The sequence below is a fragment of the Dermacentor albipictus genome, chromosome 5 (assembly GCF_038994185.2).
Source record: "Dermacentor albipictus isolate Rhodes 1998 colony chromosome 5, USDA_Dalb.pri_finalv2, whole genome shotgun sequence".
Taxonomy (NCBI): Eukaryota; Metazoa; Arthropoda; class Arachnida; order Ixodida; family Ixodidae; genus Dermacentor; species Dermacentor albipictus.
The window spans coordinates 36,580,815-36,652,903 of NC_091825.1; the positions used below are offsets into that span (position 1 = coordinate 36,580,815).

Here is a 72,089-nt window from a genome sequence, read left to right on the forward strand (position 1 = left end):
GGTACCTTCCATGAGTCAAGTATGAATAGCCGACGCATCTTACCCGTCGATCAAATTTTTGGCGATCGACGAGTGGGCTCACCGCTGTACTAGTGCTGAGTGTTCCTTGCTTTGCGAGGGACAGTCTCGCCCAATAAATATTTAGTTTAGTGACTTGCGCTGTGCTGCTGTAGAGTCTCACTGTCACTCATCATCATCATCATTAGCCTGGCTACACCCAGTGCAGGGCAAAGGCCTCTCCCATACTTCTCAAACTACCCCGGTCATGTACCAATGGTGGCCATGTTGTCCGTGCAAACTTCTTAATCTCATTCGCCCTGCTTTCTGCCGCCACCTGCTACGCTTCCTTTCCCTTGGAATCCAGTAACCCTTAGTGACCATAGGTTATCTTCCCTCCTTATTACATGTCCTGCGTATGCTCATTACTTTTTCTTGATTTCAGCTAAGATGTGCATAACTCACGTTTGTTCTCTCACCCAATCTGCTCTTTTCATATATATTAACGTGACACCCATCATTATTCTTTCCGAAGCTCATTGCGTCGTCCTCAATTTAAGTAGAACTCTTTTCGTAAGTCTCCAGGTTTCGGCCCCGTACGTGAGTACTGGTAAGACATAGCAGTTATACACTTTTCTCTTGAGGGATAATGGCACCCTGCTCTTCATGATCTGAGAATACCTGCCAAACGCACCCCAGCCCATTGTTATTCGTCGATTATTTGAATCTCATGATCCGGATCCGCGGTCACTACCTGTCCGAAGTAGATGTACAGTAGAATCTCGATAAACGAAAATCGGTTAAACGGAATCAACGCTTAAACGAACAAACGCCTCGCAGTTGGTTAGTTTTGTATTAGGGCAATGTAAAAAAAAAATGCCGTTAATCGGAACTGTCCACCGTATAAACGAAGCCGAAAATAGACTCGAAACCGCAACTTGACGTTCATGCAGAACCCCATCGCGGTACGCATCACTGTCTCCCCACTACTTCTTGGTTTCTGTCTATGAACGTTTCCGGTTTTCTCGCACACTGTAACCGCATCGCTTGCTTTCTGTCACGGTGCGCTTGCTGTTGTTAAGCTTAAGCCTTACATCCGTTGTTTAGCGTCGTCTGCGACATTTCGTGGCGAGTCAGCACCTGATGGCAGCGCAGAAGCGATCTCACAATGCTCTTACGTTGGAAAGAAGATGGAGAAAATCAACGACTTCGAGAGTGGTCGCTTTACAAAAACAGCGCTTGCGACGAAGCACGCCGTCCCCAAGAGCAGCCTCACGAGGATACTTCAGGACAAGGATAAGCTGCGGCATGCTTTGGAGACGTCACGCTTTGGCCCTCAAAGAAAACGACTGCGCGTGGCCAACCACGAAGATCTGGAGAAGTGCCTGGTGGTTTGCCTGCGGAGAGCCCGTAGTGAAAACATACCGATCAGTGGTCCACTCGTTCGCGCGAAAGCAGAAGAATTTGTTTTGCAGCTCGGCATTGAAGGTTCGTCGTGCAGCGAATGATGGTTGACGAGATTTAAAGATCGGAATGGCATAGTGTGTCGTTCCCTTTCACGGGAGGCTGCCGCTGCAGACACGACGGCATGCGCCGACTGGCGAGCAACACGGCTCCCGAAAATTCTGGAGGAGTACGACGCAAAGAATATCTACAGTGTAGATGAGACAGCACTGCTCTTCAAATTACTACCCCCAAAATCCTTGTCATTCAAATGTCATTCATTCATTAGTGCCCATAGCGTACCGTCCTCTTTAATACCTAGATTTTCCATTTGAGATCCGCTTCAGCGGAGACTGCCAATTGCGCGCCCGCCTGCCTCATCGGGACCAAGCAGTCTGGAACGCATTGCGATATCCTGAACCTTCTCTCTCCAAACGAAACTCCCGATAAACGGAACATATTTTCCTGGTCCCTTGAGGTTCCGTTTAACGAGAGTCCGCTGTATTCCCTTACCACTTCCAGTGCCTCGCTACCTATTGTAAACTGCTGTTCTCTTCCGGGACTGTTAAACATTGCTTTAGTTTTCTACATATTAACTTTTAGACCCACCCACCCTTCTGCTTTGCCTCTCTAGGTCAGTGAGCCTGCATTGCAATTGGTAGCCTCAGTTGCTAAGCAAGGCAATATCATCAGCGAAGCGCAAGTTACTAAAGTGTTCTCCATTACCTCTTATCCCCAATTCTTCCCAATCTAGGTCTCCGAATACCTCCTGTAAACACGCTGTGAATAGCATTGGAGAGATCATATCTCCCTGCCTGACGACTTTCTTTATTGCGATTTTGTTGCTTTCTTTATGGAGGACTACAGTGGCTGTGGATCCGCTGTACATATCTTTCAGTATTTTTGCATACGGCTCATCTACACCCTGATTTTATTATGCCTCCATGACTGCTGAGGGTTGGGCAGAATCAAACGCTTTCTCATAATCAATGAAAGCTATAAATAATTGTTGGTTACATTCCGCACATTTCTCTATCACCTGATTGATAGTGTGAATATCGTCTATTGTGGAGTAGCCTTTACGGAATCCTGCCTGCTCATTTGGTTGACAGAAGTCTAAGGTGTTCATGTTTCTATTTGCGATTACCTTAGTGAATACTTTGTAGGCAACGGATAGTAAGCTGATCAGTGTATAATTTTTCATATCTTCGGCGTCCCCTTTCTTATGGATCAGTATTATGTTAGCGTTCTTCCAAGATTTCGGTAGGTTCGAGGTCATGAGGCATTGAGTATACTAGGTGGCCAGGTTTTCTAGAGCAATCTGCCCACCATCGTTCAGAAAATATGCAGTTACTTGATGCTCCCCAGCTGCATTTCCGCTTTGCATGGCTCGCAAGGCTTTCTTTACTTCTTCCAGCTTTCACCGTCACTACAACATCACAATATTTTATTGCATGCCTATCTGCTGCTATTGGATGAAGTGGGGTGTCTAGCAGTTATATTGGTGGAACCAATGGCTAGACTCACTGCTGCGTCACGTACGTGAAGACAGGTCCCGCCCACCAACTCTGTAGCCCCCGTCACAGTAACGCTAGTTTCAGTGCTGTGCAACGACATTTTGCTAATATATTTTGATACAGATGGAAGATACTGAAACGACAAGTGTAACCGATACAGGTACAGTACACTAGCCGAATAAATTCCTACCCAACACTATACTTTCTACACGTATCTTAAGCTACTTCGATACATATGTTGGTTCCTCATTTTTGCTGCTCTGCAGAGGCCGCTGATCAGTTAACACGTGCTTCGTAGAGAATTTTGTATCTCCCGGAAGGAGATTTTTCCTTTCTAATTTTCTTTGCAGGCGCCTAGAAAGCTTTCTTTTCAAAGTTCTAACAAGCATCTATAACGCAAAGAATTCCGCAACATTCTACGTGACTGGCTAGACACGCAGCAGTTCAGTAAAAATGCGTTGCGCAATCAGCGACTCTCGCTCAGCCGTTACTAACTTCAGCAAAGGGCGTATTTCTCCCCAAGCTCTACGCATCCTCTGCCAGGCACCACACTCTAAAGACAGCATAATCTCCCTAACATGGATCCCGGCCCATGCGGGCCCTGTCCACCCACACCTCCCCAATCTCAACGAGGTCACCCACTCCATTGCGCGAGGCCTAGTCAACCGCGCCGGAGTCACTGGAGATGAGTTGGACACCAGGGACAGTCTGACAACTTATAACGATCTCGTTAAGGCCTTTTACCTGAGTCGCCGAATCTTCACCCCGCCTCACCCAAAGTTCAGCCGGGCGCAGGCTACCACCCTGCGTCTACTACAAACAAATACGTACCCTTCACCCGCCCGCCTCCACCTTATATTTCCGGACGTCTACACTACCCCCAACTGCCGGTGCTGTGGATTTCACCCGGCTACGCTTCCGCATAGGCTATGGGAGTGCCCAGCACAGTACGCACAGACTAACACCACGACTCTCTCGTCGAGGTTGCATGAGGCTCTACGGAGCTCCGCCCTCGACGACCAAACCTGGGCGACCCAGCACGCCCGCGAGGCAGCGGCGAGGCAAGCCCTCTACGTCCCTTCGTGGGAGGCGTAGGCCCGGCCATCATAAAGTGCTGGTTCTACAATAAAAGTTTATTCCTCCTCCCTCCTCCTCAGCGATATTTGTCATACCGCCTTTACTATTGGCACGATGCACTGCTTTGTGGTGCATTCGTAAGGTAGGTGGGTGTTTTACATTATAACGTGTTCGCCTGTACAGTTTCTTTCTATTGCTTGTATAGGTTATATCGTTTGTATTGCATAGCTCTTGGACGGCGGTATAAGAGCCGTGCCAATGACGCGAACCGAGAAGTTACATTGCAGTGACAGGCCCTGAGGACCACCGTAAGATACTCTCAGAAGGGTCGAATTCCCAGCGCCGAGACGCGGTGACCCAAGAACTCGAGCAAGGAAGACCCGAAGGCGCTTATCTGGGTATATACAACCAGGCCAAATTGTTGAAGGCATTGAAAGAGTTCCCGGAGGTGACGCTCATGATGTTGTGGATTCGCACACGGGACGAGGATGTCATGGATATCGAGCCAGGTGTCCGCACGTTAAACTCGGCAATGAATCTTTGGTACCTTTGAGCTGCATTGTGTAGCCGAAATCGCAAAACAGGTCAAACACGCCGAAGGGTGTAGTAATGGCAGTCTTCGGGATTTCAGTACGCTCAACGGGGATTTAGTGACAGGCCTTGACAAGGTCAACTTTAATAAAGGTTTTGCATCCTTGCAATTGGCCTGTGGAATCTTGAATGTGTGGAAGGGGATATGTATCGTGGACAATGTTAGCCTTGAGCGCCCGGTAGTCGCCGCACGGACACCAGTCACCCAGTTCTTTGTTGGGCCCCAGATGGAGTGTGGGGGAGGGGCTCAACTACTGGACGAAGGGCAAATTTGAACACGTGCTGGAGTACGTGTTAAAATTGCCGTTGAGCAACGGCCAGGCGCTCACAGAAGAGACAGTGCGGTCATGCTACGATGAGTGGACCACGCATGATATGGTGGCCTATGCTGTACTTGGGTGGCTGATTTAAATGGCAGGGCCTCGTCACCACAGAATACTCTCCAAAGATGCGAGCGTAAATACATGGTGGAATCAGCATGCGGATGCCAGTGCGAGCAAAAGCCGACCGGACTTCGAGGACGGAGAGTAGCGTCTTGCTGTCAGTTAGGCGACGGCAGTGCATACATACTGACGTCGAGGTCGAAATGAACCAGAAAATCAGAGCCGAGTAGAGGCTGATTGACTTCGGCTCCAATGAAGCACCCACCGACACGTGCGGCGCAGGCCAAGTTCAAGAGTAAGGTACCGTCCACCATACGTGGCGATTGAGGTAGAGTTCGCCGCGCCGAGTGGAAGGCCATGTGATTTAGAAGCGCGGTCAAGCTTGGAAGACGGCAGTACGTTGACCTCGGCACCAGTGTCTACGAGGAAGCGCTGGCCGGAAATCCGATCCAGGAGGATGAGAAGGCCGTTGTTCTTGAATTGCTGCGGCACTTCATACCACCCACTTCCAAAGTCTGATCACACTGTGCGCAACTTCTCTTAGCAAACATCATTGCGACTAGTACCTAGCATGGCTCTGCCTGCGGCCGTATTCGACCGTCATCAGGCCACTTCACCGCCATTATCACACAACGATGACACGTGGCAGTGGAGACATCGCCGACCCAACGCCGGCTCCACTGCCGCACGACATCGGGTCTGTCTCTAGCGAAATCGCTCCTGCAGCTCGGTCCACGACCAACCTTCCAACAGAACCGTCTACACAGGCCGCTAAGCTAGCCTCCAAGCAACGCGTGACATCTGCAACTTGCCGACTCCACTGCCTGCGACCTTGCCAGCTACCACCACCGCGTACATAGACCACGATCGTCTGCGACCAGCGAGATCGAATAGGGTATATTTTCGGCGCTCATTGCAGTCCTCGGCGCTGTTGGTGCAGGTCACTCCAACTACCCAGCCCATCCAGGTCATCGCCTGTGTTGCCTCCGCGGACGTTCATGTCTCGTCACTGTGCGCATCACTGTGCGCATCACTCCCGTGTTTTGCGACGTCGCAGCGCCAGCTGCTCTGCGTCCTGCATAGGGCGTCCTCAGTGAAGTACCGGACACTCTTGCGGGCTTTGACCCCACCTTGCCCAGCCAGCCCGTGGCTTACTCGCGATCACCCCAACGCCAATTGGGCCGGATGGTGTTTGCCTCCCGACAGGGCCCGCTGCGACCATTTGCAATGAACGTGTCAGGGCCCGTCCAGCGCTTCGACTAAATTGCTCGTGCGCGCACCCTCTATGCAATGGTATTGTTTGTGGTACGCCGCGGGCAATGTTCTCAGGTGCATCGTCGACGCACCATTCGTCTCCCTGGCTTCGCCGTGTCGCCGTTCACTGGTGGCCTCCCTGGCTTCGCCGTGTCGCCGTTCACTGGTGGCCTCCCTGGCTTCGCCGTGTCACCGTTCACTCGGCGAATGTGCCAGCCGTCATTGCATCAAGTTGCCGCGTTCATCCTTCCAGCGTCCGTCCACCGCGTCCCTCGCCCATTATGCAACACTCAATGCCACCCGTTCGAGGTTGGTAGCCGTGAGTCGATGCCCTTCACGTTGAGAACTTGGACTGGCCACGGACACATTTGAAACGCGAATCCACTGGCTTGCCAGTTCGACATTAAGTCTGAGCGGGGGGCCCAGTAACAACCACCGATGCCGCAATGCGGCGACGCTCACAGCCGCTGCCTTGGCGCCGGCTGTAATATCAAAGAAAAAGATGAGCAGCTCGTGCTCGAGGCACAAGCTCGGCACGCGCAGTGCTGCTGTGGAAGCCTGCCACACCGGTCGCCGCAACTGCCTCTCGTCTCACTGCCTTCGCCTTTCTACCGAAATAAATGCAGAAACGACGGTACGGCCCTTGGGCCGCCGTGAGGCCTTCCTACGCGCTTTCCAAGGGAAACTTGTATTGGCTCACAAATGGCGTTGTCATAGTCACGAAAAAAAACCAGTTGCTCCCATAACAGAGCAGCTGCGCAAAAGGGCGCTTTGATCGTTAGTCAATAACAAGGATTCCAGCTGCATGGGCGCGCGCTGTCACCACCCGCGTAACCAATCAGAGCTTCTGCCGGGGAGGGAAATGGCATGAAAGGGTGTCGCGCAGGCTGCGCCGGCTTCGTTGCCGTTCACTTCAATCTCGGAAAATGGATGGGACGGTCAGGCATTGTGCGTTTCTTAGAGGAAAAGCAACCTTCGACGAGTGGCCACGAGAACTCGGCCATAAAGGCTCACCATCGGCGCGTCCACCCAGCTGTTAGAGCCGCAGTACAGGCAATCCGACAACAATGGGAAGACCCCAAGCTGAGGGAGCGGAAGGCCGAAGCAATTCGGCATCGTTACCTGTGGGTTACCTAACTGTGTTGAAGGTCAGGTGCACGCAGGATAAGCTTCGGTTACCCTAATTTTTAGGTATCGAAAGAGTTGGTAATATTTTAGATCGTATCTCTTAGGCGCCCGTTCCCACATTAAACATCAGCGTGCCTCGGAGTTCCTCGGCATCGTACCTCGGCGTAACCAAGCGAACGAGCACAGCGAAGGATGAAAGTGTGATGTTGTTCCGAGCGATGGATGAAAGACGGCGAGAACGAATAGAGCGCGAGGAGGAAAGCGGAGGATGGGGTGCAGCGGTAGCTTGAGGAGGAAAGCAGAGGAAGCCACCTTGAAGCACAACCAGTTGGCGTTAACTTCTTTTCATCCACGGCCGCAGCGGCAGCGGCCATGTGGAGGAAGACAAAAAGAGCCGGAAAGCTAGCCTTTGCACATAGCGGTGGTCGCAACAGTTTTCCGGCGCACATTACAGTTGCACAGGTTGCAGTTAGCGGAAAGTTACTGACCTGTCTATGTATAGCGCCACGCGTCGCGGCTCTGCCAGTCGGTGCGGTGATCGGTACGATGCCTGCAGATGTTACGATATGAAAACACGTATACTGCTGCGCTCAAGTTTCGCTTTAGGGAGTATAGTAATCGTCGGGTAATTTTTTAGAGGGCAGATCTCAGGCACTTTAAGTTTTCTAGCGCGATATCCCGGGTGATAGGTTAAAAAGGCTACCTGTAGGCGCTGACACATGAGCATATTCAAGCTCGTAAAAAGTCTCGCCGCAGTTGACGCCACAGCAAACGATAGGGCGAAGCCAGTTGTCTACGCGCACTGACGTGCTCTCCTTAAGTTTCATCGCCGCTGTATTGCAGAAATTCTTTCGGAGCAAAAATAGCAATTCTCTGACGCCCAGCAGCTTTAAACCATTCAAAGTTAGTTTCCCTCTTTGGCCATACTGGGCCCTTGCGCAATAAAACTCAATATATTGTGATAGTTTTCCCCTCGTGTGTATATTCCAGAAAAAAGCAGCCAATGTTAATAAAACGCTCGTTTACCTAGTGCTGCACAGCGTGAATGAAAAACTTTCATCGGTCTAGAAAACTAGCTCCAAAAAGCTGGTGCAGTATTCTCGGCCAACTATTAAGAAACCAGCGTTGCTCAACATGTTTCATAACTATATAGCAGCACTAAATCTTGGAACATTGCTTATCAAATTTTGGAGGCATATTTCTAGTCGAAAAGCAGCAACCAAATATAAACAAAACTGCCCTGCATGAATTGAGATTCTCAGATTTTTTCAAGGAATTAACTGTGCAATATGAAAGCTTATGTGTTATTTATTTCTTCCGTATTTACCAGAAAGCAGCCCCAGCGCAGCCACCTTCGTTTCCCCTGAATCGATGTCACGTATGTGTCACGTTAAGTGTTTGTGAGCAATTTGAGATGTACGCCATAACATACAACCTTTTTACTTATTCGTATGTGAACGACAAGCATTGCTTGCTGCATGTATGGAGTGCCCTATATTTTTGGGTGCAGCGGAATAACCTGAAAGGAGACCAGTCGAGAGATTTCGGCTAGTTATTTATTCAGTTCCTCATTGACGAAGAGAACGTAGCCAATATAGAGGGCTCAGTGCAGGAAGAAGTTGAAACCTGCGTTTGTTTCAAGAAAATAGGGACATTTTAAATAATTTATCATAATACATAACAAATGGATCTGCATTTAACTCACGTAACCTGCACACTTACTGCAAAAAACATATACACCGGTTGTTTGTATGCATGTTGGTGCTGTTGCACCGAACTATTGCATGTCATGTTAGCAAATATGAATACCTGGCGCTCTGTATTCTGCGTTTTTATAGACTCCAGGTCAGTTCATCGAGCTTCCATCGAGGTGCGTTTCGCATTTATAGAAGCATTCGCGCTGGGAAGACCTCGTAAGAGCAGCAGCTTTGCTGACGGTGTTTCATGAAGTTGCTACTTCTGTTAGCTATTTTTGCTCGTAGCGTAAAACCGAGGCTCGCCTTTTTTTTTTATGAACAATGTTAAATTATTATTTGCCCGACAGTGTCATCTAGCGAAGTCACATATTCTATGTGGAACAATAACTTGTATACATATGGTGATGTAACGCGTAAGCAATGAGTGAAAATATTCGATATGCCAACAGTGAACGTTTCATGCAGTAGCATGAGACATTTACTGGTGGCATTTTGAATATTTTCACTCATGCTCTGTGATAAAACGGGCCATAGAACGAAGTGCTGTCTATATCATATTTGAGTTTGGGGATGAGCACAGATAACTGCATCTAAGTGTAAAGTTCACACAGCAGATTAAGAGCGTGTTTTCTCCCTTGCACTAGACACTTGATAATGAGCGGGTTTGGAATGTCATGTTTCCATAAATATGAAGCGATGTCATGTGACATGCATTTGTTGTCAGTGAACTTCGCTTTACAATGGAACATGACACTCAAGAATAGACAGGACGCTGCGCTTGTCCTGTGCCTGTGTATACTCTTTGCTTAGACAGCGCGGAACTTTGGCGAATGCTTGCCAACTAGCCCAAAAAAATGTGGAAATTGTGTATTTATCTTCACAGGTTATACATCGCCGCAGCGAGGACAAGAGCGGAAAATATACACAGACTGGACGCTTTGTCAAATGACTGAGGAATGATACACAAAGGTATCGCAAGTCAGCAAAGTTTAACAGCTGCCGAAAGATTACCACGGGGAAGCACTAAAGAAGTAGATGAATCATGTGAGCCCAGAATTCTACCAACTGTTGGCGGAGCCAGGTGGCACTGCATCATGGCAAGAGGAAGGGAAGTACACGGAGAAAAGCTTTCTGGAGGCCGTTGGCGTGGCCGCACGCATTTGCGGTGTGACCACTGTACTGAAATATGCGTTAAACGGCAGTCTAGTAGAAGAAATACTTTGCTCTTAAAACTGCCACATAGATCTGATGCAGAAGTTCGGCAACACATGGCGTATGCTGCACATAAATGACACCAATGTGGCTCTAAAAAAACAGCGCGTGAGAAAGTCCACTGCAATAAGAAAGCTCGAGAAATTTCAAGATGAGGAATGATTGCTTGTATTTTATTCTTTTTTGAAATTTCGGTAGTTCTTAAGGCGGTCTCCTGATTAGCCTATATTTACAAAGTGTTTCGGCACACTTATGTATTTGCATAAACATGGTGCAGCGTATTGTCTTTGTGCGGACAGACATTGCTCCCACATTTGCACACTCTGCTTGCAAAATTGTTACATAGCTAACATATATGAATCTCGGGATGCTAGAAACTTCTTCAGCTTACTTCGATACAGTTATGCAAGTACTAATATTGCTCGACACTTTTGACTTCTGTGGTTTCCTTATTATGGGAAAAGGCGGGGTGGGGACCCCTTTTGTAAAAGGCTCGAATAATATTAGTAAGCAAAGAAAGCATGCATGCTCTGCCAGAAACGAGTGTTCTAGAAAATTTTGAAACGCTTTCGACTCCTTACTGTGTCGACATCTAAATTCTCATGACGAGTGACCTCGAGCCAATGATTAAACTCGTAACATGGCTTTAATACCGGTCCTATGCTTCAAACAGGTCCCACGAAACTGAGCCTATGGGTTCTGGCACAAAAAGTGCAACATGCACGTTTAGCGTATTAGAGGAAGGCTTTGAAAATATTACACAGCGTAATTCTCAGCAGGTGCCCCTGATGCACTGAATGCAGCCGATGTGTGTTACTTTAAAACAATATATATATTTTTCAGGTCCCGAAGATACGCGTTCAATAATATCTTTGTGCATCATGCTGCCCTTCCTGTACCTCAACTGACGATCAACCGTCGACTGACACATGCTTCTTCTGCATTTACCCTTTGTCGACAAAACCCCGTGCTTTTGGATATGCCAGTTATGCCCATATGACGATAGAGGAAACAGAATGTGTTAGAAATTAAAAAAAAAACAATGTCTAGAATTTGCTCGCGAAGTATTTCGTAATGATACGTTGATAGCAGTGTTACAGCTCTGAATTAAGCTCTACTGGCCCTAGATGTGTCGCGAGGCAAAGACGAAATATGAAAAATCTATACACATTTTCAATCTATTTGCTAAATATTTAAAAGGAGAGCTATGGAGAAAATTTACTAGGTTTAGGACGTTTTTTGGACTAGCAACTGTACCCGTTGTATGGGAAGAAAGGGAGTTATTGTTGCCGTTGTGCGAAAGATGTGGATCTAATGCTTTCGAAAATCTTTTAGTTACCTACAAATAACTGTTGCGACGAAAATTGCTTTGGTAACATTGCGTTGTGCACAGAATACAAACATGGCATCTTCAGCTATTTTCTGTCTATGAAGTTCGTAGGAAGCTGTATTATGTATGTAGGTATTATCGTACTACAAAGTGCGCCCATTCAGGTAGAGTAATGTCTCAGCTCTACATTATTTTGCTGTTTATCGAATGCCTTGCTGTGTGATAGGTCGCTAATAAAAGCAATGAATAAACCGCATTTTCCGGCCTACTAATGTTTTGCCAAAACAAAATGGCCGCGCGCCATGGCGTGCATGCTTGCGTATACTGAAACGAAAAAGATAAGCTTTCATACAGATGCGTTGCACACATGTGAGTACGACAAGAAAATTAGAAGCCGAGGGGGTTGAAGACAAGATCTGAAAGAGGAAGACAAACTAAAAAAAATAATGCAAGCGGTGTTGGTTTGCGTTGGCGATTGCCGAGCAAGTCATGTGCTCGTCGAGCGCATAGTAGGCGATACGCGGGATGGCGTTTCCTCCTCGCGCACCAACAAAACCACTGCCATGATAGCACGCTTGATTTTTTTCCGTTTCCTTTTCCCTGAAGCTAGGCCTACCAGGCACCAGGCGACCAAATGGCGCTCGTTACGCAATTCCCGCTTACCAGTGGGGTAAACTAGCTGACGCAGTCGTGGTTAAGGTTCTTGAAACATGCTGGTTCGGCACTTAGCTGCTTTAGAACACGATTCAGTATGACTTTAACGATAAATACTTAGCTGCGCCAGAGCATGCGCCGTCAAAATTCATGACGTCACGCTCAGGTGATGCAGGGAGTTGAGGGTAACGTCGGCACCCGTGTTTCGGTTTTGCCTTCTCCGTTTTTTTGTTCTTGCTTACCAAGCCTCTAACCAAGCGCCTAGTATCTTCTGCCTGAGAGCCTATGTTCTGGCCACCTTTGTGTATGTGTCCTGCTATCGCGTCGGCTGAGGCCAAGTTGTTTTGAAAACGCGGAGTCGATGGGGTTTGTGGTCATAAGGTGAAGGAAATAATAGCCGGAAATGAGGGAATGTTTGGAAACCAGATGTTTTCTTCATAATTTATAGTACGGCTTGGAATGAGTCGGGTACATTCGACGCCATGTATGTAAAGCGAATTCCGTTTGTTTGCAATGTCTTTCGTTCACCACTTTCACATGTTTCCCATCTACACGCAGTATTCCTATAAGGTCTAAATAGCAAGAGGACACATTCTGGTAATTAACTTTTTTCTGCTGATGCCGCCCGGTAGAGATTCGTACGGGTACTGCTGCGGCACACCTAGAGCCACGACGTTGGATCAACACACAAAAAGCCGGGCCCGATCATTTACATAGAGCGAAATAAACATTTCCTCATTTACAAGGTGTTTTGCGTCTACTGTATGAAATTGCACGTGGCACAGATTACATGGAGGCTTGTAAAGATCGTTCGAAGTCATTACAATTAAATAAACGATTCCACACTATGACCGCGCGCGATTAAGCAGCAGCAGAAAAAAAAAGAAGTTAATCCCATCCTCTTGGTGCGCTACAGTCCATTAAGCCGCTGGGCTCTATGGGAGTATCCGCTCTTGTTGAATGTCTTTCTCTATGCCCACCCCGTAACTCTAATTGTCCACCATGTTTTTAACCCTACGCATTACATGGCCTGTCCAGCACCATTTTTTCTCCTAATGCAAGCTTGAATACCTGCTATCCCCGTTTGTGTTCTGAACCACACCGCTTTCTTCCTGTCTCTTAACGGAACGCCTAGCATCCTTCGTTCCATCGCTCTTTGCGCGTTCCTTAACTTGTTCTCGAGCTTCTTTTTCAGTGTCAAAGTTTGTGCCCCTTATGTCAGCACCGGTATAATGCACTGGTTGTACACCTTTTCTTTTACTGATAATGGTAAGCTTCCAGCCAGGATCTGCCTATGTCGGTCGTATGCACTTCAACCTATTTTTATTCTTCTGTAAATTTTCTTCTCGTGATCAGGGTCCCCTGTGATTGACTGACTGAGATAAACGTACTCCTGCAGAGACGCTAAATATAGAGACTGACTGGTGATTTTGACTTCTTGTTCTCTTGCCAAGCTATTCAATGCAGCCTAATAACTAGTAAAAAAGCCTTAGTTAGTACAACCATATTCATTAGTATTACCAGAACTGCACAGCATGTCACTTTCTCAGTCGTATTTGGTTATTAGAAAATGATTTATTATATAAAAGCGTCGTCTCCTATAATAAGCTTAAACTGCTATCAGTGACTCACAGTGCCATTACGGATTTTTCCATCACCACAACCTGCAACCAAAAATACACGATACTTTGCGCGATGTGTAAGGGTCCTATCTGCCTTCATACAAACTGTTCAACGAAAAATAAACATTCAAAAAACAGGATGCAAGGTACAATTTTAAGACCTGCCATGTTCGGTAGCCAGACCTGAAACGACTGAACAGCGGATGTCTTACAATTTTACAGCGAATCTGCTAAAGGCTACTTACCCCTGGATAGTCTGTGTGTATTAACACAAGACTATAATTATCAGGATCGGCTCAATCGTCGTCGCCTTCTTCCGCAGGTAGCTCGTTGGCGCCCCTCGGCGCTACACCACGAACGCACTCCTGCAAGTGCTCGCGCGTTCATTTTCATCCTTATTAATTAAAAGAACACGATGTAACCAATTTTTACAGTGAATATGTTGAGGGATCGCTATCCCAGGATTGTGTCCGTGCATGTGTAGACACAAAACTCGCCACAAGTGGGCCGATCCCGAAGATAGTGTAATGCCGGGCAGATGCGCGACGGAGGTGAAGCAGATGTTAAGCACTCCCCATACGTGGGCCGATCAGGAGGATAGTGCATGTTTTTGAGCCCCTCAATGCGCAAACCAACATATATAAAAGTGAGGGAAATATGCAGCACCAAGGCGTTGTAGCTTTATGTGAATTAAAAGAAATGAATAGGGGTAGAAAATCCAAAGTGCAACTTACTAAAAACCAATTACAAAAAAAAACAAGGTATAGCTGATATGGAGAAGTAGATGCACCGAGTGCAGCACCTTTTAGTTTTTAACTCATGACTGAAGATAGTGCGATGCCGGGCCGACCATCGGTGGAGTTGGAGTTCGCCATTAAGGGGCCCACATACACAGCTTCGCTGGTCATCTTTCTTCACAGAGCGGAAGGGCACAGAGTTATGTCTTAGACGGCGTTCTTTAAATCTTTTTGTTTTCGTTGGACAGCTTGGCTAACGTTAGCTGGGAAGCACTGTAGATATTGTTACACGTTTTGTCTAATGCACCATGGTAGAGATAGAAGATGGCTTTAGAGTATCTTAAGACAGTTACACGAGCACGCGTTTATCTTTCTCCGGTGACCGCTTTTCTTCGGCTTACCCATGTTAAACGTTTCCGCTCGAGATCAAAGACACACCTTTCTGTAACTGAAGTTTATTATTTCTATATTATCGCTGGTTCTATCTGCTGTCTGTGTTGTCGCCGAACCTTGTGTAATCAGATTATGTGCGTCTCGCAAATAGTGGTATACATTCTTGGACTTATTCGAGCACTACTGATTAGGCTTGCAGGTTTATTGAGACATACATGTATAAGTCACCGACGCGTCTGATCCGCATATCAGATTTCGACGATCACCGACTGTACTCGACGCTATCGCGGTGCTTTTAGGGTTAGTTGTTTTGCCGGCACTAGTTGGCTCTATAAAGTGTTAGTTTCGTCACTGGCAGTTGTGCCACCGTCTTCTTCTACAACATCGCTACCACGTGACAATAGTGTCTGAAATGCATATATGTTCGATAAAGCCCAGCTCCGACCAGCGTAACGCAGTGTTTTGACTCGGGATATTCCATGACTCAAGCACTCGCGGATGATACGAGCCTTGGATTAAGGTGTTTCTGATTCCTACCTGGCGGTGTTTTTAACCAGCTCACGTGTGTTTCAAGAGACACGTTATTCAAGCAATGGCGTAGCCGTACAGCTGCCGGCTGGCTAAGATAGGTAAGTCCACGTAAGCCTCCTTTAGGTGCACACACTGTAAAATAATTTACACCCCTAAGGGTTTTTTACGGTGTCTATAACTAACCCCCTAGCACCCTTGAAAAAGCTGGGTTTTATAGGGAATTACACCCTTGTGATGGTTATTCTATATTCCAATAACACCCTATCCCTTGAGGGTGTTTTGAACAACATATTACCCTTCGACCCATGGGGTGTAAGGGTGTGATCAGGAATATATTACCCCTTCACCTATCGGGTGTAATGAGCAATATAATAGCCCTTGAAGTACGGCATGTGGAAGCGGGTACATATGCACTTCATTGTTTGTTTCCAAGTCTACAGTTAGGCTAGCACACAGAAATGTTATGTATGGTGTGCATACAATAGGTAATGTGTTTACAAACGCACTGCATAGCAACTTTGAGAGAAAACACATTATCACTTGTGAGTGTTCTGTGTGAAATGGTCCCATTTATCACAGATACAGAGTGACTGCATGGAGGGTCATTTATTCTAGCCTCCTGTACAATATTTTGAGCTTGTACTATGCCTTGTGGTGACATGTCTTGCGGCCGTTCTACATTGAAGAACAGTCTCATTCAAACCAAAGTTCCAGGGCACAGGCGAGGATGATGATGCCTTTTTGTAGCTCCATTCCAATGTCCTAAGGCGAGCCATCATAGATGAAGCCATTTCTTCATTGATCACTGTAGCCATCTGCTTCTTTTCTACCTGCAAAATGATTTGTTGCAATTTAATGTCAGGAAAAGTACACGAAACATGACTAGCAGCGCTTCCCTGCATCATTCACTTTAATATTTCAAGATCACATGAAGAGCAGGTTAAAGAAAACAAGCACAGATAGTGCTTACTTCCAGGAAATCGTTATTTCGAAAGAATAAGGCATTTAATCTGCCACATCATGAATGTAGGAGAGACAGGCTACACAACTATATGAGGGCAATTCAGAAATTATTGCCTCCAAGCCCACTACTTTGCCAATATTACAGCAAACATTTTGAACTTTTTATCATTGATGCACTTATGCTTAAGCTATCGAATGTCACTTGCTTCGCCTTCCTATCTCTTCTCGTTCCAGAGTAATCGAGCAATTCATGGCATCCAGTGGTGACGTCCAGTTGAAACAACAGGCTGTAATTGAATTTCTGACTGTGGAAGGTTGTGCGCATATCAACATTCACGGCCATTTGACTGCAGTTTACAGGAATGCCTGTGTTGACGTCAGCACTGTGCAGAGGTGGGCAAGGACTGTGAAAGACCAAAATCCTACCACATCAAATCTCCCGGATCAGCACCGAAATGGATGGCCCACAATGGCTTCTGATGAGGGTCATGAACATCAGCAGATGAGTTGACTCGGTGCAATCACAGGATCAAGCAACACCAGATTGCAACACTCGCCATTTCCATTGCCTCAGTGAACCACATCATTAAAGACCTGCGTTACAAGAAGACTTGCGCTTGTTGGGTGTCACGGTAACTGACGACTGACATGAAAAAGTCGAAGCATAGCTAACAAGTTCAATTCTTGTAACCCAGGAGGTTTTTAATTATGTGGTTCACTGAACCAATGGAAATAGCGAGTGTTGCTGCAATCTGGTGTTGCTTGATCTTACGATTGACCCAATTCAACTCGTCTGCCTGATGTTGATGATCCTCATAAGAAGCCATTGTGGGCTGTCCAGTTCGGTGCTCATCCTGGACATTTGATGCGGCTGGATTCTGATGTTTCTCAGTACTTGCCCACCTACGCACAGTGCTGATTTCAACACAGGCATCCCCGTAAACTGCTTTCAGATGGCAATGACTGTTGAAGGGCGCAGAACCACCCGCAGTGAGAAATTCAATTACAGCCCACTGTTTCAACCGGACATCACCACTCGATGCCATGCATTGCTCGATTACTTTGGAACGTGAAGAGATAGGAAGATGGGGCAAGTGACATTATATAGCTTAAACATCAGTGCATTAATGATAAAGAGCCAAAATGTTTTCAGTACTACTGGTAAAGTAGTGGGTTGTGCATCAGTGCACAACCCACTTTTGTGCCTCAGTGCATAAAAGTACATTTTGTTAAAAAAGTAAGTGGAACAACAGTGCATTTTTCCGGCAAGTTTGATGGTGCATATCTCTAAACTGACGCCATTCTGGAAATCAATTCCAAGTAGATACACCTTGTAATCTCACTGGCTATGATTCGTAAATTACAATATGTGCCCCAGATATGTGGTGGCGCTGGCAAACACTCCCAGCGTTCTACTAGGAAGCATAAATACCCAAGAAAGTGATGGGGAAACGGCGCCCGCAGTAGCTCAATTGGTAAAGCACCTAACGCGTAATGCAAAGACGTGGGTTCGTTCCCCACCTGCAGCAAGCTGTTTTTTCATCCACTTTCAGTTCCATTAATTTATCATTTCTTTATTTCATTTGTTAATCACAAGTAATTTACCCTAACATGTCCTTGGTGTCAGTGTTTGCTGGCTTCTTAGGATATGATTAATAAACATCGGGTTTCTTGGTTAAGCCCCTTTCTTTTCGGTTATATTAGCTATAATGTAATTCATTCGAAAGATAATAAATTTTTTTAATTAGTTTAATGTGTTTCGATTTCTTGTGCTAGATATATCTGCGTGTTTGAATATTCCTGCTCAAGGACTAGAATTATGCTATATGCAACAGGACTATATTTAAAAATTCCACAAGACTGAAAATCATCACCCTGCATAAAAACAGTGTGAATTTCAAAAGCTTCAGTGAACCTTATTGAATCAGCAAATGGCCAGTGTAACTAGTCTGATCATCCTGGAAATCTTTTGTAGCTTATAAGCATAGTGAATTTCAATTCCACATTTAGGAGTGCAAATTTTTCTAGAAGTCAGCTTTTTCTTTTTAACAGCTAGCATCCCTGCCAGTTTGCTTAAACATAATGTTGCATGACTTCAACAGTACTGCACAATCACTTTTTTCTGCTCACAGTGTCTAGTGATGTGTCTTTAGCAGCTGAGATAATTAATGTTCATGCAGATAAACACCAGAAAACATTGCAATAACTGCCAAGAAAATGCAATCATGCGTTTTGTTTACAAAAGAGCATGTGCTCTACCTTCTGCCAGGTTTGTTTTCCGTGTCAGGCTAGAACAGAAGTTGCACAAGAGGCACCTTTTGCATCCATGAAGATATTTTATGACGTTATGGTGGTGTCGAAACATGACATCAACCATAACACTTTAAACTATTTTATGAAACAGGTATTTGTACAAAGATAGAAAAGGCACCAATTTTGAATTTATCACATTTGGTTTAGAGTACCATAGTATAAATGGCTCAACTAGTACAGGTACGCAAACGGGCTAGTTGGTATTGGTCGATGACGTTAGACAATGTGAACTCGACAAAGGATGGAGAAAGAGGCGATAGCATTTGTTCCATTTCTCGCCACTTTTGACGTCCCTTGTACAAGTCTGCGCTGTCTGTCGAACATCATGGATCAACTAGTACAGCCTGAAAAAAATATGTCATGAAAGAAAACTTGACTTTCAACCTCGACAATTCTGCCTGTTAGGTATTATGGTTTCTTTAGAACTTATTTCTTTATACAAAGTCAGACCCATCAAGTAAAGCTTACTGAGAAAGAAATGAAGAACAACGTCAACACCTCTCAAGGCACATGCATCAAAGGAGTCAGAACATCATACACATTACCTTTAGGTGCAAGAGTATTCTCTTTCTTAGGCAAACTGGATTTCTAGTTTCTTAAAGCCTATATATTTATTTGCCACAGCTATGGGAAAATCACAAGGTGGAAAAGATGTGTTGGTGCAATTTCAACTATTATGTACAACAGCAAAAGGTAAAGCACAGGAAGTCTCACTGCTCCTCTGTCTAAATGACATTCAGTTTCATTTGTCATGTCCACTCCTATCCTGATGGCAGCAGAAACAGGAAGACAGCAGCGTGGTTCAGAAAGTAGATGAAGGAGCTGATATCCTAGCTGACATAAAGAGTAAAAAAACGGAGCTGGTCAGGCCATGTAGTGCAGACGTGAGACATCATTAACTAGCGCGAAAAAGACAACGGACGACAGCTAGAAGCACACAGGACAGAACTCTAGGCTTCAACTGAAATTTCGGCTACACAGAAACATAGGATTCAGGGGATGCGACCTCAACGCATGGAAGCAACATTTATCTTTCCTTTTCCCTGCCTGACACAGGAGGTATTGGAGCCAATCGATGGGCAGGTTCATTTCGAGATACGAACACTCTTTTTTGGCGAGAGCAAGGGAGGGGTGCTTACACACTTATCACCCGCTTTTCGATGCAAAGTGCTTCGAATATTTTCATGTCGACCTGCCTATAGAGCCGCGTTGGCAGATGAGTGCTTTGAAACTGCTCAGTGCATGAGCACTTACAGCAATGATTGGCCAGATGGCCACTAGCCATGACAGCTGCCCTATCTTTGTTCCCCCAAGTGGTCGTTTAAACACCGACCTGTTTGGCTTGAGGACACATAGGGCAGCTTTGAGTGCCTTGGTGGCTGGTGGCCACATGGCCAATCATCGCCATACGTGCTCATGCACCGAGCAGTTTCAAAGCAATCGTGTGCTCAGGCAGCTCCAGAAGCAGGTACATAGGGAAATATACGAACCACTTTGCATCAAAAAAGTGGGGAATAGGTGTGTAAGCACCCGTCTCTGGCTCTTACCAAGAATGTTCGTATAACCTGTTCATAAATTTGTTCCGATAGCTCCTGTGTTGTTTCTGTCCGTCGACATTCTGTGCATTCCATGTTTCTGTGTAGCAAAAATTTCAGTTGAAGTCTAGACTTCTTTTTTATGTGCTTCTTGATGTTGTCTTTTTCACGCTAGTTATTGATGTCTCAAGTCTGCAATGAGCACCAACTAGCCCAAGTGCCTTCTTCAACCATGTAATGCATAGGGCAGATAACCGGTGGCACATTCGAGTTACAGAATGGATGCCAAGAGAAGAGAACGGTAGTCAAGGATGGTAGAGAAGTAGACTACGATGAAGTCAAAAAATTTTGCAGGCTTCACTTCGAATCAGCTAGCACAAGACAGGGGTAATTGGAGCTCACTGGGGGAGGTCTTCATCCTCCGGTGAAAAAAATATGTAGGCCAATTGTGATGAAAAAAGTATACCTGTCGGGTCAGACGTCTTCACTGTCTTTTCAGCAACGTGTAGGCCCAAGACAGCCAGTCGGTTCCCATGCAATTGCTTCATGCTGACTGCAATTGCTTCATGCTGACTGCAACTGCATGGGCACAAGAAAACAACCCACCATTAATACCATTCGAGATTGACGACTCAATAAAAGAACCTCTCAAAACTGCAAATACAATTAAGCATTTACCAGCTTAATAAATACATATATAAAGGCCAAGAATAGTTACAATAACCATACACTTTATAACTAGACATTAAAATAAGGTAGTGAAGCGTACAATAACCGTAGGACGCTAAGTGCAATTCATTTCAGAAATACTGTTGACAACTGACAGGACGCCTTAGGCAGGGTTCAGTCACACAACAAGAAAACAAATAGTAGTAATAATAAGCACGCCTGCGTGAAACCAAGAAACGAGTACAAGGACGAGAAAAAAATTGATTAGGCTCGGTGTGCTTATTTATACAAAAAGATAAATTTATAAACAAATAGCGCAACCACGCATTCATCCGCAACAGCACGACAGCTTCTATAACAAACGAGCACAACTTAAAGCGATTGATAAGTACATAGCCGGGACGGTCGTGGTTCTTTTGTTTTGCATTAGTTATAGTCATGAAACCACAAGCATTGCAAGCTGCCTGCGCCATTGCCTACCACGGGACCTCCGACAAAAAAAAATAATAACAATTGAGTGAAAGTACACAAGCGACATTTAATACGGTTGTCACACTGCACACTGTTGGCCGCGATCGATCCTGACTGGAATCGAATTTCTGGACGCGTTTGGCCTCGTTGCACAATCGGTGAACGGGAGCCAATCGCGGTCGAAAATTTCGATCCAGAACGCGCTCAATCGTGCTCGAAAGTGGCCGTGTGACACCGGTATAAGTTTGCGCCCATCTTTGGTAACAGAAAGAACCAATTAGTCAAACCAAAGTATTATTTCCCTGCCTGCGCCGAATACTGACGCGTAGCAGTACTTAATTCTCTACAACTCTAGTTGAGGACACGTGAACAATGAAACATTCATTTTTTTTTTTCTTTTTCACATTCGGTGCCCATAGGCTACGCCTGGAGTACATATACTACACTCGCATCCAATACACCTTGCGCTGTCCTTTAAATAAATTACGCGAAAATTACTACCACAATGACGCACCATAAAAAACGCGACGCTGAACGTGGCTACGTACGTACCTTTTATATGAGCAGTTCATGCGCCTTGCAAAAGGCCCTCGGTTTGAAGGCGGAGCGCTGTCACGATCTGCACTCTGGGCACGCAGTTTCGTTTACGTAGTGGATGGACCATGTTGACGATGCATTCCGCCGAAAAACAAAACGTCCACTTCATCACTGTTCAGGCCGAATGGAAGATGTTTTCTCCTTCGCCACGAATGACGGCCGTCGTAGGCGTAGTAAACACACTGTCACAAAGAAACACCGATGTCGTAGGCCGCTGGTGCCCTTCTTTCTCACGCATAATCGCGTCGCCTTCACTCCGGACGCTCACTTCGCGTCGATGAGCACAAAAGTACACGAAAACAACGAGGTGGTACAACCTAAACGCAGCAAAAAACAGTCTAATTACTCACAACTTCAAGAATGTCACGGAGAACACACACATGTGCTCCCGGCGGCCCGCCGCGAGACGCAGGAAATGACGTAGCGGCGATAGCGGCGACACCCGTCGGGGGAAGTTATTTCAATTTCGGTTTCGTTTTCAAGGCATAAAAACAAATGTTCTTTTAAACTATGTGTGTGTATTACTTTCAAAGCTATTTATTTTACGCTACCTCTAAGCCATTTTCTGTGTTTACGGGTAGTTTCACTGGAAATTTATTTCCAGAAACATCAAATCAAATGGGGCAAAGGTGGGCTGGTAACTGCGTGTAAGTGAATTTATTTGTCGATGCTTTCTTTTTTGTTTGTTTGCTTGGACGTTCATTTGTAAAGAGACGTGGCCCTTCCTGATTGTATAAGATAAAGAGGTACTTGCGAGTCTGCCTTTTCTTTTATGCACAGAGAAACAGAGAGAGAGAAAAAAAGCTTTAATTGGCATTTTCAAGAAGTTCACAATGCTCATATTTCTGAACTGGAGTGCTCACTCAAATTTTAAATAGCTTGGATTAACGGCAGATATAAAAGTACTTGCATAATAGCTTTCTAAACGTATAGGCGACACGACGAAATTTCACATGTGCAGAATTACACGAAAACCTTAAGTTTCCAAGTACGAAAAGTCTTTCTTTGCCTGCTGTCGTGAATGTGCAACCGAAGCGAATCCAGATCTCGGGTTTTTTTTTCTTTGTTTTTATGAGCGGGTGAGCGAGTGGGGCCTATGACCGCTCAAAAGAAAGAACAAATATAACAACGATTCCCCTCTGGTGGACAGCACCGTGAGTTGTCGTTGTCATAATCTGATGTCGGTCTTTGTCTTACTGCAGTTGCTTATAATAGCAGTTTGACGGGTAATGAGGAAGATATATTCAAAATCTAGGTATTTTGTGCATGCGGTAGACAAGTCATTTTCGACCCAACTACGCTCGCCCTCAAACTACCACGAGCAGAGCAATTTAGTATTGTTCCCATTCAATAGCTGTGCCTATACCATCGCCGAACCCCTTTGCTCGGCGAGGGTGCAGCTGTGGTAAAGGCTATTGAATGACAACAACAATTTCCTGGCAAAGTGTGGGAACTGTGATGACATTTCGTCTGGGTGTTGGCTTTAAGCATTCTCTTGTCTCCCCTTAGTACCATACTGTCTCTCCTCTGCGCTGTTTCATGTGAGTACAAAAAAGTAAGTGCTGCACCTTCTGCACTACTTTTGCGGTGGGTGGGGGTGGGCAGAAGGGGGCTAACGCGTAATTAGTGTTCCAGAGGGCATTGTGTCGATGGCCAGGGTGTTTCAGTGGGCATTGTGACGGCCAAAGAGGTCCAAAGAGTATTGTAGCGATGCCCACGAAGTTCTCGCTAAAAGGACTCGCACACGCCTTCCCCGCGTCCCTCTCATGTTCATTATGCACGCTCTCAAACCACCCACCGACGCGGCTGGCAAGCCAGTGACAGCAGCAGCAGCAGAATTGGAAAAAGTGAGGGAGGAGGCATAGAAAGCTTCGCTTTAAAATCTGGCAGAGCGCCTCTGTGCACGCTGTAACCTGCAATCCAGAGCTCTGGTGTTTTGACAAAATTCAATTTCATTCTGCAAAGTATGTCTTTCCCGTATTCAGCATGTGCACCTGTCCTACCCGTCTCGCGAGGGGAGACGGGCGAGTCTCGCGCAGGTCTACATATGCCAAGACATCGCGAACGTACTTGGCAGGTGGGCAGTAGCGCGCACACTCGAAAAATGCCTCACCACTGTTCCGTGAACAAAGATTGGTCTGCAAATGCCCCGCCAATTTCTGGAATCTCGTTATATCTACAATGATTGGCTTGATATCCTATCCATGCATGCAATAATACTGTCTCCAATTTGGGAGGGGAAATATTTCAGTAAATACCGTTGTTAGTCGGTGTTGTAAATACTTTATGCATCGCAAGTTGTACGTTGGTTCTCTATACTTTCTTAGATTTTTGAGCGCTCCGTTCAGGCAGCTGTTTGTAAGCCAGTAGAACGTTCCTTTACTATGCAACTACAAACTTAATAGTTTCTTTTTGTACAGCCAGCTTCGTAAATTGACGCAGACGTGAAGCCATGAGCGTTTTGCACGGCTCTTTCTGCAGATGCTGCTTGAGCAAAGCATTGTGGTGGGTGAGAAGGCTCAAGTTTGCCAACGAACCTACCTTGTTTATAAACTTGAGAGAAGCAGAACGAATTGGGGTTATTGATTCGGCGAAAGAAGGTCAGGTGGGGTCAAAGCTTCTCGAATCGGCGTATCTTTTGTCCGCGTATGGTTCGTCGCACCCTTTTCTGCCTGTTTTGTCATGCTTGAAAGAAACCTAGACGACCGCACTGCTTTAGAGCAATTGTGGCGCGTCCAGCTGCATGCTGTCACGTGGCCTATTCATTTTGCTAGATTCCTGGCGTCCCAAAAGCTAGAGCTGCACTAGTTCTGCCTTGCTGAAAACATTTTTAACATTTTTCTTTTGGTTAAGTATTCAATACTAAAAAAAGTAGGTGCGCGCTTTTGGATTCCGCGGAATTTGTGCGTGACGACATTTAGGAACTGTGTGCCACCTAAAACACTGTGACATAATAGATAGTAGTGCTTCAGCAACAGGTTTTTCCCAGGACATATTTAAAATGGCTTGTCAAAACAGACAGTGAAACGGAGGGGGACTCTCTTCAGGAGTTTTGTCGGCTTTGAAAGCCCGACATGGGGGGGAGGGGCTTGGGGTAAGGCAGGGCCCATTTCTGGATCCGCGACTGGTTTTTAGTGCCACGGGACACGCCGTCTCTTCGTGCAATTGTATGTTTGTGCATGTGATAAAAACAAACAAAAACACCCTTGCACCCACCCCCAATATTCTTAGTCAGTGCACCCTTTCGGTGGGTAAAAGGGTGTTATGGCATCTAGAACTGCCCTATGCTTCGCAAAAAGTCATGATGATGGGATGTTTCTTGAATGAAAACACCCTTCAAGGGTGTTATGATTCGCAATTCTCACCATCAAGGGTGTAAATTATTTTACTGTGCACGGGAAAATCCCGCGTTGTTGACGACTTCGCCCGAGTCCCGGTTGGGATTGCAACCGCAGACAATGAGCCGCCACAGTGGAGCTACAAGATTCTGCAGGAAGCGGCCCATGGTCCCCTTCGGCAACGCCACGTGCTCCATGAAGACTAGCCGGCCTCCCTGGTCAGTTAAGAGCAGAAAAAAAAAGACAATTGTTTTGTTACGCCCAGGTATTTGCACTGCAAACATCATCATGCCTTATGGGGGGGAGTGTGAGCTTTGTTCTAGAAAAGAAAGCAGGAATCATGGATGGTCTTTTTAGAAAAATCTAGCGGATGATTCCATTCATGTCCCTTAATAAATTGTTGCAGAAAAATCCCACACAACACACAAAGCATACACACAAAAAAGAAAGTGAGCGCAAACTATAAACTGTTTTTTTTGCCAGCATTGCATCCATAACGACACCTTGTAGGGCGCACCCACGCCATTGACTGTCTCTATTAACAATATATTTGGCCCAATTTTTGCTAGACACAACCATATCAAGTCGCGTAAGGCATACGGAAAATTATTTATTGCTTTCATTCATTTCATTTCATTTATTGATACTGTGAATTCCATCAGGGATTGTAACAGGAAGGGCTGTATGCGTTACGTAGGAACATGGCATTTTTAGATTTAGTATGTAACACCTTATAGGTGTTACATACTAAATCTTATACAATAAAGAATTTGGGCATATAACAATTTGATTACGTGATTATACAAGAGAATAATAAGAACGAAGAGGATATGACAACAATAATTACAGTTGCAGAAACCAGTTACATGGTCAGTATTGAGGTGATAACAGTCACGCAATAATCAAGGTTACAATAATGTCAAGAAGAAAAGAAATATATCGCATCATTGTCGTAATTATATTCAAGCACAAACAGCGTTAAAATAATAAGTCAACAAGGAACTACGTAAATAATGAGAAGAATTATTGCTGCAACACGTATAGTTGATCCGCAATCAGGGTAATAAACGTATATAAGGATGAGCTGTCAGTGATACCTGTGTTAAGATTATTCCATTCGCGTGTCGCCCTTGGAAAAATGAGTATTTGAACATATCAGTGCGGAATGAAAATTTGCTAAATGTTTGTGTGAGTTTATGACTAGTTAATCTATTCGAGGACGTTGATATGTATTTCATAATAGGCAGTTTGAGTTGATTGTGTATTAACTGATACATGATTTTTAGCCTAGCAAGCTTGGCTCTGTTATCCAGGGTTAGAAGTTCTGCCCGCTTCAGCAATGCTGTTGGTGAGCCTGTGATGGAATGTTTATAATATATGTATCTCAGCGCTTTTCGCTGTACCCCTTCAACTTTTTTAAGCAGCTTGTTAGTAAACGGGAACCAAATGGTGCTGGCGTACTCTAGTACCGATCTTATCAGTGTTTTATATGCGAATAACTTTGTTTAAGATGGTGCTAGTTTAAGGTGTCTGTTAAAGAAGAATAGCTGTTTTATTGCGGTTGATCTGCTATTGTTAGTTATTGTCCGGGTTAGGTTAAAAGAGAGCATAATGTCGAAAAGAATATCTGCGCAAAGTGAACGGTGATGCAGTTTTCGCCAGTTGACATCAGGGCGATTAAAGTCGCCTAGTAATATGAGCTTGGTCCCCTTCACATGCTACTACATATACACGTGCAATGATTGCAGTACATTCAGATCAGTAGAAGGACTACCGTAAATGCAGCCAGAAATGAAGGCGGTGTTGGCAAAGCAAAGTTTTCAAAATACAGCTTCAACCGCCTCAACGTCAGAGAACTTAACGTACGGAATTCTCCTTTTTATCAAAAGAGCAACGCCACCGCCTCGTGTTGGGCGATCTTTGCGAATAATGACGTAGTTTGGGGGAGTAATTTCGAAGTCATTGACGTCTTTGGTTAGCCAAGTCTCTGTTTTACGCTTATAAATTCCGGTTCGAAAGCTATTAGCATTGATTCGAGGGGTCCGAGCTTACTACTAAGACTTCGAGCGTTAATATTACCGAGCGTTATTTTGGACGTTGGTGACGGCGGGGACGCAAAGTTCGGGTACCAATGTCCTGGTTTTTTTCTATCGCTTGAAGTGGGCATATGCGGGTCACCTCATTATTTTCCTCGTCCAAAGAATAAAGGCAACTGTTATTCTTTAGTTTGTCGAAGACCAGGGCCACTTTATCACCGGATTCCTTCCTTGCTTTTCCATATTGCCATAGGGTCTTCCTAATATCTCGAACTCGCGGTGAAAAGTATTCGCTGATGGTGTAGTCAGTATCCTTAAGTTTTTGACAGTTATGCAAAATTTTTGTTTTGTCTCGGAAGTCTAGGAGTTTAAAGGTTATTGGTTTTGTTTTGTTTTCCATTGATTTGCCTAGTCTATGGATGCGTTCTTTTGCCACTGCTTCTAACTTCAATGTATGCCTAATGACCTTTTCATTCACTGCGCGTTCCATAGTTTTAAATGCTGAAATGGACAGGTGAAGGGAAAGGAAAGTGGTCGAAAGCACAAAGCCTTCGCCCGTGGGAACCATAGTATCTTTTGCATTACGTTTTTTTTCTTCTCACCGCCGCCTATTTTCCGGGACATTCCCCTTAACTCTCGTGATCCCTATGCCTACTTTTCACCACCTAATAACTCTGAGTTGGCCAGGATGGACCACACGATGCTCATTCAGCTCTCTTATTTCGAACAATCCTTGCAGGGCTTCGAACTAAACGCAAACAGAAACAGACTCAGATCGCATTGTTAACAGCTCTGCAATGTGACTGAGGCAGAATTGCTTGGGCTTGGGGGCGGGCGTGCTTGCACCCCCTAGAATTTCACAACTTCCAGTTTTCACAACTGATCCGCAGAAAACCTTCGACAGGATGGCCCCTCAAGCTGTGAGCTGGGAACTGGCTCACTCGAAGTGCGGTACGCGCTTCCGCAATTAAGTCGGTGTTTTCTGCGGGCACCAAATTTGCACAACAGACACCCCTCAGTCACTCATGTTTGCGCATACGGTGCATTGCTGTTCTGTCCTATGTGCCCCTCGTTTTCATATTAGCCAGATCTGTCATCGTGCTCTTTCTTCTGTTTCAGAGAATCAGTACACTACACATGCTGACGACATAACTATGCGAATGGTATTTTCATTCAATAAAACTTACAACAGTCACTCAACCACACGTACTCTGCCGCTAACAATATTAGCTTTATACAGTGGACTGTCTTTATACGGAACACCAAGGGAACAGAGAAATGGCTTCCCCCTTATCAGTAGTTTCATTTACTGATAAAATGTAGGGTGCAGATGTGCTTTTTTGATAGACGCAACTACTTTATTGCATATAATGAATAAACACTGTAGCAGAAAGACATTGCACAGTAAATATAAAAGACAACAGGAAGTTGCTTAGCCGCTGAATTCGCCGTAGGTGCCGTTTTCGTTATAGCACCATTCTCGAATTAATGTGTGGCTTTCAACTTTAAGTCTAGAGTGAGCGCAGTGTGCGGGTGTTTCCGTACCACCATAGGACACGATCAGGAAGTTCTCCGACCAGAGACACCAGCGCCAACCTCGAGCTCAACTTCAGCGCAAGCATTAAAGGATCGATCAACCATGGCCAATGGGAAAAGAAAATGTGTAGAACTGCTTCGTACCACAACATTGCTGATGCAGATCACGATGCAGTTGAAGTGGCCTTTTTTTTATTTTTTGATGCTTATAGCGATGTGGCAGAACTGGTCGATTTAGTTTCGCATCCGTTGATGTTCACAGTTCCGTTTATCCGCAGGTCGCATAAACAATGACACCGTTTAACGAAGGTCTTTTTAGCATGACATGAATATACAACCAACCAACCATGATGATGCTGTTCAGTTTAAGCGGTAGCTCAGGCGGCAGTGATTTAGGTGTATCGAGATTTCACTGTTTTGTTCACCCGAGAATAACCGAAGCTCCTGTCAACTTAGCCACAATGTATCAGCGTTCTTGGGCACTCCAGTTGGAGCGATGGCGGTCCTAATGCAACGGGGAAGCATGTTCTCCGTCAAGAGGAGCAAGTACTGCACATCATCCGTCGATTCTCTCGATGCTCTCGCGGCTTCAAACATTCTGACATGCTTGATGGCCTTCTTGATGACCTTTAAGTTTCTTAATTTTGCTATCAGCTCTTCATACAAGAGCTGACGCTGGTCTGACATAACCACATCTTAAAGGCGTTTTTTACGTGAGGTGACGAAGCTTCCATAATGTTTCTATGTCAGGATTAAAACTTCCGTTGTGCGCCACAAGGGCGTTCACAACACAACTAAGGAGATTCTCTCTGTTCCCAAGCCAAATCCAATTAAGATAGCTTTGCCAAAGCTTCATACAGTAGGGTCTCGGTATCATTTAATGCTGAGGCGATGTTTGCCCTACGTTCTGTATTCACCTTATTTCCGTACTCCCTGTTGGTACGGTACGGAAACCCTTCTAACATTCAGAGCTCTTCATGGCCAATGAACTCAAGTTCATAGTGATTATTAACTATGATTCACAACTCTTCAGGGCCACATGAACCCCAGTTCACCAGTGATTACCAACGTTGCTTCCACAATGTTGCCTCGCTTCCGTCTTTATTTTTTGTTGAAATACTGACGGCACGAGACCTCCGCACGCGGTTTCGCTATCGCCGTTTTTTACAGTCCTAAGTTTACAGGGAAATACTTTCTATTTTCTGGAAAAAATATCCTCGACACACAACTCGTACTCAAAAGCTTTTTTGTTTATCTATCTCTTGTCCTCCTCCACGTAAGAAGAAGACATCAGAACGCACTAGTTGGCAATCCATCGTGAAAGTGGCTATGTGCCTGTCACTGTTTTTCGTCCCTCGTCGGATTTCTGCGCTGTAGTCGCTTTCGTGCATGCACCAATCATTTCAAGGTGAGAGTACTTAAGCTTTATTTATACTTAGCTGGTGGATGCTCTTGGCCAAGAACTATTATTTTTAAGGTTTAATAGCCATAAAGCAATAGTGGTGCTATCAGAATATATTCGATGGAATATATTACTTTAATTTTAAGCACACGGTGTATATTACCGTACTTCTAGATTTAGGGCTCGGTAAGCAATAATGTTTCCACTTCGCCTTCCTCAGAATTGCATCGACGTGGTCAACACATTAGGCGGCGACGTCGTGCGTGTCAGAAGAACGCGACAGAATGACATCGATGGTAAAAGAGAAGAAGTTGTAACAACCACGTAAAAACAACTCTTCCTTACGAAATGATAAAGAACGGATGCTGATGTATTTCTCACTCATCTAGAATGTAACGAACCCTGATGACGTCCATCCTGCTTCTTCAAAATACACTTATTGTGAAGCCGGACAGTGCCATCCTAAGTAGAACTTTCTCACTACAATTTTGACGGTTGGCCACATCGAGGGCTATGAACTTTGCGGTTACGCGATGGAGTGTCGTTGTCAGTGTCATCCTGTCATTTTTGTCTCTCGACGGCTGCTTTCCATAGTCGACTTGGTAGGCAGGATATTGTCCTTTGTTGTATCACAGAGAATGTGAATATTGCTTGTATTGTCTAAGTCCTCTGGCGCATTGGAGCGCAATTTGTAAATTTGCATTTTCTCTCATTCATTTTTGTTGTTTAAATGTCTGTGCAAGGTATGCTGGATACAGTATTTCTTTCTCTCTCTCTCTCTCAATAAGAAGTGCATCAAAATGTTATGGAGGCTGTGGAGTTGACTTACACAAAGGCATCTTTACTCGTAAATCCTGAGATTCTTATTCCTACGAGACAAGGGTACACTTTGTTTCGCGAGTTATTGAGAACCTCAACTGCTTTGATTATTTAAGAAATACACAGTAACTATCTTAGGAAGAAACCAATAGGAAGTAAACTATAAAGAAAAACATGCTTGTCCGCGCGTGGCAGCCCTCACATTGACCAAGACCCGCCGGCACTCCTGCAGGACCTTCTCAGAGCACTGGACCGAGCAGAACACGTGCGTAGTGAGCACTACGTCGAAGTGATTGTCGGGAACCTCTTTCATGTTTTCACCGTAGCCTACTACGCATCGTTCCATATGAACCTGCAATGAATGAGAGACATGAGCAACTGTAAACCCAACACAATGGACAACCTTGTTACGTAATTTAAAAGTTGCCTTTGTACTGTTTGCATAAAACAGCGTCCATGCGTATGCATAATTTCATCCTCACATTATGCCACGTGGGAACCAAAGCGAGCAAAAAATATATAAATACAGGAGGGCCAGGGAACCCTGGCACTGCAGACTGACATTGTGCTGTGTTTACGATGTTGTCAGTAATTGTGCATTTAAGCGTTATTTTTCACGCCTGTGGCTTCCTTAAGTGATGCTTAACTGATAGTAACTAGAGCCAGGACTGCCTAAGAGCACGAAAAGGTGTCCTCATTACTTATTGCGGTTACTCTGGTTACTCCCGATTGCCGAAACCAGTGTGTGGAGCCGGAACCGATCCAAATACCGGAACCGAAGCGACATTTTTTCGCCATTTCGGAACGTAACCCGAATCGGAACGAATCGAAGGAACCGTTCCAAACCGGTCCCGGAAATGTAGATTTCGAGCGGAGCAGCCTTGTCCTGGAGAAGCCGTCATGTAGCTAATTCTTGCAAGGGTCTGGCAGTGAGCGGGTTCTCAGACTACGGAAGGGCAAGGAAATAAAGCGGACACAACTCCTGCACGCATTGCAGGAGAGCGCGCGTGTGACCTAATACATAACCGGAGAATCCGTCATGAATGCTTGCGGCAAAGAGGTCACCACGAACGGTCGACCATTTCGCATTATTGATGGCTCTGGGTTTCGAAAAATCGTTGAGCCTATATTACAGGGCCTTTAGAATGGAATGACCGTGACAGCCGAGAGTGTTCAATTACGAGTGGCTCAGGAAGCAAAAAAAAAAAGAATGAAAATTGATTTCACAGTCACTTCAAGATTGTGTTGTTTCCCTAAAATTGGACAGTGCCATAGGCCTTGATCGAGCAATCCTTGGTATTAATGTACAATTTATTGAATAAGGCAGGATCAGCCTGTAGCCAGTGGCTATGAAATAACTTTATTGGGCGGCACACTGCTGAAAACATAAAGCGTGACGGTCTTGGTGTGCTCTCTGAATAATGAGTAGCTCTGGACCAAGTGTACAGTGTAACGACGGACAATGGAGCGAATATGGTTAGAGTGCTTGATTTTCTCGGAGAGTCAGCGTTTGAAGACGGAGACGTGCAGCACGTGTCACAGTGCGATGATGATGAGAAAACGTGAGAAGAGAGTTCAAGCGACTGGCCTTGCCTAAACAAATTGGAAGGAGGCTTCACGTTTTTCGATGATGGACCACTCCTTGAAGGGATAAGGTGCGCCGTTCACACACTGCAACTTGCAGTGCATGTTGTGCTGAAATGTAGTGAGCAAAGTGCAGAAGTATTGGGTTGAGTGCCTCGAGGCGTATATTTTAGCTGTTTATTGTTAAAGCATAAAGAAGAAAATACCGCGATTTTGTGACAATTAATGCTGATTACGTATACATTCGAGTGAAGTATGAGCTCGGACATAGTGCCCGCGGTGGAAGTAGCCCCAGTACACACAGCTACCTTGGCGCACGAAATATTGGTTTAGAAAGCCGAAAACCTGAAGTGGCCATAAGAGAAACTATAAGAGAAATCATAGACGCCCACCTCACAAGCCAACGAGAACGACTAGCCCTCACACCAACAGGAAGAACAGTCCTAGCGCACCTAGGCTACCCCACACACAGCAAAGGCCACAAACAAGCAATCCATCTGGCCCCCAACTTCTGGGAGCACATCAAGGTAGCCCCTATCCCCAGAAGCATGCACCCGGAACATCATGCTGATCGTCGCCAAGCTCGCGCAAAAACTCTACAGACAAGATATGGCAGTCTCCCCACCACACTATTCAAAGATGCCGCGCAGTACCCCAAAAAAGCAGCCCTGACGGCCAGCGTTGTCGACTATAACCTGCAAGAGGTGGTCTCGATGACGGTCCGCACTGCCAGCGCCCTCGTAGCGGAGGAGACAGCCATCGCCTTGGCCATCACCTCTAGTCCGACCAACGAGTACATCACAATTATTACCGACTCCCAGGCAGCTTGCCGTAGCTACGCGAGAGGTCGAATATCTTCAACCGCCCACCGACTCCTCAAACAAGCCTCCGAATTCCCGGACGTTGAAATAGTGTGGACTCCAGGACACGAGTCCCTCCATGGAAATCAGCGTGCGCACGCTGTAGCCCGAGCTCATGCCTCCCGGGCGCCACAAGAGAGGGATACGGACGCATCCATGGAACCCGTACCTTTACAATACAACGCCATACTACAACACCGCAGATTGAACAGACGACAATACCCACCTCCACACAAGACCCTCTCACGTGAAGACGCCGTAACATGGAGACAACTACAACCAATACATACCCACATTTAAGCAGACTACACGCAATCCACCCTACACTATATTCATACAAATGTCCCCTTTGTAATGATGACGCCTCCCTATATCCCACCACATGGGCGTGCCCCAACGTGAAGGCGGCCCCGCAAATACCCAACCCCACATCCGAGCAGTGGGAGGCCGTGCTGACTAGTTCCGACCCTCGTAAGCAGCAGCAACTGGTGCGGCGGGCCCGGGGGACATCAAGAGCCGCAGGAGCCCTGAACTAAGGGCGCCTCCCGCACAAGCAGAAAGACACCTGATTGTCCTTTCTTTCTTTTTTTTAAATAAATGTTTCTCCTCCTCCTCCTCCTCCTGAAGTGGCTCGTTGAAATGGCTCATACCCGAAAAAAAGAAAAAAAGTCGCTTGTAGTCCAGATATACAAAATGAAAGAGAAATAAAAAAAATGGCTGTGGCTTAGGTAAGGTTAAGCCCAGGATGCGAAGCATACTAGCCTTTATTTTAGTTGTTGAACCACTGTTTAGCCTGGTGAACTGCTGTTGCTTGGCTATATTTGGTTCGGCTAGACAAAGAAACAACTCATGCGTTACTCTGTTTCGCCTTCAAGAGTGGAACGCGACAGCGTTCCCGTCGACCCGCCAAGGGGTGTATGACAATGGGCTACGGCGCAGCGACTACGCGCCCCGTATTGGACGCGGTGAGCGTCGAGCAACGCAGCGTTCGGCGCGGCAACGAAATGTGCGCCTGAGCAAGCGACGCACGCCTGAGCCTTAGAAACTGCTCGTTTCTAAGGCAACACCGCATTCACTAGAGGCGCTTTTGTACCGCTTTGAAGCATCGTACTTGTGGCTCAGTGGTAGCGTCTCCGTCTCACACTCCGGAGACCCTGGTTCGATTCCCACCCAGCCCATCTTGCAAGAGTTGAGCCAAAGCCACTTCTCCTCTGTCGTGACGTCACGGTGTCACGTGGTATTGAAGGCGACACCGCCGCGCCTGAGGAGCTGGGTTGAGCTCTCGTAATATGCTTCGCATAAAAAGTACACGAGTGACGTAAAAAGTATCAGCAGCAATGGCTCATACCAGAAAAAAGCAGACATATTCAGGAATGGTTCGTACCCCCGTAATCAAGAAAAGAAGCAATTGCTGAAGATGAATGAAGAAAAGAAAGAAGGAACAAAGGAACGAAAGAGAGAACAAAGAAAGAGCAAGGAAACAATGAATGAACGAACTAAAGAAGAAATCAAACAAAGAAAGAAAGGACGGAAAGAAAAAAAGGGAACGAAATAACTAAACAGAAATCCTTTAGGTAGTGCATTATGTGTTCGCATGTGTCGGTGAGGATGTCGACCTAGAGCGCAATACGTTTATTTCACAAGGGGACCCGTGATGTCTTGCAAAAAGTCTCACCTCTCCGATAGAATAACTTAATGAATTACCCCGTGCGCAGCACACTTTCGCCTTCACGTGTTACACGAGTGCAACATGTTGCTGGTATTTTTTTTTACCAGTAATGGGAAGAATGTTGTGCTCTTCAATTTTTGATATGTTGGTGGCCTAATGCAGTCTTCAGGCCCATTCAACCATGCTTGAGGTAATGTTTAAGGCGACTGTACTACATTTCTTTTAACTCTTTCCGGTGACATTTCTTTAGCGTCTTACCGTTATAATGTTATGGTTTGGGGCGAGATGGACCTGCGTGTACAGGAAATTTCCAAAATTTTGTCGCATATTGTGTAGCCAAAAAGTGTTATCTTCTCAGAATGCGCCCGTGAAGCGAATACTTGCGTAGGTTCCCGATCAGACGCGAGGGCCAGGGATCGCGCATGAATTTACGATGATTTATGTGTGATTAAGCAACGTCTTGACTTGAAGATCAGATTCCGACGATGTGTGACAGTGCGCACCGTTATCGTTGTGGTGGGAGCGTTAGTTCTTTTTCAGGGCACAAGTGCGCGATATATGGAGTTAGATTCGAGGCTAACTATTATAGAATTTTGTTTGTTCTTAACCATCACTTCCAAGTGACAGTAAAGATGTGCTACATATTCATTGAGTGAATGCGGGTAAATTGACCACATACTTTTGTACTGCTTGCATTTACTTTACTAGCACAATATTTTATATTAGAAGAACCGAATTTTTTTCTGTAACAGATAGGAAAATAGAGGAATTTGGATATTAACAGTATGACTTGAAAGAAAATTAAGTTTTATTGATAATTATTCAGCTTTCACCGGACGGCAGAAAAGAGAAATGCAACAAAAATATCCTGAGAATATTGAAAAGTCTGTCCACTTGAAAACTATTCATTTAAGTTTCTCCTTTGCACCCTGATAAAGAATAATGAAAAAAGAGGCAAAGATAAGTGAGAAAAAAAGATAAGAAGAATAGTGAAGGGACAGCCAGAGGGGAAACACTCTAAGAGAAATGAGCGGTAACAGTTGCAAGCGCTTATATACAACCTGCAGTCGTTTTCGAGAAGCGCTGTTGGTCGTTGTGGCCTTGAGCATCTATCAGTACTGAGGACACGTCCCCAGGTCATTTTCCTCCGAGCGCAGTCTGCGATTCAAGCGGCGAATGCTCAGCTACCGGAGCCGAGCGTCGAGTGTTCAGATTTCGGCCTGCATAGGTCTAACAACACGCGTCGGCCTAGAGAGGACGGGATGGTTGCTAATGTATTTTGTAGGCTTACCTACGTTTGTCACGAGACCCAAGAGAGCACCCTGCCTTCTAAGGGCTTGTTATGTTGGTGTTCCCGTACAGTAAGCTCAGTCCTGAAGGGATGCGCACCCTAACAAGCTGCCGAGTTGCTGGCGTTTAACGCATGTAAGGCGAGAAACGCTATTCCAAACTGTCTGTCTATGATAGGGTTTCGGTGAACCCATCTTTCTAGTATTCTCACAATGGCAAGAGTCAAAAGTCAGACTTGTTCTCAAAGTTGTAAGTTGTTGTCACCACAGTGTAGTTTGTAATTCACAGTGAGTGCTGCTAACAAATGCGCAGCGAGGTATGGCTGAACACGAAGTAATTACCAAAAATGGTATTCAAGAACTGCTTATTACTATGAACTGCGGGTGCCTTTACCACTGAAAAGGACGGTTGCTAGGCGGTGACCCCAATGGTTTGCTCCCCTACAAGTGGTTTCACCAGCGCCTGCTTGTATTCCCTTGACCCTTAATGTGACTTCACCTGCCACACGGCTTCTTCTTTTTTCTATTTATGGATCCGGCCCCATTCCCAATGTGCTCAGACGTGCTTTCCCCGATCTTCGCTACTCCATTTTCTTTATAAAGGAATTTGTTCACTCATGCATTCAGTTCTTTATTGCATTGGAAAATAGCGCTTCTTCATCTCCATGATCACCCTCTCTCTCCCCTGGACTCTCCCATCGCAAAATGATGTTGCTGCGTTTCATATGGTTTAGCAGCGTCGCATTTGCGATTTCTCATGAATGGCCAACAGCGCGGCGTGCAATTGGATGACCAGAAGGTAGAGCACTCTCTGTGCCACTTCTACGCTCAGTGCTGTACTCAGTGGGCTACTTTTAGCCGCTTCTATTGTAGACCGCTCTCGTGGGAAAATATCCTGGGAACTTGGCCTAAACACTATTCTAGGCACAAAGCCACAAAAGACCAACTATGCTTCTTGGAAACGACTGTACTGTGTGTACAAACGCTTGTGATTGTTAGTGGTCATTGCTCTGCCAGTGTTTTCACTCTCGCTACCTCTTCGTAATTTTTGTGATATTACTTTTCGTTAACAAACCGTTCTGCTAATAATGCGTCAGCATTATCGGTGTCAAAGTGGAAAAACCACACACACACACACACACACACACACACACACACACATATATATATATATATATATATATATATATATATATATATATATATATATATATATATATATATATATATATATATATATATATATATATATATATATATATATATATGTGTGTGTTCAGGACCTCAAGCGACACACACATGCATACGCATATATATATATATATATATGCGTATGCATGTGTGTGTCGCTTGAGGTCCTGAACAACACATTGAAATATGGTGAATGTGGTTATAATCAGTGATCCGCGACCTTAACGAGGTGCGTCGAAATGCCTCCGGTATTTATCTGGCGTTTTCCGCTAAAGTGCCATTAAATTTTCCCCTCCCCATGTGTAGGGTACATAACCGGGCAAGTCCATGGTTAACCTCCCTGCCTTTTCCTCTTCTATTGTATGTCTTTTTCGCAGTGATCTTGCACTTTCTTTTGTCGGTGGCCTGCCTTATCTCTCCCAGAGTGAAATACGAAGTCGATTTAAAATTCACATGTAGATGATGATGATGAAGCAACATTCACTGGGCCCGAAATAAATCGGTGGTGCACGCAGGCACCAAACGGGGTGGTTCCCTAGTTACGGGACCCATATGTTTCCAGCAGCTCCTGGCCCCTGTCGGTCAGTGCGAGCTGAATCGGTAGGGCGGGGCTGGATAACAAGGTCTCCCATCGCTCAAGGGGTTGGGGATTGGGGGTGTTGGTGGGAAGGGGAGGAGGGGGGGTCTTGAGTTCTGTGCACTCTGCCAAGACGTGCGGCAGGGCGCCCTTTTCTCTTCTGCAAAAAGGACAGAGCATATCGTATTCCGCAGGGTACATGCGGTTCATCAGTACGGGATGCGCAAGCGATCCCGCCTGCGCTCGACGCAGGATCGTCTGTTGTTGCCTGGTGAGTTTGGGGTGCGGTTCTGGCAGCCTGCACCTTTCTTCTCGGTACATCCGGGTAATGTCGCGAAAGCTGGTAACCGGGTGCGGTAGCTCTTCCGGCTCGTGCTCGGCCCGGATTGACATTTCTCGGGCATGGTAGTCGGCGATGATGTTGCCTGCTACCTGCGAGTGAGCCGGGACCCACATGAGCTCTATGGCTCTTCCCGGAGGCTTGTGCTTGGCTAGAATGGCTCGGGTCGCGGAGGAGATTACCCCCCTGCGGAAGCTTCTGTAGGCTGTCTTTGAGTCGGTGACTACGGTACCCACGCTCGACTGTGCGAGTGCGAGGGCTACGGCCGCTTCTTCGGCAACTGCGGGGTCTGTTGTTTTTAGGGACGCGCTGACGATCAGCCTCTCCTTTGAAGTAACCACCACGGCTGCACGGTCACTGTGTTTTCGGAGCGAGGCGTCCGCGTAGAGGACCCTGGGGTTCTCTTCTAGCTTACGGGCTAGGGCTTTGGCTCGCGCGGTGCGCCTCTCATCGTCCTTGCCCGGCGTCATGTTCCGGGGAAGGGGTTTTGTCTGAATTATCATTTTCCAGTCTTCTGGAAGGGCCGTCTTGATGGGTACTGGCTCGATCTGCCATCCTATCTTGTGTAGGACGGCTCGTCCGTGTTCCGTGTGACTGAGCCGGATTCTCTGATTAGAGAGGTGGGCTTCGATGAGCTCCTCCACCGTGTTGTGGGCCCCCATGTCTAGCAGTTTTTGCGTGGATGAGTATATGGGTATGCCCAGTGCTTGTTTCGTTGCCTTACGAAGCATCGTGTTTAGGGTGTCCCTATTCGCCTTCGTCAGCTGGAGATACGGGGCGGAGTAGGTAACCCGCGACACGACGAACGCGCGTACCAGGCGCATGGCATCGTCCTCTTTAAGGCCTCGGTTTCTGTTTGATACCCTCCGAATCATACCAAGTATCTGTTCGGATGTAGTCTTGATCTTTGTGATGGCGGCCTGTGCCTTTCCGTCGCTCTGAAGTAGTAGGCCGAGAATCCTAATCTGCTGTGTTGGCTTGATGGTCGTTCCGGCGATCGTGATAATCACGTTCGGCGGCAGCTCCTTCTTGGTTTTTCCCGGTTGGATCATGAGCAGCTCTGATTTCTGGGGAGCGCAGCTCAGTCCGCACGACTTTGCGTACTCGTGCACGGTCGTTGCCGCCCGCTGCAAGACTTCCTCCATCCAGGCATCGGATCCGGCTCGGGCCGTCCACAGCGTAATATCGTCGGCGTAGAACGCGTGGTCCACGCCTTCGATTTGCTTGAGTAGACCGGGCAGGGGCAGCAGGGCCAGATTGAAGAGCAGGGGCGACAAGACCGATCCCTGAGGGGTGCCCCTATCGCCGAGCTCGACAGGGTCCGACTTCTCCTCCCCTATCCTGATGGTCGCCGTTCGGTTTGACAGAAAATCTTTTATGTAGCCGAATGTCTTTCTGCCACACCGGGTTTTGTTTAGATTCTGCAACACACTCGCGTGGGACACGTTGTCAAACGCTCCCTTCAGGTCGAGGGCGAGTATCCCGCGCGGCGCATGCCTCGTTGCTGGCTTGACGACCAGTTCGTGAAGTTGGATCATTACGTCTTGGGTGCTGAGATGTTGCCTGAAGCCATACATCGTTTCTGGCATCTGATCCGTTTCTTCGAGGTGCTTTTGCAACCGGCGAAGGACCATGCGCTCCATCACCTTCCCCACGCAGGATGTGAGGGAGATGGGCCGCATGTTGTCTATCGTGAGGGCTTTGCCGGGCTTTGGAATGAAGCGGACCTCGGCGTCCTTCCATTCCTTCGGCAACTGCGAGCTCTCCCAGGCTTCGTTAATGTGCTCTAGGAGGCCGCGGGCCGCTGTACCGCTCATGTTACCGAGTAATTTGTAAGTTATGGCGTCCCTGCCGGGTGCACTTCTCTTGTTACTGTCATCTATAGCTGTCCACAGCTCCATCATGGTAAACGGCCGGTCCAGTTCTTCGTTGTCGGGTCCTTCGTACCTCTCGGGCACCGGGTACTGGCCCTTCTCTGTCTTTAGGTACTTGGCCTTCAGGTCTTCCAGGAGCCTGCAACCGTCTGCCTTGTACGTGTTCAGTACTTTGGTGAGGTTGCGATTGGTCGCAGTTTTGCTACTCAGCGGGTCGATCAGATGCCTCAAGAGACACCACGTCTTCCACGTCGAGAGCTTGCCCTGTAGGCCGTCGCAGGTCTTCAGCCAATTTTCGTTATATAGTTTGGCCGCGTACTCGGCGATCTGTTTGTTCAAGACTGCTATGCGCTTGGCCAGCTTTCTGTTGTGTCTCTGACGTTTCCACCGCCGCGTCAACGAGTGTCGGGCCGCCCACATGTGGGTCAGTCTGGCGTCCACGTACGGTGTCTGCGACGTCGTTGCGATTTCTCGGGTAAATTTATCTAGAGCCTTCTTCTGGTCCCTCGCCCAATCGGTGTAGGTCCTTTGTCTGTCAGCCTGTCCCGTTTCTTCCTTGGATGCCTCTTCTTGTTCTTGGGTAAACTTTCTCATCTTGTCCCAATCCGTGATCCGCGCCGTCCCCAGTACAGCCCGATATCGGGAGCCTCGGATCGTGATACCGATCACACTGTGGTCAGACCCCAGGTCCACTTCTTCGCTTCTCCAAGAGACGTCTAGCGTGCCCGATAGCCACGACAGGTCTGGTGTGGTGTCCCTAGCGACACTGTTGCCTCTTCTGGTGGATACATCCGGCTCGTTCAGGAGGGCCATCTCGTGATCCTCCATTGCTTTCGCCAATGCTTTTCCTCTCTTGGACTGAAACTTATAGCCCCACGTTGTGTGAGGGGCGTTAAAGTCGCCGAGGATCAGGAGGGGCCTGGTCCCCGCCAACCCTTTCGCCTGGCTCACGATGCGGTCAAATTCGTACTGCCGTTGTGACGGACGGCAGTACGCACTCATTACAAATAAATTGCCCGAGCTGCCAATTTCTCTAGCATGAATTTCGACCAGCGTGTGCTCGCACCCACCCTGCGCCGTGACATGTTGAGTTGCCGCCACGTTGCTGCGGACGAGCACCGCCGTCCCGTTCTCCGTGGGGTCCGTGTAAGTGACGTACCCCGGGAGTCTTGGTTTCCCGTTTGTTTCTTGTAGAGCAATTACATCGGGCTTGTTTTTTGCCCGTCAATGTGTAATAATAGTTCCGCTTCTTTGTTGCGAATCCCTCGGCAGTTCCATTGGTAAATTACTGTGGTATCTCCCCCGGTTTTCTTCTTGTGCTTCTTACTTGGCTTCTGCATCATCCTTTCCGGACGTCTCGAGTCGATTGCGCCTTTTCGCGATCGCGCCTTTGATTTTTTCGGACCGCTCCTTTTTCAGGGACGCGAAGCGGTTCCTCACCGAAGTTGAGGCTATTTTTGGCACTATGCGCTTGTGCTTCACCGATCGCGCGTGAGACTGACTCTCGACAGCCTCGAGTCGGGCGTCCATTTTGCCTAGCCTTTCATTAATTTGGGAAATTGCAGCCAAAATGGCCGTCAGCTCTCCTTCTCGCGGGATCTGTGTCGTTGCCGTGGTCGCGGTCTCTGCGGTCACCGCTTCTTCACCGCTCGCGAGGCTGATTTCGGCGTCCATCGCCTCTTGATTACTTGATGCACTGTGCGTAACCCCAGCCTCTCCCGCCGCCCGCCCTTGGCGGGGCGAGGGGTGGTCCCTCCGCGACAATATGCGCAAGCCTGCGGCGTTGTTTGCCGCCGTGTTGTTGTTTTGAGGGCTTGCATTTGCCGAGCGTCCGTTATTCGCCAGCGTTTCGATCTTATTCATAAGCGCCCGTATTTGGGCGTTCTGTTCCTGGATCTGAGCGTTTTGGCGCTCTATGATCCTCTTAAGTTCTATGACTTCGCTACTGTCCTTTTGCTGATTCGCTTGTAAGTTAAGGGGTTGGGAGGGGATGAGCGGTGGGAACTCGGTGTTGTTGGTTCGAGCGACGGGAGACCTGTTGGTCCAGCCCAACTTTTTCTCGGCGATCCCTCGGCGTCCGGTTGACTCGCTCCGGGACCTTGAACCGGCCCCGGATCTCGAACTGGTCCGGGAGCGCGAGCGGCGGTTGCCGCCGCCATTGCCACCCCCGGATGGTGTCTTCGATCGGCAGCGACTCCGGCGGCCGTTTCCGCCGCCAGTGTTGTTGCTGCTCCGGCCTGGCGTGTGTGACCGGCCCCGTTGTTTGGAGGCGCTACGGCGGGGTCCGCCTGCAGGACCTCTCTTGTCTTGGTTTCTTCTCCCGGCGTCTTCTTCCTCTGCTCGGCGTCGTTCCCAGCGTCGCCGGCGGACGACGTAGGGCGTCTTGAAGCGGGCTTTGCAGGTCTTGTCCGCGGTCAGGTGTTTGCCTCCGCACAGGCCACACTTCGGGTCACATCTGTGGTCTTCGGCAGGGTTGGAGATTCCGCATCCTCGACAGATCGTGTTCGAAGGATCCGGGCACACGTCCATTCTGTGGCCCACTCTTCCGCACGCATAGCATACGTCGATTTGTTTTCTGTGCAACGTGCACTCCGTGAGCAGGTTACCGTATCTCACGTAACTGCGTACTTTGTGCCCTTCGAAAGCAATGACGACTGATCGGGTTTTACCGATTCGGTTTGCCTGTAGGGCCGTTGGGTTATGCTTGTGCACAACATTCTCCTGAATCTCTTGGGCCGTATCCTCGAGCGGGATTCCCCTTATGACGCCCTTCACCGTGCCGTGGGGGGCTGCTTCGTAGGTACTTATTTCGTGCGCCGTGCCGCGTATGTCGATCCTTCCTACTGCAGCGTATCGGTCAAGGGCTAAACGTATAAACAAGGGCAAATTGTTGAAGGGCGCGCGCATGCCAGACTTGCCGCGCGGCGACATAAAGATCGTGTTCCGACAGCGAGGCGGGCTCCACCTGAGCGACGTGACTCGCGTTGAACTAAGTCGTGCAATTGCGGCGGCGGCACAGATCCCCGCCAATGAAGCAAGTGAAGACATCGTGTGCCCCAACCTACAGCAAAATATCGTAGTGGTGAGCACCTCCAAGAGAGAGCACGGCGACCGATACGCTCACATGTAGTATCTTACACTACATGACAGCGATACAGGCGAGGCGAGTTGCTGCCTCCCCTGGGTTTAGAATAACGACACTCTTCGCACAGCACTTTCGCCTTTTGCGTGGTTATAAACCAGAGTGACAGGTAGGAGGGTAACACGCCTTCCCAAAATATGAAACATTCGGAAAAAGCCTTAGCTAGACGGTTGAACATATGTCAAGGGCCATCAATACGAACCACCGTGAAGTTGGCATCCGCTTGTATTGGGAGAACTGAGATGAAACGTTTTCAAGCAAATGGAGAGCGAGAAAGTGAGAGAAATAAAACGAAGGAATGCTATGGGGTTATTGCGATTCTGCACGGGAGTAAGGGGTACGGGGATGAAGAGAGAGGGAGAGAGCGGAGAGAGCCCAGTTTTGCACACATTTGAAGGATCGCACCGAGGGTTCAAGCGGTCGTCAAGACCTGTCGACTTGAGGTACTGCAGCAAGGACTGCGTGGGTTCCTGCACTACGAATGCGTATGGTCATATTTCAAGGATCTTCATTTTGGAAAATGGCCCAGAGTCGAGCCGCTTCAATGATGTCCGGGTTTCCGCTCGACGTCGTATTGGGGATGAAGTCATAAGATGTGTTCAGTCGTTTCTGTAGTTCCACGAAAGTCGAACATGGGCGCACCTACCATTCCAGAGCGGAACTAGTAGGCCTAGCTTTTTAAATGCATGCCAAGCCAGAAAGACTTCTAATTATTATAAGGATATTTTATTGGAATTTTCTTCCCTCCCATCAGGTGAAAGCGGAAAAATAAGTATTTAAGGTTTTTTTTTTTATTTTGAGGCCGCCTGTTAACGTCCGGGTTGGTGTTTTTTACAGCCTCCTTGAATAAGAGGTCAGCTGTGAATTGAAAATTATTGATTTAAAAGTGTTATCGCACACGCAACAGAAGTGCTAGTCCATTTGTAAGTATTATTTCAGTGAAAATGTAGCACGTCCATACTGTCACGTTGTAGTGATGTGAAGAACAAGACAGCTGCAAAAGGGTGAGTCTTGATGATTATTTGGTGAGCCTGCGTTGAAAAAAAAAAAACGAAACACTCAAAGCACAACAATTGCTGCTAGCAAAATCATCCTTCGTCGCAATCTGATTTTCGGATCAAGGCATGTGTTCACCAGACTTGAATGCTCGTGCATTGCAGCACAATTGTGGTCGCTCGATTGTGATGGAGAATGTGCGCCAGTATCCACTTTACGCGCGCAATCTGATTAGATGACAGGTTTTTGCAATTGAATCGGTAACAACATTCAGCATATTTTATATACATGCAGGCGTCTCTTGAGCCAGGCGATAACTTTGGCACAGTGGTTGTATTATCACCACGTAATTATTCGTATTTTCATTAAAGGTCATTATTTCTGATTTCTCTGTGCTAATCTTAAGGCCTATATTTGTCGCTGCGCTGCTACAAATATTCGCAAGTGCCTGAATGGAATGGAATGGAAAAACTTTAATTCTCTATATCTCAGAGAGATTGGCGGTGGGCCGGTGTCTTCATGTTTTGAGTCCTGGCCGCTTCACAAGGTCGGCGCCCCTATTCCAGGGCACCGCTGAGTCTTGCTGCCTCGCAGGCGTGCTGCACAATTGCCCGTTGGGCTGCGAGCTCGCTGCTGGTGAGCAGACCCTCCCATTGTTCCGCACTTGGGTTATTTACTTTATGGAATGCGAAATTACGCTTGCATTCCCACGTGATGTGATATAACGTGGGGGTTGTTCCGCACCACGGACATGTATGCCTGTACTGGGTAGGGAACATTTTGTGTAATGTGTGCAGGTTGAAGAACGTACCTGCTTGCAGTCTTCGCCAGCTTACTGCCTCATGTTGTGTGAGCGATGTGTGGGGTGGGGGGTATTTAAGTCTCCTTCCTCTGTAATGGTTAAGTATTTCTGCATACGTCGGCTCCACCGTTAAGGGGGCCTCTAGGGTTTCCGACTGCCCTGCTCGGTTCGTGAGTTCGCGAACTAGGCGGTCCACCCTTGAGTTGCCCTCTATACCGGTGTGTGCCGGTATCCAGAAGATCCTATGTTTTATCTTTTTGTTAGGAGGCTCTGTTTTGAGGAGGATTCTCAGTGCTTCCTTACTAACTCTGCCTTGTGTGTAGTTCCTGCATGTTGCTTTGGAGTCCGTTAGAATTATCAGAGATTTGTTCCTGCGGTAACCTTCAGCCGCCGCTAGAGCTACGGCGACTTCCTCCCCCTCCGTTACAGTGCAGTTTCTCAGGCTCGCGCAGCTAATTGGTTCTCCCGTGTGGTTTACCACTGCTGCCGCAACTCTAAACATTCTAGTGTTGCGGTCCCATGGGTATACGGCCGCGTCTGTGTATACGGTGTTTTCTAGTGCGGCTAGGTTTCGTTCCACGAAATCTGCTCGTGCCTGCCTTCTGGCGGCGTGGAGATTCGGGTCCATGTTTCTCGGTAGGGGGCTAACCTGCAGTGTCTGGCGAACGCTGTCTGGGATGCTAGCAGCCCGATCCTCTATTCCGTCTGTGTTATGCCCTATTCTTTTTAGGAGCTTGCGGCCGGTGGCAGTCTGCTGGAGCCTGGCGATCTGTGCAACGAGCTGCGCTTCCGCGAGTTCTTCGAAGGTGTTGCTCAGGCCCATCTGTAACAGTTTATCGTTGGGCGTGTTTCTAGGCAGATGTAGCGCCGTCTTATACGCTTTCCTTAGTAGCGTTTCCGTCTGTTCTTTTTCGTGCTTGGTCATGTTGTGGTACGGGAGCGAGTACGTGACTCTGCTGACCACTAGGCTTCTGACCAGCTTGATTGTGTCTTCTTCTCTCATTCCGCTTCTTCTTTGAGACACCCTCGTTATCATTCGGCTTACTTGTTCTGTCGATTTTTGTAGTAAGCTGATTGTGTGGCTGCATTTCTTGCTTCCTTGAATCCACATGCCTAGGACGCGTATCATGCTCCTTTCAGGTATGTTTTGTCCCTCTAGCTTTACTATTAGTTCTTCCTTGGTGGGGTTTCTTCCCACTCTCAGGATTTCTGATTTTTCGGTAGAGCACGCCAGGCCCCTTTCTCTGACGTATTCTGCCACGCACTCGGCCGCTTCCTGCAATTTTTCTTGCTTCTGTCCCAGGGAGCCTCGATTGACCCAGACCGTGATGTCGTCAGCATATATTGCATGCTGGATGCCATCAATCTTGCTGAGTCTTCGAGCCAGTCCGATCATTGCGATGTTGAAGAGTATTGGTGAGATCACGGAGCCCTGCGGCGTGCCTTTGCGTGGGGTGGTAAAGATGTCGCTTCGCAGGTCCCCCAATCCCACCGTTGCCGTGCGTTTGGTCAGAAAGGCCCTCACGTAGTCGTGGATTCTCTTGCCGCAGTTGGCGTTGTTCAGTCCTTCCATGATGGCTTCGTGGCTAACGTTGTCGAAGGCCCCTTTGATATCTAGGGCCATGATAACGTTTTCGCCTGCTCTGGGTGAGGTGTTTATGATTTCTTCTTTTATCTGTAGCAGGACGTCCTGTGTTGACAGGTGCGCCCGGAAGCCAAACATGCTGTGCGGGTATAGCTCCTTGTCCTCCAGGTGGTGTTGGATTCTTCTGGTGACGATCCTTTCGTAGAGTTTACCGAGGCACGAGGTGAGGGAGATGGGCCTCAGGTTTTCAATCTGAAGCTTTTTGCCGGGTTTAGGTATCATCACCACGACAGCGTGCTTCCATTCCTTCGGTATCGTGCCCTCTGCCCACAGTGTGTTGAGGTATGCTGTGAGCTGATCTATCGCCTCGTCGCTGAGGTTGCGTATTAGGGAGTTTCTGATCTTGTCGGCGCCCGCGGCTGTGTTTTTGGTTGTCGCTCTAATTGCTGCGTAAACTTCCTCTCTTGTAATCGGTCTGTCCATGTGGGGGTTCTCTGTCCCCGGATACTCCCCGTCGTAGCCTTTGGGATTGTCTTTGCCGTAACATTTTACACGCACTGCCTCCAATAGTTCCTCGTCGGAGCCTTCGTGCTGGTGGACCAGTTTCTGGATTGCTTTGCCGCTTTCTGTTTTCGTTTTGGTTGGGTTCATGAGGGCTTTTAGTATGCGCCACGTCTTGGCTGTGCTGAGCGTGCCGTGCAGTGAGCTGCAGAACTGCTGCCACCCTTGCCTGGCCAGCTGTGTTGCGTACTCTTCTGCCTTCTTTGTGATCTCTGCTATCTTCTTCTTGAGTTTCCTGTTTAGCTTTTGTCTTTTCCAGCGTTTTGTGAGCCCGCGTCTTGCCTCCCATAGCCCGAGTAGCCGCCGGTCCACCTCCGGTGTTTGTTCTGTTCTATCTATTTCCTGCGTGTAGAGTTCTTGTATCTGTTTTAGCTGTTGGCTCCATTCCTCTATAGAGGTGATTTCCCTTTTTAGTTGTTCGCTGTGCTTACGGAAGGCGTCCCAATCTGTGATATGGGCTGTGCCGATTTTTCTTTTTACATTCTCCGCTTCGATTGTGGTTTTCAGTACATAATGATCGCTGCCTGAAAATATCGTGCATTGTCCACAAGTAGTACAATGCCGTGCTCATACACTAGTCCGGGACCTTGCGTTGCGCCAATTGTCTATTGCGCATGTAGCATAAATCGAACCCTAATTGACGGTTTTTCCGTCGCACATGTTCCCCCACGACCATACCACTGCGAAGGTATCGCTCATCGCGACAAGCATGGAGAGGCCGGGTTTCACACCTCGCAGTTCTAGCAACCCTAACGCCGTGACTTTGGCGTTTCGCTAGGGGCCATGACACTGCCACAATGGTTCGGAGCTCACCAACTGCTTTCCTACAGATGCTGCTGCTGCCGGTGCTGGGACAGTTGCTGTCGCTGCCTGCAGTACAGCCGTCTGATACCCGTGCCGACAAACAGCGCATGAGTACGGTGGACTGCGTGGACAACCCGCCAATCTGCCGCGGCTTATCAAGTCTGCTGCATCACCCGCCGCCGATCCTGAACAATTTCATACTGCTCCTCGGGCAACATGGGACGGCAATATCTACAGCGCCTCCTCAAAAGCGCGCCCATTTCGACGAAGCTTCGGGCCACGACACTGACACAGTGGTTCAGAGCTCACCAACTGCTTTCCTACAGGTCTGTTGCTATCAAACTCGCTGTTACCGTAGCAATAATGTTTGTCTTCTGGCGGTGTCATGGCCACCCAACCATTTCAAACGGTCTTCCACTGCTCTTGTTTATGTTTTGCGACTGTTGCTTTTGAGTGGGGATGTTGAGGAAAACCCCGGACCTATGACAAAGGCTCAAGAAGAGGAGTTAGATGGTGTGGCCGAGGCTGTAAAGCGTCTTGAAGCCAGCAACGCAAGTCTTCTCGAATCAATAATGAAAGTTCTAAATATGCACGCAGAACTCAAAACAGACCTCGAAAGCTTGACCAAACGTGTGCAGGAACTGGAAAACAAATTAGAATCTGCTCCATCTGTTCATGCCCCAACATCTCTCGATAGTGGCTTTTCTAGCATCATCAACAAAATCGATAACCTAGAAAACCAGTCACGTAGATGAAATGTTTTGTTTTATGGTGTTACCGATACTAACGAATCCGAAAGCTGGGATAGTTAAGAGCTACTTGTGCATGAGTTCTGCCGTGATAAGCTTGGTGGCACTGTAACTTCCATTGCTAGGGCACACCGCGTGGGCCGTTTTTCGACTGTGAAAAAACGCCCCATTATATCTAAGTTCTTCAACGATAAAGAACTTGAGGTTATTTTAAGTAAAGGCAGCAAGCTGAGGGACACAGGTTTCAGCATAGGACGCGACTACTCCCAAGCAGTTCGTGACAAACGCCGGCAACTTCTGCAGTTCTCTCGATCAATTAAAAAGCAAGGTGACCGTGTGCGCCTAACATTCGACAAGCTGCAAATCAATAATGACACCTATGTGCGGGATGTCGCGGGTAACCGTGCTGAGCCAGTTCGTCATCTCACCACAGTAGGACATGTGCCGGCTGATAAGTCATCTACAGAATCTACGTCATTTTTGCCCAATGTGTGTCATAATTTAAAGAATAATACACGTTTCCTGTTCACAAACATCAGAAGTGTTCTTTCCAAAACTGTCGCCCTTTCTTCGCTCATAGATTCTACGTCCGTTTCACTTCTAGTATTGACTGAAACTTGGCTGGACGATACCGTTCCGGATGATTACATTCTTCTGAGTGAATCTGAATTTTCCTTTTTCCGGTGTGACAGAATAAATAGAAAAGGAGGAGGTGTCCTCATAGCCACAAAGAAACAATTATCTGCTGTTCCCCTCGCTGTTGATACTTTCCTCGAATGTGTATTGATATGATGTAAATTCGGAGTTACTGATGTTATTATTGGTGCTTTCTATCGGCCGCCCGATATGTCTGATGGATTCTCGGGTGAATTCCATAGAATGCTCAGCGACTTACATGTGCGTTTTCCTAACTCTATTTTCCTCGTAGTTGGCGATTTTAATTTTCCAAGCATTGAATGGTCCACTCTCTGTGTTAATTCCAGTGATAAAGAAGCCCACACCTTCTTCATTCCTGCTTAGATTTTTCTTTTGCTCAACTTATTACTAGTCCTACCCGTCGCTCCGCTACCACGGCTAATATCCTTGATCTTGTCCTAACAAATAACCCGGACGTTCTTTCTGATATGCTGCATTTAAATGGTTTATCCGATCACGACATTATCACTGGGTGCATCACGAATCCATTTAATGAAAAGAAAACTACCATTAAGCGAATTCATTGCTACAACCGCTCGAATTTTGAGATGAATAACTCAGAACTAAACACCTCTGAAAGCTTCCTGGCTCAGTATTCATCACGCTCAATCGAATCAAACTGGCTGGCATTCAAAACCACCTTGTCTCACCTTGTTGATAAGTATGTGCCAATCATCACCATCCGACATCATAAAAATTCGCCTTGGTTCACACATCGTCTTCGTCGTCTTAATAATAAGAAAAAACGTTTGTACCGCCAAGCAATGACCACACGTCTCCTGTCATCATGCAACAAGTACAAAAATTGTGATAAAGAGTATCAGTCCCTGCTTAAAACAACCCGTCGTAATTTCTTCACTCACGACCTGTCTACTATGTTAACCAATAATTCTCATAGATTCTGGCGCATTATCAATCCGAGTTCCTATCCTGATATAGTACTAAATAATGCTGACGGACAACCAGTCACTGAAACTGGGTGTTCGCATCTTCTAAACGATGCATTTTTATCAGTATTCACCAATGAAGATATAACTTCTTCGCCTATATTAGAGCCATTGCCTAACATTTCCATGCCAGAAATTGTCATCAGTGATTCTGGTATTCTTGCCCTGTTGAATAACCGCAAAACTCCTACTAGCTCTGATCATCTTGGTTTCAATAACAAGGTACTTAAAAACGCTTCTTTAGACATTTTTCAAGTGTTATCAGCCATGTTTTCACAATCATTATCATCTGGCATTATTCCTCATGTCTGGCGAATAGCTAAAGTAATACCCATATTTAAATCAGGTGATCGCTCTGTCCCACTTAACTATCGTCCTATCTCATTAACTACAGTCGGATACAACTTTAGAAAAAAAGGGGGCGTTTACTCCTCCGAGGCGGAGGCAGACGAGCATCCACCAATGGGCGCGCGCACTGCACAAACGTCATGAGCCAGACGGCTGGTGACCCCGACGACGGAGAAGATGGCCGCCCGCGCTTCGAACTGGGCGTAGTTGCGACAGCTGTGTGCTTCAGCCCCTCGTCAGAGTGAATTCCAGTAGTGTTTGTGAGGGTCTATCATGCCGGAAATATTACTACGAACTTACGATGCGTCATTTATGCCGCGTGCATTTATTCTGAGCCGTGATCCGTTGAAGGAACATTGCAGCGAGCATCGCTGGCGCTGTGCTACGCTTTGCCTGTATACAGGATCCCGCGGCGACCGCTGCGAACACACATCCTGCGTACTTGTTCCATGTTGTTTTATTTCGCTCCCTAGTGAAGTTGTGGCAAGAAAGTTTTCCAAAGACTGGTGCCTACGGTAGCGTCGGGTGTGTTTTTCGTCGGATGGGGTGAAATGATGGAGCAAAACCATTCTCAGGAGAAATCAGAAAAGTTCGCGCAACAGAAACTATTTGCAGAAGAAGCCTTCAACGCAAAGATTTGTCGCCGTCAACTTAGCGTAAACTATCAATAAAGAGGTTTTAGCTTTTCCGGTATTCCGGTAAAACGCAGGCGGACGCCCGGCGCGTTGGGGCGGAGGCGTAAACGTGAGCGGTCGGGTGGTCTGCACGGTGCAGCCACCTGGTGGCGCAGTGCTCAAACAGACAGAAACAGTTAATATTGCATTAACCGAGCGTATTCTTCTTCGCTGCTGGTGTAAATTTTCGGCACTGGCATAATCGTGTTGCAGCCCCAACGCCCCAATGCCCCGTCCGCCTGCGTGTTACCGGAATACCGACGAAGCGACGGTGTTGTACAGTCGAGTGTTGTGTGGCACCGTCGATTGATTGCTGTACACCAGTTCTCACTGCACGCCCAAGCTGTAGAATGCGTGCTGTGAATTTGTGAAAACACAAAACCAAAAAATATAAATTTTATGCTATTTGAAACCAAGAGTATTTATTTAAAACAATGAATGAAGCATTTTTGCACCTTCCTGCCTCGACCTTATTCTCGCCCCAGGTTTGTAATGGTTGCGATAAATGCATTGTTTTATATAAGTACCTTTTCTATAGCAAGTGATTCATTTTAAGCATGAGAAACGAGTAGTAGATACGCCGTGTACAAGTGAACAAGCGCAAAAGCATTGCAGAGCTGCTCTTTCTACTTTTGTCACTAGCAATGAAGCTAAAGAGCAGACGACGGGCAGCGTTGTGAAAGGCGCGGGGTTATTTTTCTGTCGCTATCCGGCATGTGCTCCAGCACATGAGACCTCTTGTAAACCAGTCATCAAAATGCAAAAGTCTTTATTTATACCGAGAATTACGCGTTTCAGGAGCACGATGTTTCGAGCGGGACTATTTTAGTCGCGGAGGCTATAGGCTGTCGCGCTTCGGTCATCTGGGCGGGGCCTCCCCTTTTTTCTAAAGTTGTATCCGACTATAGCAACATATGTAAACTTCTCAAGCACGTCATACGCACACAAGTCATCAACTACCTAGAAGACCATGATATCATCTTCAAGTACCAGCACGGTTTTCGCAGGGGTTATTCATGCGACACTCAGCTCGCCGGATTTACTAACGATATATTTTCCGCATTTAACGAAGGATTCCAAGTTGACGCAGTGTTTCTTGACTTCTCTAAACCTTTTGATCGCGTTCCTCATCACAGGCTTCTAATCAAATTAACACACTTAAATATTCAGCCAAACGTTCTTGCATGGATTAAAGATTTTCTCTGCAACAGACAACAATTTACCTGTGCTAATGGCTGTAACTCTTCTTCTGTTCCTTTACCATCTGGAGTCCCCCAGGGCAGCGTCCTCGGTCCCCTACTTTTCTTAATTTTCATTAATGATCTACCCAAATGTGTCTCATCTCGAATTCGATTATTCGCAGATGATTGTGTTATATATCGTAATATTAGTAATGACGCTGACCGACTTTCCTTACAAACTGATCTTGATGCTGTGACCGCTTGGTGCTCTTCGTGGTTAATGTCTTTAAGTACATCTAAAACCAAGCTAATGTCATTTACCAACCATTCCACTCGACTTACTACCACCTACTTTGTCAATAATGCTAGAGTAGAACTTACGCCAACTTACAACTATCTTGGCCTTCATCTTCAGTCTGACTTAACTTGGCATTACCATATTAACACCGTCTTAGCATCAGCTAACCGAGCACTCGGTCTTCTTAAACGTAACCTCAAGCACGCACCTTCTCACTTAAAAAAACTTGCTTATATCACGCTGATCCGCCCAAAAATTGAATATGCTTCTGCCATATGGGATCCCGATCAAGCATACATAATCAACAACATTGAATCTTTGCAAAACCGTGCTGTTCGCTTCATCTTTTCCGATTATTCACGCTTCACCAGCGTCACATCGTTAAAACAACGTGCCGAGTTGGAATCACTATCACGTCGACGCCAGTTTGCTCGCCTAACCTTATTTCATAAACTTTATTACCATTCCACGCTTCACGAAGACTTCTTTTCAACACCTCCTGCTGTTTTCCCGCGCCGTGACCACGCTAACAAAGTAAAACGCATAATGTGCCGCTCGTCGCCCTACGCAAAATCAATTATTCCTCGCGCAATAATAGAATGGAATAACCTACCATCACGCATAGCTACTGGAGTTAACCTACCATCTTTCGAAACTTTGTTTCAAGAAAACGGTTAGTGGTAGCAGATTAGATAATACTTATGCCTATATGCACATATTAAAATATTATGTAAAATGTTCTTGTGTTTTCATGACTAAGTGCATTTACCCCTTGTTCATATCTATTTATTTTATGTTCCTTGTGTGTATGTTTATTTTATGTAGTTTTATTTCTTGTGTATATTTCATGTTTGTACCCCCCCTCCCCCATGTAATACCCTCACGTGAGGGCCCTTAGGGGTAATGTAAATGAATAAATAAAAATAAATAACCGCGAGGGCGCGGGGTCGAATGCCGGCCGCTTGTTTATGGTGGCGAAATGCAAGAAAGTTGAAGAAAGCTGAAACAACCTCCAGGTTATCCAAATTATTCGGGAGCCCCCGCTATGACGTGCCTCATATTCATATTGTGGTTTTTAATCTTAAAACCGTAGAATTTATTATAAATAACATTAAACAGTCAATCTATTTGGCACAGAGCGCTCAACCTACATTTATGGTATTTTCCGCCCCAAACCAAATCTAATCTGGTACGCACCGCTAAATCTGTTAGGAACTACTGAAAAAATATATCCAGAGCTTTCCCCCAGGCAGCTGTTATTAAAGCAAATAGCCTTATTTGCCTACACTTCAGCAATTGGAACTGTCTGTCTGTCTGTCTGTCTGTCTGTGTCTGTCTCTGTCTGTCTGTCTGTCTGTCTGTCTGTGTCTGTCTGTCTGTCTGTCTGTCTGTCTGTCTGTCTGTCTGTCTGTCTGTCTGCCTGTCTGTCTGTCTGTCTGTCTGTCCGTCCGTCCGTCCGTCCGTCCGTCCGTCCGTCCGTCCGTCCGTCCGTCCGTCCGTCTGTCTGTCTGTCTGTCTGTCTGTCTGTCTGTCTGTCTGTCTGTCTGTCTGTCTGTCTGTCTGTCCGTCCGTCCGTCCGTCCGTCCGTCCGTCCGTCCGTCCGTCCGTCCGTCCGTCCGTCCGTCCGTCTGTCTGTCTGTCTGTCTGTCTGTCTGTCTGTCTGTCTGTCTGTCTGTCTGTCTGTCCGTCCGTCCGTCCGTCCGTCCGTCCGTCCGTCCGTCCGTCCGTCCGTCCGTCCGTCCGTCTGTCTGTCTGTCTGTCTGTCTGTCTGTCTGTCTGTCTGTCTGTCTGTCTGTCTGTCTGTCTGTCTGTCCGTCCGTCCGTCCGTCCGTCCGTCCGTCCGTCCGTCCGTCCGTCCGTCCGTCCGTCCGTCCGTCTGTCTGTCTGTCTGTCTGTCTGTCTGTCTGTCTGTCTGTCTGTCTGTCTGTCTGTCTGTCTGTCTGTCTGTCTGTCTGTCTGTCTGTCTGTCTGTCTGTCTGTCTGTCATCTTACACCGACCCAGTGGACCAAGCAGTCTACCTGCTTGGGCTACTAGGTCTGTGCTCCTTTCATTCCTAATGGCGCCAGGAAACCTTGCCTCATGTGAACAAGGCTGATATATATAACCGTGAGGGCAGACAATCTTCCCGCAAACCTTGCGTAGTGTACCGTGGCGCTGAGGTCTTTCTTGTGTAATGTAAGAAAGTCCATTGCAAAGGCAGATGTGCATGGTGGGGCACATGCATTCCCAGTTCATGAACTTGAATTGCGTCAAGAAAACCTGTCGAAGCATTCGCACCTGCTTTATGGGAGGCGTACTGCATCATGCATATACCGGCGATCTTTTTTAACGGCACCAATCATTACGAAATATGCCAGTGTAAATCTTCCTCGCATTGTTGTTGTCATTCAAATGTTCTGATGGTAACCTCCAGACACGGAGCAGCTTGAGCAGTGGCATGCGTAATTCACGAAGCTACGTTAACTAATTTTTAAATATTTGATCTTGAGTGGCTAAAGCAAAGGGGTCGTTTGGAGCCCGTCTTCAAGAATGTCTAGCTGAGCGAATACATGATTATTAACCATGCTCCGGTAAAACTCAAGAACAAGTATTTTGCAATTAAGCGCTCTCTGAAAGCGTAATTGACGCGGAAAAAGATCGTCGTTGCCCTGACCATTTCCAGGCTTTTCTGATATTGTCATCAAAGTACGGCTCCGTGAGCATGTTCCCTGCGGCCACATTATTTTCGATTTTTATAGACATTGCTGTTCGGAAGTCAAGCCGCTTAAAGTTGAAATGTAAATATAGTAGCTAACGTGCGCTGCCGAAAGCCTGCGTGGTCACAGGGAAGCGACACGATTCAATGACTGTGCACATTTAGCGCGTCATTGCCCTCAAAACATTGCTTTGCCGCTAACGGAAGCAAGATAAATAAGGTGAACGTCTTAGCCACTTCACACGGGGCCGTGCCGGTCATGGGCGGCCGTACTGACGTCAGAGGCGCTTTGCTATTTTGGCTGTGAGAGAGAGGTAATGCTGTAATTGCAGTGCTCATCGTTCTTGTCTCATGGATTTAAATATGGGTTCAAACAATCTCCACATTGGGTTTGTTTCCAAAAGTAGGTGTGATCAGGAAACTCTTCGCTTACACCCGCGCACCCTCGCGCGCATACACGTGTACGCACAGCCTCTCCCTCGCCCAAAAGCACAAACACACGCTCTCCCTGGCACATTCATACACACACACACAATAGGCACGCACATACGTCCATGGAACAGAAACGCGCACACGTTTGTTCGCACGCGTGCGTGCTGAAAGATGAACACGCACGTTGGCACACGTACAAATTCACACGCACCCATGCATGCGCCGTAAGCACGCTCACGCGCACGCACACGCCAATGCAGACATACACACGCGCCGCGAAAGCTCACACACGCATACACGCACTCGCGCGCATGTAAATGCAAATACAGAGGCACGCGCATGCGTCCACATACACGCGCGTGCACGCGCATACAACCGTAGACAGAACACTCAAGAGGTGCACACCCATAATCACTCTCCCCCGCCTCGGCTGCCTCTCAGATACCTGGGCGTGCAAATAGACTGCACAGCACTCTCTCTACCATTACCTTTCCAATGCTGCTGTAATCAATCGCATTACAGTTTTGATTTAGTAATTTTCAAGTCTATGTGCCTTCTGCCGGGAAAGGACTTCACCTGCCATCCCTGACCGAAACACTGCTTGAACGCACCACTAATATTCTGACTATGAGTACCATAAATGCATATGTTATTAGGGACTGTTCTCTAGTTGTATTCAGCTGAAACTTTTGGATCCTCGGCCGATACTCTAAAAGATAATTGAAAAAAATATTTCACATTCAGTTACACTTGTTTCTTGGTGTGAAGCTGCGAAGGAGAATGTGCATAATTCCTTGACATGCTTACAAACACTTGGCTTTGTTCTCAAGGTAACAGTGGCTAGCTGCTACAAAAAAAAAGAAAACTCTACCGGATATCATAACTTACTATAGAATTGCGCATCCTAGCAAACTGCTTGTATGTTTCTTATGGCTTATTTCAACGAGGCTACACACCAATTTAGTAAGTTCATAGCGAGGAACAAAACAAGAATTCATCAAAATCAGCGAGTTGAGTGTCTAGGAAACGGCCACTACAAACCTTCGGGTTTTTCCTGAGCTCCTCCAAGAAGCCATTCTGGAAGTCAGTGTTGGGGTCGATGTTCCAATACTTCATTTTCTGTCCAATCATCTCGAAATTAGCTTCGATGCCCGCACCAATCTCCAAAACTCTAATGGCTCCTTCGCTTCGCAGTTCTGGGTCGTGCGACTCGATGCCGTTGAGCGCCATCAGCACATCACGCCGCATATCTGCCAGAGCTGCTTGACGAACCGTGTTCGTAAATTCAAATATGCGCGCGAACACCCACTGGCGCAGGCGAACGCTGAGCCACAGCGGTAAGGAAAAGAATAGAGAAATCAGAAGGAACGTTGCAAGTGCGATGTGCATGGCTATGCGTAGAATAAGTGCGCGAACACCCATATTGCGATATTCCATCGGCGGCAAACACCATTCGAAGCGACCGAGCAGACCTTTATATAATGTACGGGACCCGTCGAACGAGGGATGGTATCGGCTGATATGCTCTGGATACCTAAGTTGGTCCAAGTGCCCTAATGTGCTACAGAATACTAAGCCAGAGAACCAGCTGTTTCAGTTTGGAAGTATGCAGACTGAACATTCCGAGCACAACTAAGAAAATGGAAAGATTGAGATGGTGTTGGCAAAAGAAAAGCAGGTAAGTAGCAGGAGATGTCATCCTTCTTTTTTTGGTTGTTTGCTTTTGTTTTGCTTTTATGATGTGTGCGCATTTCGAATAACATATCTGAACTGCAATGCCCCACAGACCGGTTCTCATCCCAGATTTGCAAATTGCCCGTTAGGATTGCCCTTGCGACATCACGTTCGACTACAGCGTATATAGCTTTATAAAAAAATAGAGATTCTGATATACTCCAAAACAACCTAAAGATTGACGGAATGGAACGGCATAGCAAGGAAAAACGGGGAGTAGTTTCCACGAAGCAGCGAAGAAGCTGCAACCGTATCACGTAACCCTGGGGCCCATGCACACGCTCAAAGACAGATGATTGGCAATTGCATCGAATCTGGTAGCGCAAACATAGCACATTTCTAGCGTATTTCAATGTCAAACAAATGAAAGACAAATTGAGTGTAGGCAGGTTAGTATCAACAAAAAAGATTTGGAAGGTATAGAGCTTAACAAAAATAGACAAAAAAGAGCTAGGTGAACTCTGCTGTACCTAGGTCAACTCTGCCGCAAGGCCAACTTTGATGTTAGTCGTAAGTTATTTTGAACTTACCTAATTATTTGATGGACACATTTGTGCATATAATTACTACTTTATTGTAGTATCTATATTTGTCTTGCTATACTACTGCGCTCACATTGCTATGTAATGTGTTTTGTGCCCCCTCACGCTACTGCCGTAGCTTTTAGCCCAAAACGACTGTCTAGCTTATGCTTACCGCCAAACAAAACTGGATTTTATTTTAATGCGATCTTTAACAGAGACTGTCAAAATAGTGTGTCCCACCAGTATGTTGCCTTATTAGTCGGACTTCTCACCTTTATGACTGCTTTTTGTCACATAGATATAAACATTTCTCAATGCCGAATCTAGGTAGAATGGGTAACTGGTTTGGAAAAACTTGCTTGGCACCACTGCTATTTTGTTATGGGACAAAATATGCGTGCTATTTACAATATATACATAGGTTCATTGGTGGCACAGTCTAGTCGCAAGGCAGTGTAGTTGTGCAGCCTAGAGGGTCAAATATTCCTCTTCATACCTACGCAAATTTGTTGGAATGATGTGAGTGCCATGGGGGGGGGGGGGGGAGTTTTTTTATTAATATCAAGATACGCCATGTAATTATTCGACTGACGCTCAGCGAACAACACGATTGTAGAAACGCCGTTATTGCTAAAGCAAGAGGTGGATTCTGAAAACTACCCTTCAGCAAAAATTCTGAATTATTTTGACATGGTAAACCTGTGTGGGCACATTATTATAAATATATGGTCGACTAAAAAGGCAACAAATGAGATCACTGCACGTGTTAGAACATATGAACTTTTGTAACTTGTGGCGTAGATAAAGCTGAACGTGGTCTTTGCGAATGACCTTCTATTGCACTGAGATTCAACACAAACAATGTGGTTATACATACTCTGTACAAAATGAGTAATGTGTCCTCGGTGGACGCAAGGTGATTATGTTCAGGCAGCTCTTCTTTCCGTGTATGGCGTCGGTCTGTCATTTGTGTTTTTATATTTATTTATTGACATAATAGTGCAGGCCTTGATATGCCCAAGCAGTAGGCGCAATATAAGAACAATATATATATAAAATAGAAATATATATATATATATATAAAATAGAAATATATATATATATATATATATATATATATATATATATATATATATATATATATATATATATATATATATATATATATATATATATATATATGCATCGTAGTGAAGGATTGGAACGATATAGCAGGTCGTCCTAATCAGCGCGGACGACACCTATGTGGAGGACTGGCTGACGACATATGAGAGGATAAGCGCGCACAACAAACGGGACGACCTCGCGAAACTGCGCAACGTGTTTTTCTATTTCGCGGGTGGCGCCAATGTTTGGTACAACCATTAGTCCGATTCTACGACGTGGTCTTGCTTGAAGGCCGCTTTGGTGGCTGTGTTTGGTAACCCGGCTGTGCACAAACTGCGTGCGAAATCGAGTTTGGGCGAACGTGGAGAGAAACCGGGTGAATTATTTTCCAGCTACATTGAGGATGTTCTGGGCTTGTGTAAGAGAGCCAACGTGACACCATCGGAGTTCAACAAAATCCGACTTGTCGTGAAAGGGATAGAGTACGATGCCTTCAACATGATTGTAGCAATGAATGCTCAGTCCGTGACAGACATCGTCGCTTTATGCAAAACCTACGAGGAGCGACGCAGGCAGCCCTCGTTGACACGTCGCCATTAGTCGCGCGACGAAGAAATTGCTGGTTTCGCTACCATCTCCGACCAGTCAGCGCTGCTTACAGAAATGGGAGGAAGTTGCATGCCAGCTCTCCTTGATGGCCTTCGCTCAGCCGCCAGGTATACAACAACCTGCCTCGAGTTATATGCCAACGCTCCATCGCGTGATCGTGGAGGAAATCTCAGGTGTCTTACCATGCCAGCGCCATCATTTTCCTGCGGCTTCTCCACTTAGCTACGCCTAAGAGGAAGCTTTAGCTCGGGTTTTCCTCTCTAAATACTTGTAAAAGGAGAATTTTTTTTCTCGGCAACCACTGCACCAAATTTGACGAGGTTTGTTGCATGTAGAAGAAAAACTTGAAATCTAGTGAGTGTTTGTTTTCTATTTTCGATTTTGGTTGTCAAACTTTTATTAAACATTGATAAAATCGAAAAATTCAAAAAAATGAAACTATCAAGATTACAACTCTGTAAGTCAGCAACGAAAAATGATAATACAATTCTGTGAATTGAATCTAATATTGCATCTAAAGCGGACAAAATTTATATGTTGCACAATTGCAAAAAAATTGCAATATGGAAATGCAGCTTTTGCAGAACCCTTGTAAACAACGTAACAAATCCACTTATTATGTAAAACGACATATCGAATTTGTCCGCTTTCAATGATATAATGGATGCCGTTTACAGAACCGCGAGATCTGTTCTTGATGCGGAGCTATGAATTTGTAAACTTCGTTCCTCTATTTCTATCAAACTTTCAAATTTTTGAAAATTGTAACAAAATTCAGGACATAAATTGAAATTCCGCTTGCAACAGCCACTAGAATTTCACTTTCTCTCTCGAATACAACAAATTTCATTAAATTGGTCGAGGGATTATCTCGGAAAAACGTTTTTGCGTTTTACATGTATTTGAATAGGCCGCGTCGGAGTTGGGCCCGAGCTGAAGCTTCCTCTTAAGTCAGTGCGCCACCCCAACAGGTCCCGGTGGCTGCACTACTCAGTTACGCCGAAGTCATCACGCGAATCCAACTCCGTCGCGCGGACCCACTCTCTCCAAGTACGCATCTCCGTTCATCGATGTCATGGCTAGGCCCCAACTGCAGCCCGCCATGCAGTCATCAGCAGCTGCCCCGTGCCAAGCGTCCTGTGACATGGATGGGACCTACCCCAGGGAACCGGTGGCGTACTACGGCGGTCACGTCGCAGGTTTTTCTAATAGTGTGCAGCCGCCTAGCGCCGCACCATCCGTGACTAGCAACCCAAACTGCCCATATAACAACCTCTGGTCAGCTATGGCTTCAGGCGCAAAGTCGGCGACAACTACCCGCCGTTCGCCATCTCCTCAACCTCGCTCTCTGCCACCGATGCAACCTCACCCCGTCACTCTGGACAAGGAAAACTAATCGTTGCAGTTGAATAAGCAGGGGCTGCAACACCGTCGAAATGGGTAAGTCTTCAACGCAGTCCTTCAAACGTAATTGAAGTGTTTGTAGACGGCGTTCGCGCATCTGCACTCCTGGACACAGGGTACGGACGCTAAGGTTTGCCGTATTCTTCAGAAAGTCACTACGCCCCTTTCTGGGCTGTAGCTGCGCACTGCCACTGCTCAGAATATTCACCCCTTAGCGGCTTGCACTGCTCCTGTTGTCATTGCCGAAGTTCTATAAGCCGTCAAATTTATCATCATTTCCTCATGCCCGCATGACTTCATCTTAGGGTAGGATTTTCTCTCACGCCAAATGCCGAGATTTATCACGCACGAGCCGAAATTGAGAACGTGATCTTTTTTCGGGTGAAGGCAACTGGTCAATAAACCCACATATGCTACCTGAAGGCATCAGTGTTGCCGGATTCGAGACCCTCGTTATGTAATAAACGAGAAGAAAGGGGGTTAACCGAGGGACCCGATATTTATTATTAATAAATAATCCTCGGTCCCTCGGTTAACCCCCTTTCTTCTCGTTTATTACATAACGAGGGTCTCGAATCCGGCAACATTGATGCCTTCCGGTAGCATATGTGGGTTTATTGACCAGTTGCCTTCACCCGAAAAAAGATCACGTTCTCGTGACGCCTGCGGCAAAAAAGACGTTCCACGTCCGCCGCCAAGGTCTGTGAGTGGGGGCGCTGGCTAACACTCCCAGGGTTCTACTAGTACACATAAATACTCAAGAAAGTGGATGGGGAAACGCCGCCGCGGTAGCTCAATCGGTAGAGCATCGCACGCGACATGCGAAGGTTGTGGGTTCGGTTCCCACCTGCGGCAAGTTGTTTTTTCATCCACTTTAATTTCCATTAACTTATCATTACTTTATTTCACTTATTAAGCACATGCAAGTTCACCTATGTTGTACTTGGTGTCAGTGTTTGTTGGCTTCTCATTATAGGCTAATAAATATCGGGTCCCTCGGTTAACCCCCTTTCTTCTCGTTTATATGTATATATATATATATATATATATATATATATATATATATATATATATATATTGTAAGGAAAATGAGGAACGTGCGCGCAGCAGAAGCTCGAGCTCGGGGACTGTGCTCGGTGCATCGTAGAACCGGCGGTCGCTACGAACCCCAATAAACCTCCTTTATAAGTGGTGGACCCATGCGGGGTAACGTTCCACTCTACCATCCTGGAACTCCATTCTCGGACGCTACCCTCTGCCATGCCGGACGCCGACCAGCAGACTCTTCCATCGCCACCCGTCCATTGCGCTGGCACCGTTCGCCAGCGGGAGCCTCCCATCTTCAGTGGAACCGACGACAACGACGTTGAAGAGCGGCTGTCGTCCTACGAACGGGTGAGCGTTCACAACTGGAATGACTCGGACAAGCTGGCTTACGTGTCATTCTATCTCGCGGGCGTGGCCAGTCTCTGGTTAAGAAATCATGAAAGAGATATCCGAACGTGGTCGGCGCTCAAGCCGTCGATTACAGAAGTATTTGACTGACCCGCCGTCAGGAAACTCCGAGCCGAGCAGCGTTTGCGTACACGCGCACAGGACATGGGTGAGACATTCACCAGCTATATAGAAGACGTTCTGGATTTGTGCAGGCGCGTGAAAGCTGCCATGACGGAAGCGGAAAAGATCAAGCATGTCATGAAGGGAATCGACGATGACGCGTTCCGAATGCTTCTGGCCAAGGACCCGCGCACTGTTGGCGACGTCATCAGCTTGTGCCAGAGCTATGATGAATTGAGTAAGCAGCGAGCTCTGAGAAGGCGATTCCCACACCAAATGCGGCATCACTCTGCAGCCTTACTACCGGCCCAGAACATGCCTCCCTTATAACGCAAATCAAGGATTTCGTCGGCGAAGAAGTCGCACGACTGCTATCTCTGGTGTCCGTCACTCCGGAGCCTGCCAGCACTTTGCCGTCTCATATCCGTAACGTAATCCATGAAGAGGTCGCGGAAGCGCTGCCGGCTGTTCACCAGCAGGATGTCGTGGCTACACCAGTCACTTATGCTACGGTTGCTGCAATGGCCCCTCGTACTGTGCCCGTGTGTTGCTTCCAGCAGCCTGTGCACCACCCTCCACCTCCCGCCCCCTGGACCACCACTGTCGTCGCTAACCCGTGGCGTACGCCGGACAATCGCCCTACATGCTTTGCATGTAGGTGTCCCGGTCATGTCGCAAGGTTCTGCCGCCGCCGCTCGCAGGCGTTCGATGACGATCGCCGAGCGCCCTATGTGCCGCCTGATTCAAACGCGCCTTACGGACCTTTCGACCCATCACCAGCTCGCTCCCAGACTGATCGCCGTCCTCGCTTCGAACGCCTTCGGTCACCCTCCCCACGTCGTCGATCGCTTTCCCCTATGCGTCGACAACCCGTCTCTAACGAAGAGGGAAACTAGACGACGCAGCTCCTGAGGCAAGAACTGCGCAAGTGTCGACATGCCGAAATCCTACTCCTTTACCTGCCAATGTCATTGATGTGCTTATCGAAGATGTCGCTACAGCCACCTTAGTCGATACCGGTGCCGCTATTTCAGTTATGGATGCCAGGTTTTGCCGTTCGCTTCGTAAAGTGACGACGTCTCTGTCTGGATTGTCGCTCCGAACGGCGAGTGCTCAACCCATTCACCCTACCGCTGCTTTTACTGCCCATGTGATCATACAGGACGTTTTGTACTCGATTGAATTCATAGTTCTTTCATCGTGCTCCCACGCCGTTATTCTAGGATGGGATTTTCTGTCACGCCACAATGCCATCATCAATTGCGCTCGGGCTGAGTTTGAACTTTTCCACCTTGGTGACCTGGCCTCGGTCGATGGTCATCCTGCCGCTAAAATTGTCATGAAAGAAGACACGTATCCCCCCATGCTCGTCTTCATTCGTACGAGTCTTCTGCAGTACCATATCCGATGGGACGGCCTTCTTCAAGCCCTCTCATCACTTTGTTACCCGAAAAGCGCTTCCTTTGCCCTTTGCAGCTCTTGAACTTGCCGCCGGTGTGAGCACGATGCCAATTTACAATCATCTTTCATCGCCGCTATCACTGCTCCGCCGCGAATGCCTTGGTTACGTCGAGTCGGTCGATTCAACACGAATTGTCTCCGTCCTCGACGAAGTGTCTTCTACTGACGCCCATGAACTTAGTGCCCTCTTCGTACCAGACTCAACATCGACTGGTGTATTCAGCCCATTCATTGCCGAAGATCTGACACCTTCGCAGTGATCTCAACTTGTCGCAGTCCTTCAGCCCTTCCGCCTTTCTTTCGATGTTGCGCAAACCTCACTTTGCCGTGCATCGACAGTCAAGCATTACATCGACACTGGCACTCACTCACCCCTGCGACAAAGACCATATCGCGTGTCCGCTTAGGAACGTCGCGTCATTGCAGACCAAGTCGATGACATGCTCCGTCGAGGTGTCATTCAACCTTCCCAAAGCCCATGGGACTCTCCTGTGGTCCTCGTCACACACGCTGAAGGACGCGTCTACCCACTACCACGCATCGATGATGCTCTGGACTGTTTGCAGGGAGCAGAGTTCTTTTCTTCGCTGGATTCGCGGTCAGGCTACTGGCAGTTTCCGATGGCAGAGGCCGATCACCCGAAAACTGTATTTGTTACACCAGACGGCTTGTATGAATTCACCGTCATGCCTTTCGGACTTTGCAACGCACCTGCTACGTTCGAAAGAATGATGGATAATGTTCTGCGTGGCCTCAAATGGAAAATATGTCTTTGCTATCTTGACGACATTGTGGTGTTCGCCCCTGATTTCGCTACAAACCTGCTCCGCCTCCAGCACAGACTCACTTGTTTGACCAACGCCAGGCTGCAACTTAACTTGAAGAAGTGTAGATTTGCTGTTCGTCAGCTGACAATTTTAGGCCATGTCATGTCAAAGGAGGGCATTCGCCCGGATCCCGAGAAGCTACGTGCTGTTACTGCGTTCCCAAAACCTACTACCATGAAAGAGCTACGCAGTTTTATCGGCCTCTGCTCTTACTTCCGGCGATTCGTTCGAAAGTTTGCGTCAATTATATCGCCTCTCACGCAGCTCCTTCGTGGCGCTAGTGATCTTTCATCCTGGTCTCCAGAGTGTGACGACGCCTTCGCAACCTTGCGCCGTCTTCTCACGACGCCACCCATTCTTCGCCATTTTGACCCACAAGCGCCAACCGAAATTCATACCGAAGCAAGTGGTGTAGGCCTTGGCGCTGTGTTGGCACAGCGTCAACCTGGCCACGCAGAATACGTCGTCGCATACGCGAGTCGCATGTTAACCAAGGCGGAGACCAATTACAGCGTTACAGAAAAGGAATGTTTGGCCATTGTGTGGGCGCTTGGCAAGTTTCGCCCATATTTATACGGCCGAACGTTTGACGTAGTGACCAACCACCACGCACTATGTTGGCTGTCGACGCTCAAAGATCCATTGGGCCGCCTTGCCCGCTGGGAATTGCGAATCGAAGAATACGACATCCGCGTGGTGTACTGTTCCGGACGAAAGTACTCCGACGCTGACGCGGTATCCCGATCACCGCTTCCCCCGAAGGTCAGTCATGACTCCCCCTGCGAGTGCACATTATCCTCTCTGGACGTTGACACTATCGCTGCTGCAGAGCGTAATGATCCCTGGATCCCTGGAGCGTAATGATCCCTCTGCTCGACCTTCTCTCGGATACGTCGAAAGTTCCAGCGTCACGTACGCTTCGGCGCCAAGTGCCTCATATTGCGATTCGCGACCAGCTACGGTATCGACGCAACTATGCCCCAGAGGGATCACCTGGTTACTCCTCATTCCGAGAATCTTGCGAGCAGAGCTCTGCTCCTCGTTCCACGTCGACCGTCAGTGTGGCCATGCGGGAGTCTTCAAGACCTACAAAAGACTTCGACACCGCTATTACTGGCGGGGAATGTATAATTTCGTTCGAAAGTTCGTCCGCTCTTGTCATGAGTGCCAACGCCGGAAAGCACCACCGTACAATACCGCCGGTGAACTCCAGCATTTACAATGCCCATCCCGACCCTTTGATCGCGTGGGCGTAGATCTCTACGGGCCGCTTCCATTGACTCCTGCCGGCAACAGGTGGATAATCGTTGCGGTAGACCACTTAACCCGTTATTCGGAGACTGCTGCTCTACCAAATGCTACAGCGCAGGAGGTCGCCAATTTCCTTCTTCGTCGTTTTCTGCTTCGTCATGGAGGTCCACGTGATTTTTTAAGCGACAGAGGCCGTGCCTTCTTATCTGAAGTCATCGAACAACTGCTTGCTGAATGCGCTATTGTTCATCGTAAATGCACTGCTTATCATCCACAGACTAGCGGTACCACGGAACGCTTTAATCGAACTCTTGGTGACATGCTCGCCATGTATGTCTCACATGATCACTCTAATTGGGACCTGGTTCTTCGGTTTTTCACCTACGCCTACAACACCGCGACTCACGCCACTACCGGATTCTCACCCTTTTACCTTCTTTACGGCCGTCATCCTTCGCACACCATCGACACCATTCTGCCCTACCGGCCGGACCCATCTGAATGCCTGCCGATCTCGGAAGCCGCCAGACAAGCAGAGGAATGTCGCCAGCTTGCCCGCCGATTCACCTCGGACGACCAGAACCGCCAAAAAGCCGTTCACGATGCCCAGAACTCGACTCCCACTTTTCTCCCGGGCGCTCTCGTCTGGTTGTTAGTGCCACACCACACACCTGGGCTCGCTTCAAAACTCCTTCCGAAGTACGACGGTCCATACCGCGTTCTCGAGAGAACATCGTTCTCGAGAGCCGCTAACGCCGCCATCCGACATGCGACGTCGCAACCGCGAAGTCCTTCACGTAAAGCGTCTCAAGCCGTATCACAATTCTACCATCCTTCCGGAATACTAAGTCGCCAGGATGGCTCCTTTATTTCCACGGGGCCATTGTAAGGAAGAGGAGGAACGTGCGCGCAGTCAGCAGCATCGGCAGCATCAAGCGCGCAGCAGACGCTCGAGCTCGGGGACTGTGCTCGGTGCATCGTAGAGCTGGCGGTCGCTACGAACCCCAATAAACCTCCTTTATATATATATATATATATATATATATATATATATATATATATATATATATATATATATATATATATATATATATATACGCTTCATAATCTCACTTGTACATACTCATCACCACCGTGTTGGACCCTGGTGGTGGGGCTCTCGCTCAGAAGCATAAAGATGAGACTGACTGCCTAAAGCTTGTCTGACAAGTGGCTGATTGTGCTTTACGGTTTGTTCGTCCTCTCGCTCTCGGTCTCTCTCTAACTTCACCTACGCTACATCCCTGAATCTCCGCTCGAGTCCCCGCCTCAACCAACAGCCCTCGACCATGTCCCAACACTAAGAGACCAATACCACGACACGAACCTTGCCTGTTCCTGCGGGCACCCCTTCTTGGACGGTCACCACTCCTCAGAAGGATCCACCGGTGTTTGTTGGACTTCTAAGTGACGACGTTGAAGACTGGTTGGAGCTATACGAGCACGTCAGTGACTTTAACCACTGGAACGAATCTGCAAAACTTGCTCGCGTCGGCTTCTACCTAACCGGCGTCGCGAAAACTTGGTTTTACAATCAAGAGCTCGATTTCGGCAACTGGAGCCCCTTTAAACGCAACTTACGCCAGATATTCGAGAACTCTTCTGTCCGCTCCGATATTGCCAAGAAGAAGCTCGCTGAGTGTGTTCAGCACACGGGCGAGTCGTATAGTTCGTACATAGAGGACGTGCTCGCCCTCTACCGCCGCGTGAACACCTCGATGGCAAAGAGTGACCGTGTACGCCACCTGCTCAAGGGTATTGGGACTGTGGCATTCAATGTTCTTGTAGTGCTGAACTCCACTACCATAGCAGACAGACATCAGTACGTGTCAGCGCCTAGATGACCTTCGTATGCTCCGCTTACACCCTGACACATCTGATTTCACGGCTTACAAAGACAGCGAGCTACGTATCTTGATTCACTCCGTCATCCGTGAGGAACTGCATCCCAAGCTTCTTCAACCCCTCCTGAGGTCCATATTATTACGCGAACGAATGAATAAGAACTGGGCACTATTTACAAAGTGTATTTACAAAGGATAATGCAGCGCTAGCAAGTTTTGCCGACAGCTCGAGAGCCAGAGAGTGTCTGTCGTCTTCCTCGGGGCGCCCGTGTGCATCGGTCACAAGAAATGCGCAATATGCATGTATATGTATGTAATGATCCCCGGCGGCGGAAGTACCGTCTCAATGCGTCTTAATATCGGTGATAGCAGGAGAGTAACATGGTTTGAGACGTGCGACATGCACAACACTGAAGGCACTGGTACCGACTGGGGCGATTTCGTATGTAACCGGAGTCACGGCACGCAGCACTCGACATGAGCCTGTGTACCGAGACAGGAGTTTTTCTGACAGGCCAATGTGACCAGTCGGGCACAACAGGAGTACGAGAGATCCAGGCGAAAAGTGGACGTCTCTGTGTTGGCGATCGTACAAACGCCGTTGCTTCTCTTGGGAGGTCAGGAGGCGAGCTAGGGCAATTTCGCGTGCTTGGGCTGCCCTGGTGATGGCATCAAATGCATACTCGCTGGTCTCTGCTGCAGCGGATGGGAAGAATGCGTCTAGTGGCAATGTAGGTTCTCGTCCGAGCAACAAAAATAACGGCGAGTAACCGGCAGTGTCGTGATGCGAAGAATTATACGCAAAAGTTACATAGGGTAGGGCAAGGTCCCAATCAGTATGGTCGGACGAGACATACTTTGCAAGCGTACCTGTTAGGGTGCGATTCAGACACTCCGTGAGACCATTAGTCTCTGGATGGCAGGACGTAGTCAGCTTGTGCTTGGTTGAGCAGGACTGCATGATGTCAGCGATAACTTTAGAAAGAAATGTCCGACCAGGGTCAGTGAGCAACTGGCGGGAGCGCCATGCTGCAGAATCACGTCGCGTAAAAGAAAACCGGCGACATCTGTGGCGCAGCTTGTTGGAAGGGCTCTGGTGATGGCGTAGTGCGTGGCGTAATCTGTCGCCACAGCAACCCACTTGTTGCCAGATGTGGATAGAGGGAAAGGGCCAAGTAGGTCCAAGCCAACTCGAAAGAATGGCTTCGAAGGAATGCCGAGCTGTTGAAGGTTCCCGGCAGGGAGCGTCGATGGTGTTTTTCGGCGCTGGCGTTTCTCACACGCCGCAAGGTATTTCCGGATGGAGTGGGCAAGGCCTAGCCAAAGGAAGCGTCGATGAATCCGGTTGTAAGGGCGGGAGACGTCAAGGTGACTTGCCGTTGGTAAATCATGAAGTTATTGGAGAACAGCTGATCAGAGGTGCTTAGGAATTACGAGGAGCAGGACAGGATAGTCGGGGCGTACACGGTGGCGATATAATACACCATCCCGGATAACAAACAGGTGAAGGGCGAATCACAAGAAGATTCCGAGCCATCAATGATGGCGCGCAAGGCGGCATCACGGCGTTGCTCGTCGGCAACGTGTAGCAGTTGAGAGAGGGAGAAAACGCAAGCTTCGGCATCGGGGTCAGGGCGGCGGGTGGTTCGTCCACTGGATAGCTTGATAAAGTCGGCGTCTTGATGTAATCGGCCCGACTTGTACACTACTGCATAGGAGTATTCTTGCAGCCGCAGAGCCCAGCGACCAAGCCGGCCGGTATGATCCTTGAGTGAGGAAAGCCTGCAAAGAGCTTGGTGGTCCGTGATTACAGAGAAGTGCGTGCCATACAAGCACGGGCGGAATTTGGAAACTTCCCAGACGAGAGCCAGGCATTCACGAACTGTAATCGAATAGTTGCAATCCGCTGCTGTGAGGAGGCGGCTAGCATTAGGCGATAACACGATCTTGACCCTGTTGGCGCTGGGCTAAAACGGCTCCGATACTGTGACCACTGGCATGGTTGGCACCTCTGTAGGAGAGGGCGGGTCAATGTGGGCCAGTATAGGTGTTGTGGTGAGAATGTTGGTAAGCTGGGAAAACGCGGCAGTTTAAGTGGGGCCCCATGCAAACGACACGTCCTTATTCACAAAATCAGTAAGCGGTCGTGCAATCGCTGCGAAGTCTTTAACGAGGCGTCGGAAGTTGGAGCAGAGTTGTACAACACTTCGGACGTCTTTGACAGACGGAGGTACAGGAAAAGACGTTACAGAAGGAATTTTCTCCGGGTCTGGTAGAATATTAGAAGCGTCGACGAGGCAGCCCAGCACTGTAATCTGTCGACGATCGAAGTGATCCTTCGATGAATTTAGTTGCAGCCCTGCCTCGCGGAAGACTTGAAGAACAGCTGATAAGCACTCAAGGTGTCTTCCAAACACGAGAACTTCGTCTAGGTAGCAGAGGTATGTACACCATTTGAACCCTTGAAGTAAAGAGTCCATCATACGTTTGAACGTTGCTGGGGAATGGCATAACATTGAATTGATATAGCCCGTCAGGGTTGGCGAATGCGGTCGTCTCTTGGTCCATTTTCTCCATAGAAATTCGCCAATAACCAGACCGAAGGTCTATTGATGAAAAGTATTTGGCACCGTGGAGATAATCGAGGGCGTCGTCAATGCGAGGCAAAGGGTAGACGTCTTTCTTGGTAATTCGGTTTAGATCACGATAACCTACGGAGAAACGCCACGTGCTATATTATTTTTAACAAGTGCCATGGGCGACACCCAAGGGCTCGAAGAAGGTTCAACAATACCTTTGGCAAGCATCTTGTGCACTTCACATCTTAATAACCTTGCGCTCTGAAGCACAAACTCGATATGGCTGGCGATGAGTAGGACTGGCATCACCAGCATTTATGCGATGCTTAACAATTGTTGTCTGGTACGATTGGCGATTCTTGAGGTCGAAGATGTCGTGGTAAGAACCCAAAAGGGGGCACAGAGCTGCTGCTGCTTCAGGCAATAACTCCGCAGCAATCGTGGGACGGAATGTTGCGTCAGGGCAAATAGCATCCTGTGGACATGGGGAAGAATCTGAGCAGATTCTCTGAGCGAACTTCAGCAGATGTCAACTGATAACGTCGTGACGTGGTCATCTCCTATAGCACGCAGCATTGCAACCGATATGCCTTAGGGTGGAACTTCCTTTGTC

The 72,089-nt window shown here is 47.4% G+C and overlaps 1 protein-coding gene and 1 long non-coding RNA gene across 2 annotated transcripts; both read right to left on the reverse strand.

The window, feature by feature from the left end:
- Positions 1-16,167: 16,167 nt before the first annotated feature.
- Positions 16,168-22,483, reverse strand: LOC135909538 (uncharacterized). Its single transcript, XR_010566729.2, has 3 exons — positions 22,070-22,483; positions 20,844-20,956; positions 16,168-16,396 (listed from the first exon to the last, which is right to left on the reverse strand). It is a non-coding gene; the product is annotated as an uncharacterized lncRNA (long non-coding RNA).
- Positions 22,484-25,499: 3,016 nt separating this feature from the next.
- LOC139060270 (thiol S-methyltransferase TMT1B-like) lies at positions 25,500-57,788 on the reverse strand. The gene is made up of 5 exons (XM_070539365.1): positions 57,582-57,788; positions 52,265-52,290; positions 48,529-48,640; positions 31,448-31,597; positions 25,500-25,667 (listed from the first exon to the last, which is right to left on the reverse strand). The coding sequence occupies exons 1-5, from the start codon at positions 57,786-57,788 to the stop codon at positions 25,500-25,502; spliced, it is 663 nt and encodes a 220-aa protein (XP_070395466.1).
- Between the last annotated feature and the right edge of the window lie 14,301 nt (positions 57,789-72,089).

Bases quoted from the DNA above. Each gene is read 5' to 3' on its own strand.
- LOC139060270 (XM_070539365.1), bottom strand. From the start codon at position 57,788: ATGCGGCGTGATGTGCTGATGGCGCTCAACGGCATCGAGTCGCACGAC. The intron at 48,641-52,264 runs GTGAGAACTGGT...TTGTCCACGCAG, and splicing joins TTCTACAGCTTGGGCGTGCA to TCCACCGTACTCATGCGCTG. The intron at 25,668-31,447 runs GTGAGGGCTGCC...TTAACTGACCAG, and splicing joins GCCGGCGGGTCTTGGTCAAT to GGAGGCCGGCTAGTCTTCAT.